The sequence below is a fragment of the Cryptomeria japonica genome, chromosome 9 (assembly GCF_030272615.1).
Source record: "Cryptomeria japonica chromosome 9, Sugi_1.0, whole genome shotgun sequence".
Taxonomy (NCBI): Eukaryota; Viridiplantae; Streptophyta; class Pinopsida; order Cupressales; family Cupressaceae; genus Cryptomeria; species Cryptomeria japonica.
Window position 1 is genome coordinate 310,964,535 of NC_081413.1, and position 72,089 is coordinate 311,036,623.

At 35.7% G+C, this 72,089-nt stretch overlaps 1 protein-coding gene across 1 annotated transcript; it reads left to right on the top strand.

Annotated features, from left to right (window-relative positions):
* The first annotated feature begins 38,718 nt into the window (after positions 1 to 38,718).
* LOC131079605 (serine/threonine-protein kinase SRK2A) lies at positions 38,719 to 41,614 on the top strand. Its single transcript, XM_058017606.2, has 9 exons — positions 38,719 to 39,302; positions 39,551 to 39,625; positions 39,725 to 39,826; positions 39,915 to 39,968; positions 40,057 to 40,149; positions 40,258 to 40,350; positions 40,770 to 40,874; positions 40,963 to 41,061; positions 41,142 to 41,614. Exons 1-9 carry the CDS (start codon positions 39,138 to 39,140, stop codon positions 41,451 to 41,453), a joined length of 1,098 nt encoding a protein of 365 aa, XP_057873589.1. The 5' UTR covers positions 38,719 to 39,137; the 3' UTR covers positions 41,454 to 41,614.
* The last annotated feature ends 30,475 nt before the right edge of the window (positions 41,615 to 72,089 follow it).

Here is a 72,089-nt window from a genome sequence, read left to right on the forward strand (position 1 = left end):
AGCATCATTATATTTGTCTTGTATACTCTTAAAAGAAGTTTTGACTTGGTTTCCCATTTGACATTCCTTACATACCGGATTATAGGGCTTCACAATCTTAGGTATATCTCTAACTGCCTTAGTAGAACTAGTCTTTACAATCAAAATTCACATGACACGACCTCTTATGCCATAGCTAACTCTTAACAATTTATGTAATCAAACATGTCTTCTCACCGGAGTTCAAATGAAAGATGTTACCTTTAGTCTGAGAACTGGTTGCAATCTCCAATCTAGATATGTTGATAATCTTGCATTTTCCATCCTTGAACTGTAACTGAAATCCCTTATCCACCAACTATCCTAAACTAAAAATATTATGCCTTAAACCTTCAACATAATAAACATTATCAGTATCATTCTTACCATCCAATGATATAGTTCCTCTTCCCTTGATCATGCATGTTTTTTCATCTCCAAATCTAACCAGACCACCATCAAATTCTTGCAAAGATAGAAACTTCCTTTTATCTATAGTCATATGATGTGAACATCCACTGTCTATCACCCATTCATCCTTGTCTTCAACTTTAGAAGCAAGGGTATTTTCTTCAAGTACTGGATCATCTTCCTTGATAGCCAAGAATACCCATTCCTTTCCATTGTCAGATCCACTAGTTGAATCTTGTGTCAGTTCATCATCAGAATCAATCACACCTTCCTCATCCGCATAGTAGCAAGATTTTTCTTTGTTCCTCTTGTACTTATGCTTGTTTTGATAATCATGGTTAGGCCTAAAATATCTTCTATCTCTTTCCTTAAATCTTGAATTCCTTTCAGGACATCTAGATGCAAAATGACCTATCTTATTACATGCGAAACATTTAAAAGATGATTTTCCTTCATACTTACTTCATGTCGGACCTTTAGGCACTCTTTTAGAAAATAGGGCTTCAAGTTGCTCAAAATCTTCATTTTTTTTCTTCATTTCCTCCAGTTCCTTAGCATATAAGGCTTTCCAATCACTCTTGCTGGTAGATGATGTTGATGCATGAAAAGAAGGTTCAGATTTTGCAACTCCGAAAGGACCAAATTCCTCAAGCTCAAAAGAATATAACTTCCCAACCAAGGTATCTCTATTAACAAAGGTGTTTTCCATTGTTCTCAACGCATTAATTGTAGTAGCCTAAATCTTATAAGCCAGTGGCAAAGCTCTCAATACTATAGAAATTATTTCATCTTTGCTTGGAGATCCACCACAACACTGAATTCCCGGGACAATTTCATTAACTCTCTCAATAAAACCAGTAATCCTTTCATCTTCTTCCATCTTCAGGTTCTCATATCTCACCTGATAACCATCAAGTTTAGCAATTTTAATAGTAGGGTCACCTTCATTCAGAATCTCCAATTTATCCAATATAGCCTTTGTAGTTGATTTATCAGTTAGTCCCATAACTTGTTGATCTAAAAGTGCACACAAAAGGGCTTCTCTAGCTCTACAATCATTTTCAATGTCCTTATCCAAGCCTACCAGAGGAGGATTTCCAAATGTCATATTATGAGTTATATATCCTTTCTCAATGATCTCCCAAATTTCCTTACCAAGACATCTCATATGAGTCTCCATCTGAATCTTCCATACTCTGTAATTTGTTCCATCAAGCCTAGGAATTTCTCTCCAAAAAACAATTGCAGATGAAATTGATGAACTTAAACTATTAGATGCCATAGGATCTTCCTCAAGTGGTTAAGCTTCTATAGAGAGGACCAGGCTCTGATACCAATTGTTAGATAACTTAGATAACCGGTGAACAACTAAGAAGGGGGGGTGAATCATTTGTTAACAAATTATATAACTTTAAGCATTAAAACATTAGAACCGGAATAGCAGATATAATAGTTAAGCACAAATATAAACCATAGAAAATTTACCAACCATCCACAAAAGATAACACCAAGATTTGTATGTGGGAAACTCAGTAAAGGGAAAAACCATAGTGGGAAGCCTACCCACAATCAAATAATACTTCTGCAATAAGTATGTGATTACAAAAAGAGGGACATGCACATGCAGGAAGGCCAATAGTCTAGACCACACTGCTCATCACAAAAGGAGCCTCACTGACTACAAAAAAATCTAGACTACATTCTAGAAAGAAGATTGAACTGCAAGAATAGCAACTCCTATGCCTAAATACAGTTTTGGTTAAGCTCAATACCAGAGGCCTTAAACCTCTTTCACCAACCCAATTCGATCACCTATGATCGACCAAAACCTATACATATGATTACAACCTTATTCGCACAAAGAAAATCCAATATCCCCAAACCCATGAAAATGCCCATGATCTACAAAGAGATCTTACATCGTATTTATACCAATCTGGGACCTAAACAATTAGGCCAGCCACCTATAAGATAATACAATAAATTCATAACATAAACCCACAATACAATGATCAACCAAGTCGGCCTAAGAGAGAAACAACATAATCCAATCAATAGATCCAATCGGAAATGCATCGGGATCATCTACCAACACATTACATAAACCGGTCCATAACCTAGTAGAATAAGATAGCATTAGGTTTGGACCCAAATCCAACACCACTACTCAATAGGAACATGAACAAGATAACCAATAGCATCCTGAAAGCCATATAGAAGTCATGCCAACACCACTTATCACGTGCATCAAAATATCTTCAACAAAGCTCTGCCAGTAAAACCCTTATCGGTGACCAAAAGGCTTACTAGAACAAATGATATCTCCTGAGTCATCAAATACCTAACCAACTGATCATGATAGACATCTGAATAGCATAAATGATAGATCCAAACCAATTCCACAAACCAAAGCATACTGGATAATTATCATAATCCAACTGCTATACCGAAACCTACCGAAAACCAGTAAACAACCAAAACAGCCAATGTTGCCATCAATGACAAAACATCAATGCAACACATAATCGATTCCTCCAATTTGCCAACAACTACTTCTAATGAATACAAAGATAAACTCAAAGTAGCTTCAGCAAGGCTTGATGAGATGCTCGAAAGTTGGAGACATGGAAAGGACATGCGAGGTCTAGGATTTGAGAAAGGTGAATCCTCCGGATCTGGACAAGGCAATGGAAAACCTGATCAGAAGAAGAGAAACAATCCTCCCGTAAGACAACCTAATGCTCATAAATTCAATGGTATTTTTTTTTCTTGCAATAAATTTGGTCATATGGCTAGTCAGTGCAGAAGTAGGATGAATAATAGAGTAAACAACATGAACAATGTTCCTACCTATACTGGTCAGTGTTTCATATGCAATAATTTTGGACAAAAGTCAAATGTGTGTAGAGCAATTGTGAATAACTTTCAAAACAAGAGATGCTATGCTTGTGGAATGTCAAATATTTGTAGAGAAGTAGTGAATAACTTTCAAAACAAGAGATTTTATGCTTGTGGAATGTTTGGACACAACTCTAATCAGTGTAGGACAAGACCAAATCAAATGAACTTTAGACCTATGTAGAATAATGTTGTTTGTCGAGCATGGAACAATACTGGTCACATTGCAAAGTATTGCAGAAGCAAGAACAGTGCTATGGTAGACAAGAACAAATCAGATGAGAGAGGAAGAGTGAAAGTAGAATAGATCAAGGAGAAGAATGAGAAGATGTGGGTGAGAAAGGATGAATCTAGAGTTGACAACGGGTCTGTACGCGAATCTGGTGCAGGATCTTCAACTGGTAACTAGGGCTTTATGCCTTAGGGGGAGATTTCATGCAGATTCTAAGAACCTCCTCTTTGATGGTCTTTAATCGATTATGGAAGCTTGCAGAAGGATTGAATCATATGTGTTGATGATATCTGAAATTTTCTAAAGGATCTTGTGCTCCGGTATGAAATTTCATGAAGATTGTGATAACCAGTTGTTGCATTTATTACAGTGAAAAATTAGGTTTTTGAAGGATAAAAGTGCATCTCAAGACTTCATTTTTCACAATGCAATCAAGAGAGTAAGAGAAGAGGAGAGAGAAAAGCAACTTGATGATCTCAACAACAATTTCAACAACTTCTAAGTGAATTTCAGTGCCTGGTTGTGAAGCAAGGTATTTATATGTTCAGATTTTTTATTTTTTTGCAAACACTAGGATTCAAAATGGCCTCAATTTCTGGTATTGCAACTCCTCTGGTGGTTGAAATTAAGGATAGGGCTCATCTAGTATTAAACAAACATCCATTTAAATCAGTAGAGGATGATCCAGAAGGTGCATTATCATTTGTGCCCTAAGGTGTGCTGCACAATGAAGATATCATGGCCTACATTCATTATGACCTTGAAGAGCTTGGGAGTTCAGACATGTTGGACCTATACAACAAGAATTTGGTCGACAGTTAGGGAAATCTCAAACCCGAATATAAGGTGCTACAAGATAAGGGTTTCTCATAGTTTGTGCATTTTTCATTGTTTGATGAGGTAGAATGGATCTACTACATCCTTAGTTGCATGCATGATGGGTTTATATGGCTTGATAGGCCTCACAAAATCACCAAGCATGAAATCCATGTTGTAACTGGTTTAGTTGAAACTGGTGATGTGCCCAGTTTAAGAAAAGTATCAAATGACACTATCATAGCTACCATTGGATCCAAATTTGACAACAGATCCATGACTGTGAATGACATTTTGGAGAATGATGTGAAGTTTTCTTCAATGGTAGTCGAATATAAGGTTTACTAGTCCAGCCAGTACAACTCTATCTCTAGTATTGGTATCTACTCCGCGTACCAAATGCTCAAGGAAGATAAGAGGTATGATCTGTGCACTACACTTCTGAATGAATTATTGAGCAATTTGAAGAAGATTAAGCAGGATAAAAAGCATAAATTTAAATATGGTACACACCTTATTTTTCTGGCACTATACTTCCTGAATGAGATACCTGATATCAACGGTAAGGTACAATGGGCCTATGATAGATCGGTGGCCACGTAGATCAAAGAAGGTCTATGGAAAGTTGGTGATGCAACCGTGAGGATATTTTCCCTCTAGGGATATTTTTAAACCTTCCAAGCCATAATGAAGAACATGGAGATGATTCCTAAGGAGGTAGTTGAGAAATATGAGCAAACCATTTGCTTCATGATCGATAAGGATCAGTGTTTGATGGAAGTAATGGAGACCCAAATATTCTGGATCATTCCCATGGGGTATGAATTTGACTCTGGTATACTTGAGGCATATGCACAATACCTTCTGAGTCAACTAGTGGGTCCCAAGGAAGGAAGATTTGGCACATTCAAGAAGGACCTTAGTTTACATATGCAGTTCATTGCTCCTACCCGAAAGAGAAAAGTCACTAAGATGGCAGAAGAAGTAGCTACTCAAATGGGTTTCATCAAGGAGGAGGTGAAGAAAGCAAGAGAAAAATATGCACAAAAGGAGGCCAAAAAGGAAACTAAGAATCCCAAGTTTGATCCAACTCCCTCTAAGGAGAAACCTAAGGAAACTAAGTTTTCTCCTTCTCTAGTGGCACAACCTGCAAAACCTAGCCCATCTGGAAAAGGTGTGTTGTAACAAAAAGAAAAACCCAAAAGAACCTATGTTGCAGTATCTTCGGTGGCCTCAGAAACTAAATCTGAGGAAGAGGCGAGAAGAGCTAAGAAAAAGGGAGATTTTGTTAGATTAGTTAGAAAGCCTCAATATGGTGGAGCACAACAAAGCAAAAAGACTAAGTCGGATCCTGCTCCTACTGGAAGATCCCAAAGAGGTAGATAGGTCAAGAGTTGACTCGATAAAGACCTTGAGTCAGGCAACATAGAAGGTAAGTACACAACCATTCCTCCACTATAATTAGATCAGTTGATAGATGAAATATTAGTGGATGGAAATTTGAAGAATCTTGAAGTAAATTTTGAGCATTTTGATGATGGTGACCAAAGGAAAGTTGAGGAAGAAATAGTATTATACTTACATAATTTTATTAAGACATTAATTGAATTAGAAAATCCCATTCCAAAGGACTTGTACAGTTTAATAAACGTTAGAATAATGAATGCAAGAAAAATTGACAGAGAAATGAAGGAGAGGGAGTTAGTAAATCTATGTACTTGTATTACTCATGACAAAGCAAAGAGACTAATTGAAGAGGCAAACAAAACAAAATTCAAAAGTAAGAACAAAATCAATAGATTAATGATTGGGAATGTAGAGGAGGTGAGGAAAGAGAAAGAGGAGATATGGAGAAAGATTATTCAAGTGACCCTCTGTACAAAGATGCATTTAGACCATCTCAGCCGAAAGATAATCAAGGTATCTCTGGAAGTCAGAAGGTTGAGACTCAGTTTGAATATCAACTGGAAGACCAAGGTAATACTACAATTGATGTTGAGATTGGTGACAATCCTTCGATGATAGATAGCTCTGCAGCCTTTGTGATTCAACAGACTGATATTGGGGAAAAGGGAGAGAAGAAGGATGTTGTTCCAGGAGAGGTTGAGGTCGCTAAGAGTGACAAAGGAAAAGGCATAGATGATCAGACAATTTCCACTCCTCAGGTTAAAGGGATCCTGCCTTATATTTCGATCAATCTTGATGGCTTAGTTGATCTTGGGAAGATGTCTCCTGCCGAGAAGCTTATACTTGTTGCTGCAATGCAAGCCCAAGCCAATCAAGATCTGGTGAAATCAGAGAATGAAGACAAAAAGATAATTTTGATTTCTATAGATGTTTTGCAGAAGGTGGCTTCTAATGTACAATTAGATTCAAATGACAGCTCCTCTGGTAAATTATTATAGTTGATTAATAGTATAAATACCAATTTTGATTCTTTGGAGAAGATAGCTACTCACAAGTTTTGGACGGGTTTAAGGAAGTTAGAAAAAAAGCATTCCTGAAAATGATTGAAGATGATAGGGTAACACTGAATAAGAGATTGCAAACTATTTTTGATACATTGTCAGAAGCTGATAAATTTTATAAATCTTGCCTCATTTTTCCTAAGTTCACTATTGATATTGATAAACAGATAGGTATCTACCAGGGCAAGCTTGCTAGTATTTCTCAATCATTTTAGCCCAATTTAACATTAACCAGAAGTATTGAAGGATAGATTATAGCCTTAAATGATCAAATCTCAAGCCTTCAAGCAGATAAGGACAAATTTTAGAGGAAAGTGGGTGAACTTTGAAACCTAATTGCCATCCGATTAGATACCATGATAAGTAATAAGGTGGATTGTATGAAGGAAATGGTCTGGCCTGTATCATCAGATTTGAGAGAATTAGAAATTCATGCTACTTTATTTGATAAATTTATCATGGTTTTGGATAACCTAAAGAGTGGGTGGGATACTCACCTGAGATTTCTGAAGACTATTTATGTTGTCCTCTTCAAGTATTTGTAAAATGTTTGTCATCTGTATATCAATTTTGGGCAACACCCCATCTTTGGCATTGTTGTCAAAGGGGGAGAGATAAGGTGAAAAATGTACAAACTAATTCTATATAGTGTGTACAGTTTGGCAATGTAGATTTTTGGATTTTTGATCTAATGGGGAGCCTTAGAATTATTTCATTCTTGATCCAGTGTAAAGGTTTCACAGGTTTCTACAGTTAGTCATTTTTCATAGGTGTTGCCATCAATGTTAAAGGGGGATATTGATGGCAATTGACACTCATCTGGTGACCTTTGATGCTTGATTTATAGTTTAGGGTTGTCATTGATGGTAACTCTTCTTGGAGATTCGATTTGGCGGTCATGATTCATCTTATCTAGAAGCTAGAGTTAACTGGTAGGTAGTTAATCGGTAAAATAGGGTATCTCGGTAATCTTTTGGTCCGGAATGATTTTCGATGATTGGAGTGTTTTTGGTAATTTTTTTGTGATCTCAATGAATGGGAATATCCTTAGGAAGTGTGTGATTATAATCTTTTGGTCTAGTGCTATATTTTGTTCGAGATTGAAGTCGACTTGGAGCTACACGTTACACTTCTTGAAGCCGACTTGAAGGAGATTGTTTTTGTGATAAGACCAGATATATAAGATCGAATTGACAATTGATTTTTGGTGTATTAGTGGTGTGGCGATCAGTTTTGGTGTGATTGAGCACAGTATCATGTGCGCATTTGATTCCTTGACAATCTAGTAGTTGACTAAGATAGTAACAGAGTATTTAGAAGAGCAAAGATAGTCATAGATTCAGTGCTTAACCAGAACTCATTCTTGCATAGTCAAATGCTACTTGAGAGTTAATTTCATTGTATTTTCACATTGTAATCAAATTGTAAGTTAGTGAAACTTCCCTGAAGGTTGTAGCCTTTCAGGAAACTATATTTGAGTAGTGAGCTCTAGGCAGTGAGCCTGAATGCAAGTGAATTCCCCATCTATGTAATATTTATGTACCTCTGGCCATAGTATATGAATATTGTGGTTTCCAGCCACACCATGGTTTTTCCCTTTTCGGGTTTCCATGTAAAAATTTTGGTGTTGTGGATCTGTAGTTTATTTACTGCATGTTTATGTTCTTTTCTATTATGCATTGCTAATCAGTGGATAATGAATAAGTTTGTGGATTTGATTTTTGGTAGATCATTGATTCACCCCCCCTCTCAATGATCTATGATTCTAACAATCGGCATTGGATCCTAGATCCTCTAAGGAAGCTTAACTACTTGAGGAAGATCTGGGAGATTGATTCTATGGATTCCGGTTTTCATAGACAACTCAATGTGGTACTTGAGGATCTTGATGCAGATAGAAATGAGATTTGTACCTTGAAGAAGAACCTGAATGTTACTAATGAATTCATTAGTGAGCTAAAGGATCAAGCAAGTATCTGTATAGAAAAGAGGAAATAATTAATGGATAAGTTGAAGGAGAATGAAGATCAGATCATGGAATACCAGGACAAAGCTGATGAGGTTGACAAGCTTGAGAGAGAGAATGTTGCTTTAAAGAATGAGATGCAATCCATTGTGATGAGACTGACTAAGGAAATTGAGGACTGAAAGAACAATGAAGAGAATCTGGCACAATCACTGAAGGAAAGAGTTGATGAATGCTTCGGTCTTACGTATGAGAAAGATTAGTTGAAGCTTGAGTTGACACAATCAAGGAATACTGGTCATGAACTTGAGAGACAGATTACTACCTTGAGGGATGAACTTTCTACTACGAATGAATACAAAGACAAATTCAAAGCTAGTTCAACAAGGCTTGATGAGATGTTGGAAATTCAAAGACATGGAAAGGGCATGTGAGGTCTAGGATTTGAGAAAGGTGAATCCTCTGAATTTGGACAACACAATGCAAAACCTGATCAGAAGAAGAGAAAGAATCCTCTAGCAAGACAACCTAATGCTCATAAATTCAATGGTAGATGTTTTAATTTCAATAAATTTGGTCATATGGCTAGTCAGTGTAGAAGTAGGATGAATAATAGAGTAAACAACATGAACAATGTTCCTACCTTTATCGGTCAGTGTTTCATATGCAATAATTTTGGACACAAGTCAAATGTTTGTAGAGAAGTAGTGAATAGCTTTCAAAACAAGAGATTCTATGCTTGTGGAATGTTTGGACACAACTTTAATTAGTGCAGGATAAGACCAAATCAGATGAACTTTAGACCTATGCAGAATAATGTTGTTTGTTGAGCATGCAACAAAATCGGTCACATTGCAAAGTACTATAGAAGCAAGAACAATGCACTGGTAGATAAGAACAAATTAGAAGAGAGAGGAAAAGTGAAATTAGAAGAGATCAAGGAGAAGCATGAGAAGATGTGGGTGAGAAAGGATGAATCTAGAGTTGACAGCAGGTCTGCACTCGAATTTGGTGCAGGATCTTCAACTGGTAACTAGGGCTTTATGCCTTAGGGGGATATTTTCATGCAGATTCTAAGAACCTCCTCTTCGGTGGTCTTTAATCAATTTTGGAAGCTTGCAGAAGGATTAAATCGTATGTGCTGATGATATCCAAAATTTTCTAAAGGATCTTGTGCTCTGGTATGAAATTTCATGAAGATCATGATAACCAGTTGCTACATTTATTACATTGAAAAATTAGGGTTTCGAAGGATAAAAGTGCATCTCAAAACTTCATTTGTCACAATTCGATCAAGCGAGTAAGAGAAGAGGAGAGAGAAAAGAAACTTGATGATCTCAACAACAATTTTAGCAACTTCTTAGTGAATTTTAGCACCCAGATGTGAAGTAAGGTATTTATCTGTTCATATTTTTAGTTTTTCACAAACCCTAGGATTCAAAATGTCCTTAGTTTCTAGTATTGTGACTCCTCTTGTGGTTGAAATTAAGGATAGGGATCATCCGGTCTTAAAGAAACATGCATTTAAATCAGTCAAGGATGATCAAGAAGGTGCATTCTCATCTATGCCCTAAGGCATGCTACACAATGAAGATATCAGGGCCTACATTCATTGTGACCTTGAAGAGCTTGGGAATGCAGACATGTTGGAACTATACAACAAGCATTTGGCCGATGGTTAGGAAAATCTCAAACTCGAATATAAGGTGTTGCAGGATAAGGGTTTCTCATAGTTCATGCATTTTCCATTGTTTGATGAGGCAGAATGGATCTACTACATCCTTTGTCACATGCATGATGAGTTTATATGGATTGATAGGCCTCACAAAATCACCAAGTATGCAATTTGTGTTGTAACTATTTAGTTGAAACCGGTGATGTGCCCAGTTTAAGAAAAGTATCAAATGGCACCGTCATAGCTACCACTAGATCCAAATTTGATAGCAGAGCCATGCCTGTGAATGACATTTTGGAGAATGATGTGAAGTTTTCTTCAATGGTAGTCAAATACAAGGTTTACCAATCCAACCGGTACAATTCTATCTCGGGTACTGCTATCTACTTTGTGTACCAAATGCTCAAGGAAGATAAGAGGTATGATCTCTACACTGCACTTCTGAATGAATTATTGAGCAATCTGAAGAAGATTAAGTAGGATAAAAAGTATACTTTTAAATATGGTACACTCCTTATTTGCCTAGCACTATACTTCTTGAATGAGATACTCAGTATCAACGGTAAGGTCCAATGGACCTATGATAAATCGGTGCCCACGCAGATCAAGAAAGGTCTATGGGAAGTTGGTGATGCAACCATGAGGATATTTTCCCTTTGGGGATATTTTAAAACCTTTCAAGTCATAATTAAGAATAGGGAGAGGATTCCTAAAGAGGTAGTTGAGAAATATGAGAAAACCATTTGCTTCATGGTCGATAAGGATCAGTGTCTGATGGAAGCAGTGGAGCCCCGGATAGCCTGAATCATGCCCATGGGGTATGAAGTTGAGTCTAGTACACTTGAGGCATATGCACATCACCTTCTTCATCAACCAGGGGATCCCAAGGAAAGGAGATTTGGCACATTCAAGGAGAAGAAACTTAGTTTACATATGTAGTTCAGTGCTCTTGCCCGAAAGAGAAAAGTCATAATGATGGCAGAAGAAGTAGCTGCTCAAATGGGTTTCACCAAGGAGGAGGTGAAGAAATCAAGAGAAAAATATGCACAAAAGGAGGCCAAAGGGGAAACCAAGAAAACCAAGGTTGATCTGGTTTCCTCCAAGGAAAAACCTACAGAAACTAAGTTTTCTCCTGCTCCGGTGGCACAACTTGCAAAACCTAGCCTATCCAGAAAAGGTGTACTGCAAAAGAAAAAAAAACCCAAAAGAACCTATGTTGCAGTATCTTTGATGGCCTCAGAAACTGAATCTGAGGAAGAGGCAGGAAGAGCTAAGAAAAAGGGAGAGTTTGTCACATTAGTGAGAAATCCTCAATCTGGTGGAGCACAACAAAGCAAAAAGACTAAGTCAGATTTTGCTCCTACTGGAAGATCCCAAAGATGTAGACAGGTCAAAAGTCAACTCAACAAAGACCTTGAGTCTAGCAACATACAACATAAGTACACAATCATTCCTCCACTATCAGCAGATCAGTTGATAGATGAAATATTAGTGGGTGGCAATTTGAAGAATCTTGAAGAAAATTTTGAGCATTTTGACGATGGTGACCAAAAGAAAGTTGAGGAAGCAGTAGTATTAAACATATAATTTTATTAAGACATTAATTAAATTAGAAAATTCCATTCCAAAGGACTTGTATAGTTTAATAGATGCTAGAAGAATGAATGCAAGCAAAATTGATAGAGAAATGAAGGAGAGAGAGAGCTAGTAAATGTATGTACATGTATTACTCATGATGAACCAAAGAGACTAATTGAAGAGGCAATCAAAAAGGAATTCGGAAGTAAGAACAAGATCCAAAGATTAATGATTGGGAATGTAGAGGAGGTGAGGAAAGAGATGGAGGAGATATGGAGAAATATTATTCAAAATGACCCTTTGTACAAATATGCATTTAGACCATCTCAGCTGAAAGATAAGCAAGGTGTCTCCGTAAATCAGAAGGTTGAGAATCAATTTCAAGATCAACTGGAAGACCAAGGTAATACCATAATTGATGTTGAGACTGGTGGAAATCCTCCAGTGATAGATAGCTCTACAACCCCTATGATTCAATAGACTGATATTGGGGACAAGGGAGAGAAGAAGGATGTTGTGCCAGGAGAGGCTGAGGTAGCTAAGGGTGACAAAGGCAAAGGCATAGCTGATCTAGAAATTGTCACTCCTTTGGTTACAGAGATCCCACCTCAAATTCTGATTAATCTTGATGGCTCGGTTGATCATGGGAAGATGTCTCCTACTAAGAAGCTTATATTTGTTGTTGCAGTGCAAGCCCAAGCCAGTCAAGATCTGGTGAAATCAGAGAATGAAAACAAAAAAATAATTTTGATGTCTATAGATGTTTTGTAGAAGGTGGCTTCCAATGTACAGTTAGATTCAAATAACAGCCCCTCTGGTAAATTATTATAGCTGATTAACAGCGTAAATACCAATTTTGATTCTTTGGAGAAGACAACTACTCAAAAAAATTTGGATAGGTTTAAGGAAGTTAGAAAACAAACATTCCTGAAAATGATTAAAGAAGATAGGGTAACACTGAATAAGAGATTACAGACTATTTCTGACATATTGTCAAAAGTCAGCAAATTGTATAAATCTTGCCTCATTTTTCCTAAGTTCACTATTGATATTGATAAACAGATAGGTGTCTGTCAGGGAAAGCTTGCTAGTATTTCTCAATATTTTGAACCTAATGTAAGATTAACCAGAAGTATTGAAGGACATATTATAGCCTTAAATAATCAGATCTCAAGCCTTCAAGTGGATAAGGAGAAAGTTTTGAGGAAAGTGGGTGAACTCCATAATTTGATTGCCATCCGGTTAGATACCATGGTAAGTAATAAGTTTGATTGTATGAAGGAAATGGCCTGATCTGTATCATCAGATTTGAGAGAATTAGAAATTCATGATACTATATTTAATGCATTTATCACAGTTTTGGATAACCTGAAGAGTGGGTGGGATACTCACCTGGGATTTTTGAAGACTATTTATGCTGACCTCTTCAAGTATTTGTAAAATCTTTTTCATATGTATATCAATTTTGGGCAGCACCCCATCTTTGACATTGTTGTCAAAGGGGGAGAGATAAGGTGAAAAAATTACAGACTAATTGTGTATAGAGTGTACAGTTCGCTGATGCAGATTTTTGGATTCCTGATCTAAGGGGGAGCCTTAGAATTATTTCATTCTTGATCTAGTGTACAGGTTTCTACAGTTAGTCATTTTTCATAGGTGTTGCCATCAATGCCAAAGGGGAAGATTGTTGGAAATTGACACTCATCCGGTGATCTTTGATGTTGTATTTATGGTTTAAGGTTGTCATTGATGGAAACTCTTCTTGGATATTTGATTCGGCGGTCGTGATTCATCTTATTCAGAAGCTAGAGTTAACTGGTAAAATAGGGTATCTCGGTAATGTTTTGATCTGGAATGATTTCCGATGATTGTAGTGTTTTTGGTGATTATTTTTGTGATCTCGATGAATGGGAAGATCCTTAGGAAGCATGTGATTATAATCTTTTGGTTTGGTGCTATGTTTTGTTTGAGATTGAAACTAACTTGGAGCTACGCATTACACTTCTTGAAGCCAACTTGAAGGAGATTGTTTTAGTGATAAGATAGGATATATAAGATCGAATTGGCGATTGATTTTTAATGTATTAGTGGTGTGGTGATAAGTTTTAGTGCAATTGAGTGCAGTTTCATGTGTGCATTTGATTCTTAGACAATCTGGTAGCTGACTAAGATAGTAACAGAGTATTTGGCAGAGCAATGACAGTCAGAGATTCAATGCTTACCTGAAACTCATTCTTGCATAGTCAGATGCTACTTGAGAGTTCATTTCATTGTATTTTTTCATTGTAATCAAATTATAAGTCAGTGAGACTTCCCTAAAGGTTGTAGCCTTTTGGGAAACAACATTTGAGTAATGAGATCTAGGCAATGAGCCTGAATGCAAGTGCATTCCCCATCTATGTAATATTTATGTACTCCTGGCCATAGTATATGAATATTGTGGGTTCTAGCCCCACTGTGGTTTTTCCCTTTTTGGGTTTCCACATAAAATTTTTGGTGTTGTGGATATGTGGTTTATTTACTACATGTTTATGTTATTTTATGTTATGCATTGCTCACTAGTGGATAAAGAATAAGTTTGTGGATTTGATTTTGGGTAGATCACTTACTCACCCCCCCTCTCAATGATCTTTGATTCTAACATATTTCTCATCCCTTCAATTGTGTCTTGTGTGACCAAATAGTTGAAAATGTTGATCATCTCCTCCTCAACTGTACCTTTGCTCAAGATTGTTGGAAATGGTTAGTGTGTAAACCGCATTGGGAGTCTCCATTTTAATAAGGGTTGAAAAAATTATTTGATTTGTGAACATAGTTATTTGGATATTCTTTCTTCTCAGGAATTTGGGAAGTTACCCTTTGTCTCATCATATGGAATATATGTTGGGAAAGAAATAGATGTATAGTTAGAAAGGAATCTATTAATCTCTAGGAGGTAATTTCCAAAATAGAGTCTAACATTTTAGAAGTGGTAAATGCTCATACAATGAAAACTAAGAGAGTAGATTCTCAGTTTACTTCTTGGGACAACAATATTCTAAAAGAGTGGAAATTGATAAAACTACCCTTAAAAGGTAGTCTTTTGCAAAACTCCCTCATGAAGGTGAACAGAAAGGAGATAAGATGGAGAGCTCCACAACCTCACTCTTGTAAGTTGAATTTTGATGGTGCTTCTAAGGGTAATCCATGTATCTCAAGTATTGGATGTGTCATTAGATATCATAGAGGCAACATCATTAAGGTAGGTAAAGCAAGAATTCAGGATGGTTCAAATAATATTGCAGAAGAGATGGCACTTCTTTTTGGAGTCAATTTCTTTGGAGGTAAAAATTCAAAATTTGGATATTGAAGGGGATTCTATTAGTGTTGTCTTTGAATTGAAAGGGTATCATTCACCAAGCTGGAGGATAAACTATATCATCCAAGGAGCCATCCTTATAATGCAAAAATTCTAAAATCTCAATCTTGCACTGTTATAGAGAGGCTAATAGAGTGGCTGGATTTTTAGAAAATCAAGGGTGTAGAATTCAAGAAGGTAATTTAACCCTCTCATCTGATGATGTGTTGAAAAATGATGAGTTGAAGAAACTAATTTAACGTTGTTGGCAAATGATTTTGTTTGAATTTTCATCTAATATGGCGCCTAGAAAAATCCTTTCCTAGTTTCAGTGGTTTCGCTTTTCATATCTCGGGCTCAAAATCAAGCATACCTATATCACTGATGGTTGTGGGAAATATTATTTTCTTCTAACATTTGTGGTATTTACAGGATGCTTCTCCCCATTTGTTAGTAGCAATTCAGTTATGGCTTTTAGCTTTGGTGGCTCTAAGTTTTGATTTAGTTTGAGGATTTTCTGCAGTTAATTATTTCCTTGATGGCTCCAATCTTTTTGCACAAGCCATACACACACTTCATGTCTTGAATTTATTTGATGTTTGTGTGTGAATAATCTAAATTATTTTCTGACCTCACTCAATACCTTTCATATCCAATCAAATTCATACGCATGTGCCTTATTAATTTTGAATTAGGAGCCTTTTAGTTCTTTGCATTCTTGTGTACACTCGTGCCTGGATAGATGGAATAAGGGTGGTTTTATCTTTGGAACAAGTTGCTCTGGTTGGATGCACCTTTGGCCTTCTTCATGTGCCTTTATTGACTGATATCTTACCTTGACAGATGTTGTTTCCGTGCAATGAGATTTTTCTTGATTTTTTTATGTACCAACCTGGGGCACTTGGTGTTTTATGGCCCTTACTAAGGAATGCATATAAAACTCGCATGAGAAAATATGGATATGAATTTATTACCATTTTTACATGTGTTATAGGCTTTTAAATTCAAGTAATGGATTGTTGGAAGTGAAGTCCAACGGACTCCTTCATCTTGCCGCCAAAACTCTTGGCTCTTCAACTTCTCCTTGCAAGCTCTTTAAGAGTTGATTGTATTTCATTTGTAGAGTGATTTTATGGAGCTGCTTGCAGCTGTGTATGTGTGTAAACCAGATTGGATATTAATCTATTGATTCCCTTGCTTCAAGTGTGGACGTAGGCAATTGCCAAACCACGATTGGCAAAAAAAAAAAATCTGTGTGTCTCATTTGTCTATGTTGTGTGTTTATATTTCTGTTTTATCTGTTGTTTAAATTCATTTCTTCATCCTAACAATTGGTATCAGAGCGAGGTTAGATCATTGTTAAGATTTTAGTGGTTGAAATTCCAGAATCATGGAAGAAGCAAAGATAGAGAAGTTCTCTGGTCAAAGCTTTGGGTTATGGAAGGTGTAGATGGAGTCTTTGTTGATAAAGCAAGACCTTTCACTCGCACTTGAAGGGAAAGCGAAGAAGCCAATTGCAATGGCTGATGAAGAATGGGAAAAAATAAACAAGAAGGTAAGAGCGACAATTTTTCTCTTGCTTTCCAACAATTATCTCTTCAATGTCACGGGTGATGCAACAACAAAAGATGTATGGGATAGACTCACAACCATGTACAAAATGACATCGACTGCAAATAAAGTGTTTATCATGAAGCGCTTGTACAAACTAAAAATGAAGGAAGGTTGTGCTATGGCAAACCACATCAATGAATTTAATACATTGATTAGTCAAGCAACTTCAGTGGGGATGACACAAGATGATGAGAGAAAGGTTATTCTCTTATTATGTTCTTTGCCAAGCAGCTGGGATGGCATTGTAATAGTAGTTATCACATCTATATCCACTAAAAATAAGTTGGTTTTTAATGATGTAGCAACTACTCTTCTCAATGAGGATTTGAGAAGAAAGAATGATGAACCTTCATCTGGTGAAGCCTTAATGGTGGTCAGCACTGAAAATACAGGTAGAAGTCATAATAGAGGCAAAAATAATTACCATAGACATTCAAAATCAGCAAAGAGATCGAAGTCTAGAAATAGAAATGGTGAATGTTGGTTTTGTGGCAAAGTTGGTCACGTGAAGAAGGATTGTAGAAACTTGAAAAGGGCACAAGAGAGGGTGTGGGACATCGAAGAAAATATAGTCTACAATAAAGATGATAGTGTTCTAATCCTTTCAACAACTAACACTACTTTGGATTCATGGGTGTTTGATTCTGGTCCCTCCCATCATGCTACCTCATGTCTTGAAGCATTCATTAACTACCATGAAGGTCATTTTGGAAATGTTTTCTTAGGAGATAACAAAGCTTGTGAGATTACAGGAAAAGGGGATGTATTGCTGCCATTAGAAGGTGGTAAAACATGGCTTCTAAAATATGTTCACCATGTCCCAAAATTGAAGCGGAATTTGATATCCGTTGGACAGCTCTTTGATCAAGGTCTTAATGTAAATTTTCTCCCAGATACATGGAAGGTAACTCATGGTACCATGTTGATTGTAAATGGTAATAAAGTGGGTAGTTTATACATATTTCAGACTCATGGTAAAGTGGGAGCTGCAATGGTGATTGAGGACAACAAAGCGGATCTTTGGCATCAAAGACTTGGGCATATTAGCAAGAAAGGACTCCATGTTATGTATACAAGAAATCAGCTACTGGGCCTCAAACTTGTTGACTTAGCCTTTTGTGAACATTGCCTTTATGGAAAACAAAAGAGTCTCAGTTTTTTGAAAGGTGGGCGTGACACAAAGACAACACTGCTAGAGCTTGTATACTCAGATGTTTTTGGGCCTACCGAGGTAACCTCTATTGGAGGAGCTAACTATTTTGTAACCTTTCCTGATGATTGTACAAGAAAAGTATGGATTCATATGATTTCTAGGAAATATGAAGTCTTTTTGAAATTTAAAATTTTCAAAGCTTTAGTTGAAAATCAGATTGGGCATAAGATTAAATGTTTACAAATCGATAATAGTGGAGAATTTTGTTCACATGAATTTGATGATTTTGTGCTGATAATGGGATTAGAAGAATCAAGGTTATTCCTTTCACTCCTCAAGAAAATGGTGCAGCCGAGAGGATGAATAGAACAATTCTTGAAAAGGCACGATGTATGTTGTCTAATGCAGGTTTAGGCAAGGAATTTTGGGCAGAAGCGTGTAACACGATAGTGTATTTAATGAACCAAAGTCCATCATCTAAACTGGATTTTGGTATTCTAGAAGAGGAATGGAAAGGGAAGAGGATTTCATACTCACATCTTTATGTGTTTGGATGTGAAGCCTTCTCGTATATACTCAAGGAGAAGCGAACCAAATTGGATCCAAAGTTGCTGAAATGTATTTTTGTGGGGTATGGCGAAGAGAAATTTGGTTTCAGATTGTGGGATCCAGTTTACAAAAAGATTGTTTGCAGTAGGGATGTAATTTTCCATGAACCCTCCTTCCTCATGCTACAAGATTCAAATAAATTGGAGAGATAATATGTCCCTATGTCTTTGTTTCAAAATTTGACTACCAACGCTCTGCCTCCGATCTCTCATTCAGTGGGAGCCCCTATGACATTTACCTCAGTTGAATACAATTCTCAGACTGAGAATGAAGAAGTGAGTGTTGACAATGGTTGCTCTCCATTTAATTCTAAAATTGGGGGTCTGTAGAATAGAACACATCTTCCACAAGCCAACACTCATGTTGAAGAAGATGTGGGACATTCATATGGTGAGTATTTTGGCTCACATTATTCCCAATTTGTTGGGCACCCCTCTCGGTGGTCTGCATCTCCACCGATTTCTGCATAACATGGCCCACCCTCCCCACCGCTCCTTCACCCAAATGCAGGGCATTCTCATTCAACCGGTGGGCTCACAAAGTAGCTAGTGTTGTAGTCTTCCCACGAGCTCTCTGCAAGCCCTCACTCCATAGGCCCTCCACCCCATGGGCTCTCCCTACATTCTGCCCCACGTTGACAAGCCTCCACGAGGCTTGTGCCACCACCGTATGGCTTCCCTGCCATTGGTGATATGGTAGTCCCCTCCTGTAGACCTCGCTCCCTGCTCATTCATCCAATGCAAGCAGAGAAAGACATCTCTACAAGCCCACTCTCCCATGACTTTCCTGAACCCAATGTGGACAAAAATCCACAGGCCGTTGATTGCCCTACAGACAGGGAAATTAATAGTGAAACTACCAGGCGAATTAACAATGGGCATGATATCTACTCACATAAATGGGGATCACATAAATTTAATGATTCTACTACTCAAACAAAGAATCAATTGAGGAAATCAACCACATAGAGGTGACCTCCTACAAAGTTCTCCAACTATGATTTATTGTTTTGTGAAGAAGCTGAACCTACTTTACTAATCTTTGATCAAACAGAGCCTGCAAATACAAAGAAGCTTGTAAAAATGCAGATTGTGATAACTATCACACTGCAATGTGCGAAGAAATGGATGCACTATTGCGAAATCAGACATGGGATTTGGTGCCACTTTCGCCTGACAGAAAGGCATTAAGAAATAAGTGGGTGTATAAACTAAAACATGAAGCCGGTGGTCGTAGAAGATTTCGAGCAAGACTAGTTGTAAAGGGATATGCTCAGTAGAAAGACCTTGATTTCAAAGAAATTTTCTACCTATAGTCAAAATGACTACCATCCGAGTAGTATTGGGCTTAGTTGCAGCCTGGGATCTTGAACTTGAACAGCTGGATGTGAAGACGACATTTCTCCATGGCGATCTTGATGAGGAACTATTTATGCATCAGCCGGAAGGGTTCATTAAAAGGGGCAAGAACACCTCTATTGCAGATTTAAATGTAGTTTGTTTGGGCTTAAGCAAGCCCCCCGGCAATGGTATCTTAAATTTGACAAATTCATGATTGATCACAAGTTTACTCGCAGCGAGTCTGATCCTTGTATCTACTTTAAAAAGCTTCCTAAATGGCAAATTTTTCATACTTCTCCTTTATGTGGATGATATGCTAGTGGCTGACACAAGCATGATGATTGTGAGTGAACTTAAAACTCACTTAGCAAAGGAATTTTCCATGAAATATTTAGGGGCAGAAAAGAAGATTCTAGGAATGACTATTTTTCAGGATAGGAAAAAGAGAGAACTCAAACTATCTCAGTGAGATTACATTAAAAAAGTATTGGACAGATTTGGTATGGCAGATTCTAAGTCTGTTTATGTACCCTTAGCCTCTCATTTTCAGTTGTCTTCTCAATTGTGTCCAAAAACACAAGAAGATAAGGAGTTTATGGACAAAATTCCATACAAATCTGCAGTTGGCAACCTTATGTATGCTATGGTGTCTACTCGTCCGGACATTGCTCATGTCGTGGGAGTGGTGAGAAGATTTATGGCTAATTCGGGAAAATCACATTGGGAGGCGTTCAAGTATATCTTGAGGTATCTCAAGGGTACTTCTGATTTTTGTTTATGGTTTGGAAAGAACAAGGCAGTTTTGCAAGGGTTTATTGATTCTGATTTTGTTGGATATTTAGACAAAAGAAAGTCTACTTCAGGTTATGCTTTCACATTTGTCAGGGCAACAATTAGTTGGGCTTCAAAATTGCAACATACAATTGCTCAATCGGTTGTGGAGGCTGAATACATAATAACTCTTTCTGAGGGAGCAAAAGAGATGGTATGGTTGCAACTCTTGTTTAGCGAGTTGGGTTTGAAGCAATCAGATTCTTCTTTATTTTGTGATAATAGAAGTGCCATATTTATGACTAAACATCAAACATCTCAGCCTCGGTCAAAACATGTTGATGTTCGTAGTCATTATGTTCGCCATATGGTCAAAGAAGGCAAGTTTCATGTAGATAAAATTCATACCGACATGAATCCGGCTGATGTGCTCACTAAAGTAGTTAAGTGGGAGAAGTTCGATTTCTGTCGAGCTTCTCTTGGCCTTTCCAATAACCAATCGCAGGACTGAGTGGGGGAATCTACTTGTTGTAGCAGTTCGTTGGCCTTCAATGGGAGATTGTTGGAAGTGAAGTCCAACGGAGTCTTCAACTTCTCCTTGCAAGCTCTTTAAGAGCTGATTGTATTTCATTTGTAGAGTGATTTTCTGGAGCTACTTGCAGCTGTGTATGTGTGTAAACCAGATTGGTTATTAATCTATTGATTACCCTGCTTCAAGTGTGGATGTAGGCAATTGCCGAACCATGATAAATCTGCGTGTCTTATTTATCTGTGTTGTGTTTAAATTTGTTTCTTCATCCTAACATGGATTACTTATTCCTCAAGTTTGGATTTGCGGGTGTTTAGTTGTCATGGTGTTTCTTCTATAATGTGTGGCCTCAAGGAAATGTTCATCAATTATCTCTACATGAGGTGTTTGTAATTCCTTGTGTTGATATTGAGTGGGCTCTGTAGTAGCTTCTGGGGAAACAATGACTATTGTTGAATCGTTTTACCCCTCCATCTATGGTTGTCTCCGGACTTGCAACAATGTTAATGGATTTGACATGGTCGCCATATTTTACTAAGTTTGTAATTGGTTCTTTTGTGCATTCATCCCTATATACTTGGGAGGAATTAAATTTCTAGTTTGCCAATTATAATATCTTCTCTAGGGATGTTTGGATTGGGGGTTTCTTGAACATAATGGAAATTCTTGAGATTCAGTCCTTAGGTTGCTTTTGATATGCTTCATTAATGGTGTCTTCTATGACTCCCCTGCACCCTTCTTCAATCGGTTGTAGCTATAAGCAATATAGGAGCTTCATACACATTTATAGATTGACCCACATGGGTACTCTTCTTCTTTCCCAAATCCTATTGATATAGCTTCTTCTCAAGAATCTGAAAATGGAGTCTGGCTCTTTTGGTCTATAGAATCATTTTTTTTTTGTCTAAGTTAAGCCATCAAAGTCGTGAAAGTGATCTTTATATGTTGGTGGCTTCAGTCATCAAGCATCATGATTGTGCTCCAGTTTTGGATAGCTTCTGGTTATGGCTTTGGCCTCCCCTCTGCCATCCTAAGGTTCAAATGCAATGTTTCTTCTACTATTTGTTGATGAGCCAGTCTTTTGACTTCTATTCTCAAGTGTAAATGGGTGAGCACAGGGTTTCATCATGCCTTGGTGAAGTATTACAAATATGTTGAGTCTAAGGTTTTGGGTGTAAGGCTAAGTTTTGATCATCTTTTGTGGTCCTATGGAATTCCAACTGGGAATTCATTTTGGGTTGTGTATTGGAAATGGCTATCTCCTTCAATAGGGGCTTATTTCTATTGTAATCTCTTTTTTCTCTATTATATAATATATATTGTGGGCACTGGCCCTTTGTCTTTAAAAAAAATAAATTATTATAACTTTTCCTCATCTTAGTAGAAGCATGAAAGAAATTAGTGTTTTTATCCCCTTCTTTGAGCCATAATTCTTTAAAATTTTGATTCCAATAAATTTCCTCTCAAGCATGAATTTCATGAAGTTAATGTAGGAGTTGTTTTAAAGAGCTTTGGTTCATACACTCTTCTATAACCTTATTGTTTGGAGCCTGTAATTCTAAATGTCAATAGAAGCTTATCTACCAATACATTTTAAAACAATGTCTTATTAGACTCCCAAATCTTGATTTTTATAAGTTTTAGTTTGTTACATAGTTGATACATCTAAGATTATTTAACAAAAGGAACACTATTCCACCAATAGTATACAAGACCTAAAACTGATGTATATCTAAACCAAATTAAGTCAAATTTGAACAAGAATTTTTAAACATACCAATAAGAAATATACCATTTTAAAGTCATATCTCAAATTTGAATGAGATTTTTTTGAGATATTTATCTTAAAAAATCATGCAATCTAGATAGTGGTATGAACTTGAATCAATAACTATACTACTAGTATATCCAACACCCTTTTTCAACCAAGAAGCTAAAATAAGAAATCCATCAAGTCTCTCAACTATATATAAGAGATGTTTGATCTTTAATTTGACCTAGTGAACATACCAATAAGAAATGTATCAAGTCTTTCTAACTAATAAAATTAATTCATTTTTAAAGGATCCATCGTCTTCGTTAAGAACTCCTAAAGCCCCTTGTTTGAATAGGGCTAGATGAAGCATGAATATTGAAGATCAAAAATTGTAAATCAAAAATTGGACTAGAGCATCTGCCTAACACCCAATTATTTACTTCTATAATAATCTCATATCTAACCAATGTTAAGGACCAAAGAATTGAAATAAATGACTCGTCATTTTGTTATATGGGACAAAACAATATTGGCAAGTGCTCTAGTATTCAAATAAAAAAAATTCATTCTACCCATTTTATTTTGTTCCCCACAGTAATATGCATTTTCCTTTACATAAATCTAAATGGTGCTTAATTAAGCATATCCTATTATGCCATTTAAGTTACCAAAATTCCAAGAAATAATCTTAATTCAACCAAAGGAGAATTTTCATCTAATCTAATAAAAGATCAAAGATTCTTATCTAGTCTCGACTACAAGGTAGCAACTGCCTCTTCTTAGGTTTTTTATTTATTTTTTTGTTTGTTCTTTTTTCCTTTTTTTCTTCCATTGAGGCAGAAAATAAATTTCATTTTTTTTAATAGATTTAGATTGAGAGATAGATAATGCTCCCTTCAAATTCATCTCTAGATAATGTGACATCACTTCCTCAAATATTTCTTCAATAATTTCATTTCCCAACTTTTAAAGGAAGTCATTTTCCAAATTATATAATTCCTTTGGTTCAAGAACCTTTTAATTATAAAATATTTTAGGGCAAACTTAATTTGTTCATTATTGGGTGATAGATCATTATTAGTTCTCCCATTTCCATTAACAATTATGTTTTCATCATTTTTTGTTTCAACATTTTCAAGAGGATTTGACTTCTTATTTCCCTCTCTTACTTATTTAATACTCTCTTATTTTGATTTTTTTTTAAATAGCGGGTGTCTTTATATTTATTTTTTATTCTTTACATAAATTGTGTTGTTATCATTCTTATCAATAACATGTTCATTATTAGTTCCAAACTCTATTGTATGATTTCGTTGCCTCTAATTTGAGATCTATGCATGTTATTAAATTGGTGGATCCAAAGATCATTGTTGCCTTTGAATACTTTTCTCACCTTCTCCCAATATTGGGCAATCAAAATTTATTGTTTGAGTTCTTATTTATATATCCAATTAACAGATGCAAAATGGGCCTATTTTTTCACGTAAACTTCTTGATTCCATACACCTTTTGAGATTAAGTTAACTGTTTGTAGAACAAGCTTAGAAAAATCTAGAAGAAATACCCAATCCTTCTCTTTGTAACTCTTTATTAATCTCTAGTAAACTTACCAAGGTATTACGAATTTTTTTTAGAATCTTTTAATTTCAACATTCTTTCTTTAGGGAGATTAATTAATCTAATTAATGCACGAGCAAGATTGATTTATCTATTTAGGGATCAAAATTAGGTTTCCAAAGAAAAATATATAAATTATTTCTATACAAGAACCAAGTTCCATAATATTTTAAAATTTTATCCTTATATGTTTCATTGCTAAAAGTTACAATGAACATCCCTTTGCTAAGAAGGTTATTTCTACTACTAAAAACCATTTTTGTTGGATCCAATTAATTACAACAAGTCATGGTGGTTAGATATTCCTAAATTTTATAATTAGTGAACTACTTTTTATTTCTCTTTTCCTATTCATTATGGAAAAATTCAACAGACCAACATCAAGGTTTGGAACATTATTTTTTCTCTTCTCTTGATTGTTAGGGTTTGTTCCTTCTTGATTTTTATTTTTCCATAACTCTAGATCCAACACCCCTACTTGATCTCTTTTTTGGGAAAGATTTTGACCAATGTTTACTTTAAACCTCCCATTAATTGGATTTTTCTTAATATTATTTCACTTCTAATCTCTTCCACTAGGGTTTATTAATTTTTTGTATCTTATTTTTCCAAAAAATAGATCCATCATTTCTCTTAAATATAAGGAAAGTTTGTTTAAACATTTTTGAAACCTCTCATTTTAAAGATTTTATTTATTTATAAATTCGATTCCTTTATTTCTAACAAGAAATTTATTGTTTATTTATATTGATTCACATTTAGTAAAACTTAAATATTTTTTCTTCCAAACCATTTAATTTCTAGTCATGAGGAGTCACTAATGATTCACCTTGTTTTCTCACTAATTTCTTTCCTAACTCTGTTTTGGCCATTTGTATGTATTCAATAACACTTGATTTGATCCCTTGTGATTCTTCCTTCTTTATTTATTATTAAATCCTCCAAATGAATCATAGAATCCATGTATTTCATTATCCTCTTGATTTATCTTAGAATGACTTTTCAATCTTCACTCTTCTTATTTTTCATTCTTCACTAGATCTATCAAATAATGTCTTTCCAACCTTCAATCCTCTTATTTTTCCTTGTCTACCATATTTACCCAAGACTACACATCCGTCATTTTCTCCATCACTTGAAATTTATTTTGAATCTATGTTTTAAATCAATACTAGATGCTTTAAAAAATATAATTACCCACACTTGAAAATTTAAGGGATGAAATAGAAGTTCATTCAACACAAAAATATTCTCTCTTTTATAATCGAAATATAGTTATGCTCATCAAAGTTTAATTGAATGTTTCAAATACAATGCATCTATTATTCTTAACAAAAATATATGACTATAATCTAAACTTTGCACCTAGTAAGAGCCTATGATTTTTTGTCTCAATCCTTGTACTTACCAAGTTATATGATTTTTCTTGTCCTTACTTGACCATCAATAATTAAATGAATTAATGGGGATTATCATTGACTATGGTGTTAGCATGGGCAACAATAGGAATCTAGGGACGAATCTTCTCTTGAAAGGTGAGGAAAATCACCCTAAGGCTATGGAAGGATATGTCTTAGCCATGCAAGCAAAATCAGTGGGTATAAATGTGGATGTGTTCAAAGTGGCTACTAGTATGTTGGCACTTCAAGCTGGAAACTATTAGATGCTAGGACAGTCCCAAAGACACTGAGAGGGGGGGTGAATCAGTGTCTAACCAGTAAATGAAAGATTTAAACTTGTTTGCAACTTTACAACCCAAATTAATATACCGGTAAACAAATAATAATGCAGTAAAGAGAGACAAAAGTATAACCATCAATACACAACATAACACAGTTATTTTTGGCGAGGAAACCCGGTAGGGGAAAAACCTCGATGGGATTTGTGACCCACAAATTTTACTCACTGGCCAATATGAATAAATATTACTTTCTGCACATGCAGGAAGGCCAACTGCCTAGAGCTCACTGCTCAATACAAAATAGGAGTCACACTGACTACAAAATTGGATGATTAAATTCAATGACAATGTACTGCTCAAAATAGCATCTGCAATGCTGGATTCAGTACCGGTTTAAGCTCTATCTGATACCTCTGCCATAAACCTTGATTCGATCTGCTCTGCCCTTATTCGCTCATATGATAATTACATCAAAATGCATATACAATTCATTCACTATCATAACCTATCACATCTCATATATCGCTTCCTTACATTACCCAATTACATTTTAAAATGAGCTACAAGATCTCATACATATATGAGTCTTTACAATACATTATGTCGACTATACAAGTATAATTATAATACAAAACAATATTATTTCAAGTCGGCTTATTATTCATCTTGGATATTATTACACTTACTTAAGTTTACTTAGGAAATGCATTTCATAGTAGTTTGGGTATGAGACACTTGGGTGTTTGTGCCACATTGGGATATTGTGTGTACGAGAAATTCCGCCTTTTATGGTGTTGATCTTGTTGTTACACTCCACATTCAGTGGGTGATCCACCTCATGTGGACTATTATATTATTTCTCCTACCTGCCCACACCTATTTCCTACCTACCTTTGTTTCTTATTGAGCCACATGTCATGTTTGTGTGCTCACATATCCCTAGCCTTCTCTATATAAGCAAGCTCATCTACATTGTATGTAATTTGGATATTATTGATCATTTTCTATTGATGAGAATACAATTTATTCTTGTCCTATATTTTGTCTCTATTGTACTTTTCATTGAGCTCTTGATCTTGGCAAAATCTCACAATTATAATACAAAACAATATTATTTCAAGTCGGCTTAGAGTGTCGGTATAATCTATTGTCGGTGTAGAATGGATGTCGGTGTGAATAAACTTGTTGTAACTGTCGGTGCCAGTAGATGATGTTTGTTGCTGGTGTGACCTGTGAACCATGTTACCAGTTGGTTGCCATCAATGACAACATCAACTATTCTCATCTGAGTGTATAGTTCCAACAATCTCCCCATTTGGCATTGATGGCAACACTCATGAGAAAAATTAAAAAACTGATATCCAAAAATGAAGTCCAAAAACTGAGTGTGCTCCCCCTGAGAAAATGATCTCCTTCTATACATTTTTCTCACACACTACTCCCCCTTTGACATCAATGACAAAGGATGTCAAAAGAATCAAAGAATTTTAAAATTTATCTAGAAACCTGTAACTGGTTATGTACAATCTGGAAAATGTCTGCCAAAACCAAGTTAAGACCTTGCAAAAACTTAGTACTGTCAGAAATTATAGTCCCTGTCTACTGGATCATATCGGTGAGATAATGCATTTGTTTCTCCGGTGATCTTTCTCCTTGAATAGATGCTTTAGACAACTCATTCTGGTGTGTTAATAAGTTGTCCAATCTAGGACCAAGCTTGTTCTTCAACTCCTGGGTTTTCATTCTTAGCCTTGCTTTCTCCCTTTCTGATTTCTATATCTTCTCTTCATAGATTGCCATTTCCTGATCCAAAACTGAAGTTCGTTCTAAAGAACCAATCATATTATCAGCTATATCATCAATTTCCTTTTGTGTTTTCCTTATTTCCTCATCAATATCCTTGGTTAAATGGTGAGGCTTACATGCTTCCCTGTACAACTCTTTGTATTCCAAAATGGTGGAATTTAGTATCGGTAACAAAGAATCAATTTGATCTGTACAGTCTTTAATTGTCCTATCAAAGAATTCATCTTTCTCGTTATTCACTCTTTCCTTAATGGTCTCATTTATTTTATCCACAGTTTGAATGTTAGAAGCAATGGATTTGGACAATGTGTCCAATTTACCTATAGATCCATCAATATGATCAACTTTACATGTTGGTGCAATCATTTGCAAAATTGGTAAAGTATCATCAATGGCCTTAAATGCTAAGGCATTGCATTCTGTAATCCTCTTTATTGAATCTAAAAGTACATCTGTAACATTCGTTGGTCTATAATCCATAGTAGAGGTGCTAGGTGGAGTGCTTGGTTTTGCAATTGGTTTCTTTTCTTCTCTGGATGTCTGCACAATTATCTTAACCACTTATGCTTCCTTGCTTCCATCCTTAACCTCTTCTTTATCCACTTTTCCTTCCTTCTTATCCTCATTCTTATTTTCATTTCCTGTTGGTTCAGATACATTCTGTTCTTGTTCCTTTCCTACTTCAGCCAGTATCTCAGTATTCTGCTGAGAGTCAACAATGTTGACCGGTGACTCAGAGATCTCAACATTTGTAGCTTCAGTTTTCTTTACCTCTATAGTTTCCTTATCCTAAGTGTCAACATTCATTGTGAATAGAATGTCTGACTCGGGATCAACATTATCTTCTTTTACTTCCTCTGACTTCTTTTCTTCAGGCTCATTTTGCATTTCTGTCGGTGCCTCTGATACTACTAATGGGGTGTCCTATGCTAGTGGCGGTAAGTTGTCCTTAACTGTAATATCCAGTATATTGCCAATCTTACCCTTACCCTTATCTGTCTTTTGATACACTTTAGTGAATGATTTATCAACCTTTTGTCTGTCTTTCTCTTCTTTCTTCTCTCTCTCAATAAAAAATATATCCCATTTATCCGCTGTTTCATCTGCAATCTCTTTAACTCTGTCAGCCATAAGACTAACTTGCTGGTGACCACTCACAAAAGCAGTTCTATTAGATTCAGATATAAGGTCATCAATTTCTTGCTTGGAATTAACAAGATGCACAGCTAATAGAGCTTCTACCTTCAATTTATTATCAAGTTCCATAACAGACATTCTCTTTGCTTCTAATCTTAAGTACAAATCATTTGGTAGAACTTCAATAAGAACCTTCTTATATATGTCTAGATACAAAATAATGCTTTCCTATATAGTATCATTATCTGAATCTTTAAAAAAATGATAAAATTTATTTACATTGCTAAGGTTACCATCTTGATTAATTTCATTGACTAACTCTTCTGGTGAAAGAGTATCTAGCTCCTTTGGTTTGGATTTCTTCTTTGGAGTAACTTTCTTCTTAGGACCATTGGGCTCTCTTACAACTTGTTGCTTCTTTTTGAGTGTCCTTGATTTCTTAGGAGATGGAGCAGGTACCGGTGAGGGTTTTCTTTTATTTCTTTCCACTCTTTTGAATTCAGCTACCCTATCATTGTCAGAATCAGATGAGGTAGCCACAAGAGAGATATGTGCTACCGGTTGTTGTTTTGTTCTTCTTTCTTGTTCAACAACACCTTTCATTGCATCTAGTTTCAACAAGCCTTTCTTAACAATTTCAACAAAGGTCAAAGCATCTTTCATTACCTTGTCTCTTATCTTCTTCTTCTTCTTAACTTCAACACCTTTCAACACCTTTCTCAATTGTTTCAACATTGCCAAATATCTCCCCTGTTGGTTCCGGTGGAGCATCTAGGAGTATTTTAGCATATGAATCCAAGATGTGTGAATCTACCTCATAGCCCATCTCTATTGTCCAGACAGTTCTAGGTCTAACTGCCTCCACCCATACTTCATCTCTTTTGATAACAAAGCATATTTGTTTATCATACTTATCAACAATGGTTTGAGGAATCCTTTCCTTTTGTCTCATTTTTGCTTGAAAATTCTTGAAATACTCTTTTTCCAATTTATCACTATCAGGTCCCATTCCAGTAATTGCCTCCTTTATCTATTTTCCAACAGAAATATTATAGGCAAAATCCTTATGTCCAATACCGGGAATCTCCTTTGAGAAGTAAAGCATTAAACACACAATCAGAGTTCCAAATTTAAAGGTTCCCTTCTTATCTCCTTTTATTTTATCCAAATTCTCTAGCAATTCATCTTTAACCATTCACAGATGTCAATTTTAGCATTATTCAAGATCATCTCATGAGCACTATGAATGCATAAACTAGATACAGAATTTAGTCTGTTAGTATGAGCAACTTTATAACCAATGACCATACATGCAAATTTAACATTGTTATCTTTTATATCATTGAACCTAAGTGATCTGTTGTCAAATGTAGCTTTGGTTAAGCTCATAACCTCTTTGTTTGGAATTTTCTTTTTCTTATCAGGCCTAGTGCCAATGGAGGGTAAACTAGTAATAGCTTTTATAGCTTCCTTAGTGATCTTAAATACTAAGTTTAACCACATAAATTCACCATGAACCCTGCTAAGAACATAGCGGATGGTTTCATCTGAGAATTTTGGCATATGGAGGATGTCAATGAATCCTAAATCCTCATTAACCTTGTGTTCTGGTTTAACTACCCCATGTTTGTTAGTGATAACATTTATGAACATATTCTTCAAATCTTCAGACCCTAAACTTTCAATGTTACAATATATGTATGCCCTAGAGTCTTCAGCAAACGCAACTCCCTTCAGGATTATAGAAAATGCACCAATGGAGTCATCCAGTTTTGCTATCTTAGGAATTATTTTGAAAATGGGTCTAGGTCGTTTTATGTTCTCCACAATGGTAGGGTTTGCAACGAATTCAGGAACAGAGGATGAAGAAGCCATTGTGTAAGATAAATACCTTTTAGCTGAGAAATCCTTGAATGCTCTTAAAAACCTTTGTCGCTTTGCCTTTGGGATGCCTTTTCTCAATTTCGCTCTCTTCGAATTCTTGAATGCTTGGTGCGATGAAATGAGAAGTTACAATGCCTTTATAACCAAAAATTTAACTTACATCTGCAATAAATGCTTTGTCGGTGAAGTGAAAACTCCACATATCTGTCGGTAAAGAAGAATTATAACTTCTTACCACCAACCGAGGGTAAATGTATGAATTTCAATTAGTTTCCTTACCCCTAAGGATTGTTCCTTAGTTAGATGAAGAATCTCCAGTCGGTGCAGGATTGCCCTGTTCTGTCGGTGCAGAGACAAATTCATCATTTCTCTAATCTCTCTTCCTGATCCATTGTTTAGTGAATTCTTGCTTGATTTCATTTACCTTTTCTTTGCCTTTGTCGTTAGATCCTTTATTGTTTGCCGGTATAGTCTTACTTCTACAAATTTTTGCAATATGCCCAATCTTGTTACATGCATAACAAGTTACATTATTTCTTTGAATAACTTTTCCATAACCTTGACCGATTTGAGTTCTGCATTGATTAGATAAATGTCCAAATCTACCACAAACATAGCATTTTACATTCATTCTACAATTATCTGAGTTATGACCATTTTTATTGCATTTGGAACATTGACCGGTGGATGAGTTTGTATTCTGATTATTCCTAAATCTGCACTGATTTTCTCTATGACCAAATTTGTTGCAATTAAAACATTTTCCATTGAATTTGTAAGCATTAGGTTGCCTTACCGGTTTGTTGTGATCATGATTGTTTGTAGTCCCAGAACTTTCTCCATGTTCAAATCCAAGTCCAATTGTTTCTCCATCAGGTTTCTAACTTTTTAGCATATCATCAAGCTTGTTTGAACTATTCTTGAATTTGTCTTTGTATTCATTTGCAATGACCAACTCACTTTCCAAAGTGCTAACTTGTCTCATAAGTTCCTCTTTGTCATGTTGCATGTGAATCAAATTTGTTTTAAGCATATCATTTTCATAACTAAGCCTTAGAGATTCATCTGATCTTTCATTAAGTCTTCTAGCCAAATCTTCTTCATTCCTCTTTCTATCTTCAATATCCTTGCATAGTCTCATGGTTAAATCTTGCATCTCATTCTTCATGTTACTGTTCTCTTGTCTTAGTTTCTCTGCAATATCTCTGAGAGTTTCCTTTTCTTCATCATCTTGATTTTGCAATTGCACATGTAATTCTTTTCTCTTATTCTTTACTATAACCAGGTTATCTTGAAGTGCTTTGATAAATTCCCGAGCAGTTCTGAGTTCATCTTCTAGTTTGATATTCTTCAATTTTTTTGCATCAAAATCTTCAAGAGCTCCTTCCAACTGTTGTCTCAAACTTTCCATCGGTACCGGTTTCAGAATCTTCCTCAAGCTGTTAGGCTTTTGCAAATAGAGGACTAAGCTATGATACCAATTGTTATATGCTAGGACAGTCCCAAAGACACTAAGGGGGGGGGTGGGGGGGGGGGGGTGAATCAGTGTCTAATCGGTAAATGAAAGATTTAAACTTGTTTGCAACTTTACAACCCAAATTAATATACCGGTAAACAAATAATAATGCAGTAAAGAGAAACAAAAGTATAACCATCAATACACACCATAACATAGATATTTTTGGCGAGGAAACCCGGTAGGGGAAAAACCTCGGTGGGATTTGTGACCCACAATATTTACTCACTGGCCAATATGAATAAATATTACTTGTACAATAGGGGCATGCACATGTAGGAAGGCCAACTGCCTAGAGCTCACTGCTCAATACAAAATAGAAGTCACACTGACTACAAAATTGGATGATTAAATCCAATGACAATGTACTACTCAAAATAGCATCTACAATGCTGGATTCAGTACCGGTTTAAGCTCTATCTAATACCTCTACCATAAACCTTGATTCGCTCTGATCTGCTCTTATTCAATCATATGATAATTACATCAAAATGCATATACAGTTCATTCGCTATCATAACCTATCACATCTCATATATCACTTCCTTACATTACCTAATTACATTTCAAAATGACCTACAATATCTCATACATATATGAGTCTTTACAATACATCATGTCGGCTATACAAGTATAATTACAACACAAAACAATATTATTTCAAGTTGGCTTAGAGTGTCGGTATAATCTATTGTTGGTGTAGACTGGATGTCGGTGTGAATAAACTTGTTGTAACTATCGGTGCCGGTAGATGATGCATGTTGTCGGTGTGACCTGTAAACCATGTTACCAGTTGGTTTCCATCAATGACAACATCAACTATTCTCATTTGAGTGTATAATGCCAACATAAACTATGTCATTATTCTTTATGATCTTCTCAATAGTTGTGACAATTTTTTTTGGTCTTTTTAATTTAAATCTGCATAAACAACTTAGTAACAAAAAATCTATTCTAATAGTTTATTCTATCCATGAATACCAAATAAATTGCAAAAGACATGAGTTTTCAAAAGACAAAGAACATAATTTGAAATTCAAACTACTAGACAATGTTGATTATTTGATATCCAACACGTGAAAATTAGACCAAATCAAAGGAAATCACATTAACATAAATTAGATTAACACAATTCATGTAAACATGATGCAATCATCAAAGGAATTAATTTAAACAATGATTTTCAAAATCCATCTACCTATACGACCATACCCATGCGCACAAGCAAGACGTGATCCTTAATAAGCTCTTTAAAATTCAATCTAGCCAAGTTATCCTTTGCAATTGAATCACCAAAAGATCAACAATACCATTTAACAAAGTTGTTTGGACAATTAACATAGGTTTGAAACTTTGAAATCTAAACTTTATTAATTCAAACTTCACAAGTTTGGTAGAAATTTTCACACCAAAAATACATAAATATTTCACTATATTATCTACATTAATAATCCTACCCTTTCTACAATCAAATGAAGGGTTTATATAGATTTTATAACACCCCATTTACAAACCCAAAGCTAGGGTTTTTGGGAAAAATTTTGGGTCAAAATTTATTGAAATTTCTAAATAAACAACTTAAAACTGCTCTAAAACTAAAGCTAGCACTTCCTAAAACTTGTGCAAAAGGTAGGTGACTGATTTGGGTGGCCAAAATTGTAGGAAAAGAGCCCCTCTTGTGTTGTTTTGACTCCCAATTTATTGATGTTCCATTTTTTATGGGTTTCTTTTACAAGCGTGGGTAGAATCTTCCCCTTTCTTTACTGCATTGAACTGAGAGTTGTTGGCATTGATCAGGATGTGAGAACTTTGACAAAAAACATCCCTTCATGATGCTCATTTGACCCATGTGGCACCTACAATTAACTGGAATTCATAGACAAAACATTATCTTCTTTCTTAGATGGTTGTCTTTTGATTTGTTGTGCTTGTTTCATTCAAAATTTTAAGTATATTTCCTCATAGATGAGCTATAACTTCTGGAAATTGTTAATTGAAGACATTAACCAAGCCATGCAACTCCTCCACATCTGGCATCTTAGTACATTTCAGTTTTATAACCAGATCATTGACAAAAAAAATTCAGCTTCTTTCTCTTATCTTCAAATTGATAAAGTTCAACTTGCATTAACTAAATGTGTTGTTTCATATTAGATCATCTACTCAATGATCTGAGCAGTGTAGTTTGTATGCATCTTGTATTTGAATTATCATACTATGTATTGATCGATATTGATTTGAAGCTTATCATTTAGTAATGTATAAGGCAATCCCTTAATAAATTCCTCTACTCAGAATAACAATGTATTAGTGACAGTTATTACCCTTTCCTTAGCTTTCTTGTATTCTTTATCACCATGTTAATTGTCCTGATCTATTCGAGGACTTTTCCTTATCCATAGCCTCATCTATGACACCTTTTTCAATCAACAAGTTATCATTAGTGTTCTCGACAATGCAGAGAATGTAAAGGTAGTTATCCCACATAAGGATGAAATATTCAATGCTTATACCTTCTTTCCATTCTCCTGACAACATCCCATGAAGAAATTTAAGCTCATTTTGAAGAGCATTGAACAAAGTCAAAACTTGTTGGATCACCTCTTCACCTAATTTTTCAATTTCTTGGCTCCATCTAAGTGTCGCAGGAATGAAAGAATCCCTACTTGAAGTTGTGATTCCATGTGACAAAAGGGCTTGCAAGCTTGTTGAGGGAGCACCTGAATCAATTGGACCCAAGAGTTGACTAATGTATTTCTTCAATTCAAGGTTCTATGCCTTGAGCTCTTCTTTAGCTTCATCTTCATATGCTTCTTCTATATTTTATTATGATCTTATTTTATCGGATGATTACCATATTAATCTTATAATTTTGAGATTTTGATACACCCTTATATTTGATTTTTGTTACATTAACTTTATTATGTTTTCCATCCATATATGCTTATGATTCCATGCCTTATGATACTTAAATGCTACCTTAATTCTTTGATACTTATATATACCATTCTATTATAGTAGGGGTTTTATACCCCCCAATAATGCACTAATTTTTTACATATTACATTTAGGGCTATTATTTTAAATTTAGAGCACCTCCTTTCCTCTTTTCTTTATTATGTTATCAATTCCTTATCTTGAGATATCTATTATTTTGGAAGGTATTATGCCTTTCCCCATATTACCTTGTTCTTACTTGCCATGATTATGTTTCTAGAGATACCTTTACCATGTTGGAGACATCATGTCTATCCCTATCTTGTTATGTGTACTTGCATGCATTACCATGGTCTGAGACTTATGTTGGAGAATATTCCTTCTTGATACCACTTATATTGCACCTCGAGGGTCATTTTCATCTCAAACTTTTTCCATATTGGGGGAAACATTATACCTTGATAAATATGATAGTCCATGTAATTTCATGCCTATCTACTATACATCATATTTTTGTATTGCATGATCTATCCATGGAACTTATTACTTTATATTATTTATATGCTCAAATGCTTATATTACGTTCATATTTCATGTATTTTCCCCTTATCCTCCACTTTCCTTGTATTCAATGGATGAAACTCATTGAAAGGGTAATATCCTATTACTAACACTCATTTGTTAAGCTTAAAAAAACCCATTGGTAACAATGCAAATACTCATCATTGTGTCTATACAAATCATTATCACAACATGACAAATTCTAATATGCCATGCCACTTTTCATATAAATATAATTTTTTAACCCTCACTTCATTTTTTCTAGATAGCCAAACAATTTTGTGAATTGTGTATAATCCACTTGTGAGATAAATGCTAATTATTGCATACTTTTATTTGTTTTGTAGGTTCTTATGGAGTGCACATGTTGAGGATGAATAATATGATGACATATAGTGGGGTCCATTGATTTACATGGACCTTGGTATCCTTTTTATGACTCCATAATATATTTTTGTGAGTGCTCATTTACTATGACATGTGTTCATTTAGGATTCACATGCACCTCAAATTGGGACTAAAATTTAATTGTTAAATTTTCACAACCATGCTAGTTCCCATTTAATTTTGAACCCATTTTGAAAGAATATCTTTGATACGCTTACATTTTTACATGTGGCACACTTTTGTGCTAAATTTATTTTTCTTTCTTGATACTTTGTCATCCTTAGTTACTCTTCCTTACACACATTCCCATATATACCCATCCTAATCCATTTTCTATCCTCATTTATGCTACATCCTCACCATTTAATGACCCAAATTTCCATGAATTTTTATTAATCCTCAAATACCATATACCATTTCTATGACGCTTATGATTGATCTTGCATAGTGCAAATTTTACCCAAAAAATTTTAAATGACCAACTCTTTCCTTTTTCTAATATTTGTTGGGAGTTGATTTCGTACACATTTGTGTGAAAATATGTTATTTCCTTATATTTAAATACATTCATTTGAGAATAATTTCTTACATAATCATCATTTAAAATCCTGGCATTCTAAGGAGCATTCATTATAGGAGAAATTTAACTAGAGCACTAAAAGAATTAAGAACTAGAATACATTAGAATCAACATCTAGATCACTTGCATATGCTTCAATATTATTTTCTAATTATTTCATGACCATAAATATATTCTTTCAAATGGAATAACCTATGAGAACTCGATTCTAGTGATTTGACAATCTCTTTGAGATATTTTTAAATACAACCAAAGCTTAACAAATAGTGAGGAGTAGAGAATCTATCAAGATAAATAAAGAGTAGAAACTTGTAAATTTTACTAAATCAAATCTCTAGGCATTATATTATATCCACATAATGCAAAATTGATTAAGGGTCATGGTCTTAACTTATAGCTAGTTATCATTTTGCATAAAATAAAAAAAGTAACACATAAAGTTAGGATGCCAATTTTTATGTACCGTATCAATGTTAGGAAAGGGTGTTGTACACATTGCACAAGAATGAATTATTTTAATTATGTAAAATAAATATTGACCCCATATTTATTAAATATTATTAATGTTTGTTACTTGTGTTGGGCATGGTAGTTAATAATGTGGTTTTCAATGGCTAAGAAATATAGTGGAAGGTAATAACTTTATAAGCCATATTTATAATCAACATTGAGCCCAAATGTGTGATATATTTTGATATTTTATCTTTCATTAATGATTTAGATTTTAACTTTTAGTCTTTATTTCAACAATGTGCTCATTATCTTGGAAATGAAATGTACTCAAAAACTTCTAGAGGTTTATCCACATCTCTTGAGGTTGATCTTGAGATTCTCAAAAGTACCCTAATATGTAGAATCAATCTTATAAAATGTGGGATCATTCTAGCTAAATGAACACTTCTACAATATGTGTCATCTTGATCATTGGTGTCTAAAAATGTACAAACATTAAAGATATTTTAAATAACTTAAAGAAGCTATTAGATTGCTAAGGTCAAGTTCCCTTCAAGGACAACTTTATGAACTTAGATGAGACAACACTCTCAAAATGTAAGTGTCCTCGATGGGACATCTGTTTGATTTAGTGCCCTAGATTGATAGGAATGGATTTAGTCAATCATTACTCCTACAGTCCTACTACATATTTCCCAAGAGTCGTCCTACTTCCCTTGAAAGATTACAAGGGATGATGGAAAGTAGCAGCAAATGAAGCTCCTTCTTCTCATGATCTGCTTTTGTAGATTAGAAAGGAAAGTGAAAGGACGGCGCAAGGAGGGAAGAAGAGAGTGGCATTTGTCACCTCTTCCTTTCTTTCTTGTCTCACCTCTCCCGTGATGGGGGTCGTGGATGGTTAAAAAGCATCTCATGTGACTCTCATCATTTGGTATCACCATATGCTTTGCCCACATACGTCCAAGACAACAACATCATCATTCACTGCAATGCGGTTGGATAGCAGATGGAAACGATCCGTTTCACTGTGGGAAGTAAAGACTTGATCTTTTTCTTTGGGAAAGGGAACGAATAGCATAAATGTAGTTACAAGGGGCGAAGGGGTTTCATCCTTGTCACTCCATCTGTCTGCGGTTAGTTACAATCTTTAGTCCCCAAAATGGCACGTGGATACCCCCTTACCATCTCTCCCGGGAGGGGACACGCCCTCCTGCCACAAACCCAATACAAAGAGAGGGCCAGGGGGTAGTTTGATAAGAGGGGTGAGCACTGAGCAGAAAGCACCATGAGTGGAGAAAGCACGAGAGGCTGAGAGGGAGGGATTCACTTTCACTCCTCTGCATAGTGTTTTGCTCCAACTACTTAGGACTGGACTGGACTGGACTGACCTGACCGGACTGAGAAGAAATGGAAAGAGGGGCATCATCCATGGATTTGCCCATTATGCATGACAATGATAGGTATGAACTTGTCAAGGACATTGGGTCTGGCAACTTTGGTGTGGCCAGGCTCATGCAAGACAAGCACACCAAACAACTTGTTGCTGTCAAGTATATTGAGAGGGGTGACAAGGTCAATTTCCCTACCTCAGACAAACCCAGTCTCTCTTTTCATTCATTCTTCTTTCAAACTGATGGCTTGGTTCTCAGTGTCCAGTCTCTCTTTCATTGAATCTTCTTTCAAACTGATGGGTCTCCCTCCAGTCTCTCTTTCATTGAATCTTCGTTCAAACTGATGGGTCTCCCTCCAGTCTCTCTTTCATTGAATTCTTTCAAACTGATGGGTTGTTTCTTTCTGTCTGTCTGTCTTTCTTTGTTTAGATTGATGAGAATGTGCAGAGGGAGATCATCAATCACCGTTCTCTCAGGCATCCAAACATTGTTCGCTTTAAAGAGGTACGTACTTCCCTACCTACCAAAGAGACATGGATGGTTCAAGGCCAACTTTTGAATCACATATTGTTTGTTCAAATTTAACTGGGGGCAAATGCGCAGGTAATTTTGACACCAACCCATCTGGCAATAGTGATGGAATATGCAGCAGGGGGAGAGCTCTTTGAACGCATTTGTAACGCTGGCCGCTTTAGTGAAGATGAGGTTGTAATTCAGTGCTCTCATAACACATTCTGTATTATGTTTGGTGGGAAACGCATGTATTCAACTGCTTCATCTGTGTACATTGTAGGCCCGTTTCTTCTTTCAACAACTTATTTCAGGGGTTAGCTACTGTCATTCTATGGTAAGTTTCCAGCAGGTGATGTTTTGTGTTTTGATGTTTCATTTTAGTTTTCGGGGGAAATGTTTGATTCATTTAAGGAGATTGACAGCAAATCTGTCACCGAGATTTGAAACTGGAAAACACCCTGCTGGATGGGAGTCCGGCTCCTCGTCTCAAAATCTGTGACTTCGGTTACTCAAAGGTGCTTTCTTTTCTGTGTTTCTCTTATTCCCTTTTTCACTTACAGCTCTTCAACTTCTTCTCGCCTTTTTAATCGACTGGTTTCGTAACAGGGTATTTGTTTTTGCAGTCTTCTTTGCTTCATTCTCAGCCTAAATCCACTGTGGGAACGCCTGCCTACATAGCCCCGGAGGTTTTATCAAAGAAAGAATACGATGGCAAGGCAAGATGCTTTGAATAATCAAAACTATTTGAGCTTGATGAGGCAGTGAAAAAGATTACTAATTGTTTTAGTCTGGAGTTTCTGAATTTGATCATAGTATTTTTCATCAACATTTAGATCATATTTTTCTAAAAGATCAAATATTAGAAAGATGTTGATGGATTAAAAAGTATGATCAGAGATATTAATGAAAAATTCGACGATAGATGATTTATAAACTATTATCCAAAATATTGATGAAAATTTTGAAGTATGATCAATATTGATGAAAACATACTTACAGTAAAATTCGAAAACTTGAAATTATCAAATTTTATCCGAAATATGGTTGAAAAAATACTTGCACAGTCGAATCGGAAAATTTTGAAACTAATTTTATGTCTCTGATTAGTAATTGTAATTTTTGTTGGTTATTTTAGGTTGCAGATGTGTGGTCATGTGGCGTAACACTGTATGTCATGTTAGTGGGAGCCTATCCGTTCGAGGATCCAGATGATCCAAGAAATTTCAGAAAGACAATTGGGGTAAGTTTTGCTAAACCCTAATTTTACTCTGCTATCTCCTGGGATGGGACAAATTATGGTTTCTGATTCATATTTCTATCAATTGCAGCGCATATTGAATGTGCAATACACGATTCCAGATTATGTTCATATCACTGCAGAATGCCGTCACCTTCTATCAAGAATTTTTGTCGCAGATCCTGCCAAGGTCAGGTTTTCAAAGAATTGATTTAAATTTTTTTCTCTTCATCCTCACTCCCGTCTAACACCTTTTACAATGGAAAACAGAGAATCACAATTCCAGAGATCCGAAATCACGAGTGGTTTCTGAAGAACTTACCCGCAGATTTGGTAGATGCAGCAGACACTAGTAAGAGCAGTAATGGGGATGATGAGGGAGGGGAGGAAGGGGATGAAGGATCTCCTCAAACTCAGAACATCGATGAGATAATGAGGATCATAGCAGAGGCCAGAATTCCTGCACCGGGATTAGGGCTGAGGCAATACTTTGGAGATAGCCTTGACCTAGATGATATGGATTTCGAAAATGATGCCGACCTCGATGTTGATAGTAGTGGAGAGTTCGTCTGTGCAATCTAAAGCTTTCTTTCCTTACCACGTGGCCTCAATTGGGGGTTTCTGTTATGCTTCTTTCTGCATTATCTTGTTTCAGGCTTCTGTGATCAAAATCATGGCTAACCTAAATCTGTGCACTGTACACTCTTATGACGCAATAAAGAAAAGTGCTGCTTTTTCTGTAAGGTGAACAACTGTCAATCTATTTGCCTCATCTTCGTCATCTTTTCCATTGTATGCTCTTAATTCTTTCAGCCCTTTCCCATGGAAGATAATAATTCGCTGCTAAATAACTGTAAATATTCTCTGGACAGTATTGGTGAGCATTTTAAGACATAAGTACAAAGAATTCTATTTGGCAGAGATTCTAAATAATCTATTCCCGGCAAATTCTGATTCTGAAAGAATTCTAGCTGATTTTGGTTTATTTAATCTTGAATAGAGAAAAGCCATTATGTCATTCAAGGGCAGGTGTCACTGTGTGGATATGCATGCTGCTTCTCCTCATCAGAGTTTTCTAGGGTTTTGAGTTTCTTATAAGACTCCACAGTTTTTAAAAGATTTTGCAGCATGTGCACCAACTGTATTATTATTATTTAGCTCTTTGCTTTCCAAGAAGATAAAACTGACGTTTAAGGGACCCACAATTCAGCTCTTCTTTCTTTCAACTGCTGTCACCAAATAATTCGCACCTACATAAATAAACTAATTAAACTAATTGAACAACAATAATCAATAATTAACTTAGAGTCAACACGTCTGGGTCTACTTGTGAAGTTAAAAGGTTTTGGTTGAGTTTTATCAATTATCTAAACGTTTTGATATCATTAGAGATGAGTTAAGATCATGTATCGATTTTGGTAGAACGGTTTTTGTCTTTTTGTGAAGTTAAAAGGTTTTGGCTGAGTTTTACCATCTAAATGTTTTGATATCATTAGAGATGAGTTAAGATCATGTATCGATTTTGGTAGAACGGTTTTTGTCTTTTTGTGAAGTTAAAAGGTTTTGGTTGAGTTTTACCAACTATCTAAATGTTTTGAAGTTAAAAGGTTTTGGTTGAGTTTTACCAACTATCTAAATGTTTTGATATCATTAGAGACGAGTTAGGATAATGTCCCAATTTTGGTAGAACAGTTTGTCTTTGTCCCAATTGTGTTGATATCATTAGAGATGAGTTAGGATAATGTCCCAATTTTGGTAGAATGGTTTTGGTCTCTTTATGAAGTTAAAAGGTTTTGGTTGAGTTTTACCAACTATCTAAACGTTTTGGTATCATTAGAAATGAGTTAGGATCATACTCCAATTTTGATATCATCAAAGATTATATCAAGTAGCTAAATGATTATAAGAATTTGACATAAAACCTTCAAAGAGAAAAACAAAAAGTCTAGAGAATGAATGCACCTTCACATATTTGTAAAGGAAAGGTTAATTTTTTCTTAATTTAGGTAAATCAAATGAAGTGTGTTCAATTCAGTTCAAATGTATTTTAGATTAGACAAATTATTGATGATTTGTGTATTTAAATTTATGTTAATCAATATAGATTTTGTATTTAATTGTTGTTGTTCTAACATATGTATTTGAGTTCAATAATATTATTATTTAATGAATTAGTTTTTTTTTGTATTAGATATCATATAGTCATTACCAGCAATTTAGGTAGTTTATGGGGAGTTTATTTAAGAGCAGTCTCCAGCCAAAGAAAGTTCAGGTGAAGAAAAAAGGTATCTGCCTCGGTGAGAGACACATATATGCATTTGGCTTTAAGGGAGGGGAGAGGTGTGCCATCAACCCATCAGAGTGCAGAATTGGGGGAGTGGGGGAGAGGAGGGTGAGGTGGGGGGAAAGTAGAGGCTAAGGCCAATTTAAGGATGTTATAGGTTATGCTTTGGGACATCGGGATAGAGAAGGTAAGTTTCAGGTCCTCCCATGTTCTCAATTGGCCAAACTCCAGAATCTGGTCAAAATATTTGATTCTCATATTGTGCCATTTTAGTGCAGAGCAGCCTTGAAGAGCTGTTAATGGTTTCCCATTATGAAATAGATTCCACCATATAGATCTGTCACTGGCAATCCGTCCCTATCTATTTCCATTTACATTGTAGTGTACCAAGTGTTTCACCTGCTCCCAAGCTTTCCATAGGGATTTAAAGACCCCAGACCCAGCTGGGGCAACCTCTATCTGTCCAAGAAGAAGGTCAATCATGGGGAGATCCTTCCATTTCTTGGCTTTCTTAGGAATTGAGGATGAGGCCCATCCCTCCATAGAGTTTATGCATAGTGCACCACTCCTATTTCACTGCATGTTGCTTCCTGGTACCTTTTCCATCAGACCAAAGGAATTCCCTTATCTGTTTTTGGATATGATTAAATTGATAGTTTTTGAAGAGCCAAGCAGAGGAGAAGTAGATGTTATATGATGCCAAGATCTTTTGACAGGCTTGAAATCTTCCAGCCAGAGACAGATAGTTCCTGTTCCATTTAGAGAGCTTCTTCTCTATTTTATTTCTTACCCATTCCCACATTTCTTTTAAATTTGGAAGGACAGAGAAGGGGATGCCTAGATATTTTACAATATGAGTAGGGCCTAGCCAGTTGAGAGAAAATTTTGAGAGCCAGTTCGGGGGGCTGTCATCCCAGCCAAGTAGGTTGGATTTGTGCATAGCTATCTTACTTCCAGAGGCTAGGCAAAATATATCTATATTTTTCAGCAGAGTAGCAAGGTTCTCTTCATCAAGTTTAATTAAAATTGCCGTATCATCAGCAAATTGGACATTACAGATTTCCTTTTTATTAGGTAAGGATATGCCCCTGATAGGAGGAGTGACAGAGGAGTCTTTGAGTAGGTAGAATATTGCACCAACAGCTAGAACAAATAGGGTCGAGGCTAAGGGGCATCCTTGCTTGATAGATCTGGTTAGTGCAAATTTGGGGGATCTTATCCCATTCACTTCAATGGAGGCATTGGCATCACATAATAGTGTTTTGACCAATTTACAGAACCCAGGGGGGAAACCTAGTGACTGGAGCATCTGAATGATATATTCCCATTCTATTCTGTCATAAGCTTTCTCGAAGTCTATGAGTAACATAGCTCCATTCTGCCCTGATTTTTTTGCCCAATGGAGAAATTCCAACATGTGATTAAGTTCTCTAGTATATACCGTCCTTTGACAAACCCTGTTTGTGTAGTACTGATAATCTTAGGTAAGATTTTTTCCAATCTGCTTGTTGTCAATTTCGCTAAGATCTTATATGACACATTTAACAGTGTAATGGGTCTCCAGTTTTTAACTAGGGTTCTATCACCCTCTTTAGGAATGAACTTGATAAGGCCTTGGTTTATGTTTTCACCTAGGGACCCAATGTGAATAGCCTTAGAGTATAGAGCGTGAAGATCATCCACAATCCATTCAATATTTTCTTTGTAGAATTCTACTGGGAATCTATCAGGGCCAGGGGATTCGTCATTATTCAGGGCCACTATAGCTTCTTTGATTTCTTCTTTAGAAATAGTTCTTTCAAGCATCCTACTATCTTCCTTATCAAGGAGTTTGGGGACCAAAGACATGACTAATTTTCTTGCATTATCCTACTCCTTCCTAACTGGTTCTGTAGAGAACAATTGCTTGTAGAACTGAGCAAAGCACTCTAGAATCTCATTTGGCTCAGAGAGGTTCTTATTCTCTTCCCATATGGTGTTTATTTTCTCTCTTACTTGTTTCATTTTGAGCATTTGGAAGAAAAACTTAGATCCTTGATCCCCAGTATCTAACCAGTTTAGCTTAGCCCTTGTTCTCCATCCTTTGATTTTCTGGTTTCGCAGCCTTCTAAGGTCATTTTTGGCCTTGATTAGTTGACTAGTGAGTGTTACATTTTCTGGATCCTCTTGAAGTTTAGATTCTGCCATTTGTAAGGCACTGTGCAATTGCATCTCAGATGCTCTGGCATCTTTAGCTTTCTTTTTACCCACCACCTGACAAAGTGAGGTCCAGGTTGTAATATTTTGATTCCATCTATCAATGTTTGTCAACTGGTTGTTTCCATATTTATTATACATTCTGACCAGACATAGTGCACATTTTAGATCACCATCCTTTAGCAGGCTAGTGTTCATTCTAAAATTCAAGCTAGGGCTTGGTAGGGCCATTTTACTATTAATTACCTTTAGCCCAATCATAATGGGGTGATGATCAGATAATGTATATGGTATGCCAACATACTGAACACCCTCCTTATTTTTAATAATTTCAAAAAAATCCTTGTTGAAGTAAAATCTATCTAGTCTACAATAGACCCTCTTATTGTACTGTTGGTGGTTACACTAGGTGTACCATATTGAATTGTGTTCTCCTTTTTTTCTTGCTATTGGGTCAGTCAATCTCATTTTGTTAACCATCCTTTCCCAATGAATTCTCTCCGCACCTTTCCATTCCACCTTTTTCCCTCCTTGTTTATCTTGTGCATTGATTACCATGTTAAAGTCCCCTCCCAAGAGCCAAGGGATGTCTTCTAATTTTGCAATCCATTCCCACATCTCCCCCCTTTCTCAGTAATCATTAGATGCATAGATTGAGCAGAGACCAAATGTAGTACTTTCATTCTGTATGATAACCCATACTACTCTATCACAAGGGGATTGTCCCCATTTGACAACTTTATTCATCCATTTAGGATTTAACAATATTGCAGCTCCACCCTTTCCCTTAGGGTGATTGGTGAAGAAGGGGGTGGCCTCCCTCTAGATGGATTTTAGCCCAATTTCTAGAGAAAAACCCACTGATTTTAGTTCTTGGAGCATAAGGCAATCAATTTCCTTGTGCATATTTAGAAATCTTTTGACCACATATTTCCTATCAGGGGCCTCTAACCCCCTGATGTTCCATGAGATGGTTTTCATCATTAGGAGGTTGCTTCAGGATTGTCCCCTAGGGATTTAAACCCTTCAAAACATTTGGGCCATTCCTTAGGTTTATAAAGATGGTTGGCATCAAAGGCCACAGTTGATAGTGGTCTACCTCTCTTCTTCTTGAGTTCAGAGAGCTGTTCAGGTCCCAATAACTCTTTCCTAGCTGTATTGTCTTTATTTACCTTAGGAGATCTTTTCCTCCTTTTTTTTTGTTTTATTACCAGCTAGATCTTCTCCCCCATCATTAGCTCCAACCTCAAAGGTTCTAGGATCAAGGGAAAATGAAGTCTCCCTCTCATTATTGCTAGTCACAATTTCATCAGACTGCAACCCAAGTTCAGTACCATGCTCTTTCTCTAGGGGTTGGTCAGAAGGAGAAGTGGTAGGCCCCACCTCCCCATCAATGTTATCAGAGGTCCTTTCAGGATGAATGTTGGGGTGTGGTTTTGTATCCCCTCCATCCTTAGTCTCCAATGGAGTATTTTCAATTTGAGGGATGCTCATATCCCCGGAGGGGTCATTTTTACTATCTTTAGGTCCATGAGGGGAGTGACTAACCACCTCGGTAGCACTGGTGGTAACATGAGTACCACCATCTTCCCCTCCAATCAACTCTTGGAGGAAGGGTATGGTACATGATTCAATCTCCTTTTTTTGGTTAATTAGTGTTATTTCAAGCTGTTTTCTATGTTCTGCAGCCATTTTCAACTTTTCGAAGACAATTTGCTAAGTATTTTGCTTCCTGGGTCCACCCGTATTAGTGGATTTTTTATTAGCATCTGGTTCCAATGATTTAGGTTCACTGGTAGCCAAATTAGCTTCTTTTAATGCCAACTGGTACTTGAGTAAAGATTCGGCAATTGAGGGAGGAGTACTGGAAGGGCAAGGGTGGGGTTGTGGTTGAGAAATTGGGGGATTAGGTTCAAATGAGGGTATTGATTCAACAACCCTAGGTTGGGAGGATGGGTCGAGAGGTGGGGAAGCAGAGGGAGTAGGATCATTTTTTTTAGATTCTTCAGAATTCGGGTGAAGGTGTTTTCTAACAGAGGTCTTCTTGAAGGAGGTACCATTTTTCTTCACCATCAGTGGGAAATTTTTAAGGTAGTGACCACTTCTTCTACATCTATGGCATGCATTAATCCCTCCTAAATATTCTAGGGGACATGAGAATAGCTGGTTTTCAATACAAATATCAATTCCAGAGGGAAAAGTTACTCCAGGGTTGAAAGCTATAAGAATCCTCGCATCCATATGGGGTAGTAAAGTAGCTGAGGAGTCAATTTTAATAACTTTTCCAAGTGGTTCTATGATTTTAGAAATACATTTCCATAAAAATGGAGGGACATTTTTTAATAACTACCCATTTAGGGTTGGAGAGTGCCATTATTTCCTCATTACATGCAAGAGGGGTCCAAGGAACAACCCTAAAACAGGCGTTACCTATACTCCAAAATTGTTTCTCGACAACCTTCCTCTGCATTTCTTTATCATTAAAAAAAATAAGAAATAGCCCTTTTCGCAACATTCTACAGAACGAAAACTAAATTCCAAATTTAATACACCAAGTATCTTGAAACCATTTATTAAGATATTGTCTAGATGGTATTTTATCTACATCAAGGGCTGCTAAAAAAATCGTAGAATCCCTAAGCCTAGCAATCTCTTTAGAAATGCATTTAGTCATAGAGGAATTAGGTTTAATGATGACTCTTGGGGCCGAGGCAACCTCACCTTCTTCACGATTTTGGGTTGCTACTACATCTTGGGCCGCCTCTAGTTCGAACCTCGCCTCGTCTAGAAAGGTCATGCGGAGCCCTTGAATGACCTGACTAAATGTTTTTTTGCCATTGTTGGAGGCCTTGTGGGTATTAGTCCCAACGCCATCGGGTTCCTTCTCCATTAATGGAGTGACGAGCAAAGTAAATGCGGGGGCCTCCCACTAGGTCTAGGAGCCCTCGGGCAGAGAGCCGACCTGCCGCCAAGGACCGTTCGTGTGATTCCTTGGTTGCAAAGCTCCGCCTCTATTGAGTTTACAACATGAACCTTTAATGAATTAGTTCATAAATTTAAATGTGCATTTCAATGTGAGATGATTGTTAGAGATTCATTTTGTTCATTATTTGATTGTTAGAGATTGGCATGGGATGATTGTTAGAGTTAGAGTTATTTTATTTCTAGTTCAAGAGGTTAGACATTTGGTTCATATAATTTTTTTTTGTCAATTGTGTTTAAATTGCATATAATCTTTCTTAATTCTATGTTTATTCTATATCTATTATTTATTTTTATAATTAATCTACATTAATAATGTTATCATAACATTAAATTTAGCTTTATATTCATGAAATATAGTGGTTGTTGGGGGTTGATTACTTAATTCATATTAGTTATATCACTTACTTTAATGACATATATAATTATTGGAGATTGACAATTAATAATCTAGTATTTGATTTAATTTATTAAAATATTTTACTTTAATTAAAGATTTATAATCATCCAAATAATATCATATTAGATGTATGAATTTACAAGAACATTGAGACTTGAATTTGTGTTTATGAAAGAAGAGAGCTTGAAAATAAGTTTTTGGATGTGGAGTTTCTTCCAATTAAGTTTTTCCTTTACTATGTGTATATTTGAAAATCTAAACATGATAATTTTTTTATATCTTGTAATACATTGGTTGATCCTTAATGAAAGATGGAGCACTCACAATGAAATTTTGGATCATCATGTTTGCAACCTTAATTCATTTGGTAGGACAAGAAAGAATTATGTCAAAAGATAAAAGAAATTGGTAAAATTTCAAAAACAAAATAAGGTGTGAATGGAAAATGAGCAATAAGAGACATGAAGAAAATAATAATAAAAAAAAAAAAGGGCCACTAGAGATATATAAAATTGCTTCTCACACCCTTTCTCATATCTTGCATCCTAATTCTTAAAATACATTTACCTCCCTCTTTCTACTATTATTTCTTCTATCTTTATCCTCTATTACAATATCCATTCCTACATCTTCCCTTTCTTCTTTCTTCCGCTCCCAACTTAATTCCTCATCTTTAATATTTTTCAACTTTACCTATTTCTACATTTGGCCAGCAATACCATATGGTTTTTAGCCTCCTATATTCCTTTTAACAAGAAATGACTTCATGAACACTTTTCCTACCTCTACCACAACTATTATGATTCATTCTTCTATCACCTACCTCTTGTCCACTCACCATATCTATCAACCTCCTCCTCCCTTTTGTACTCTTATGCCACCAACTTACCCTATGCCATCTCCTCATATTTTGAATCTTTTCCCTTTTTCTCTACTAAATGAAATCCTTATTATTCATTTCCTCTACCACCTTATCCTTATTCTTATTGGCCAACATCCAAACCCATCATTCCTTATGTGTTATATCACCTCCAATAAGTACAACAAGAGTTAGATATTTTACTTATATGATAATGTGAAGTAATAATGAACCGCTACCATAACCCCTTATTATTTGAGATTATAACTCAACCCTTCCTATCAAACTTCAAATCACATCATCTTCCTCCCAATGATGGGATACCCATGCTCACATTCTACTTATTTTGTCTTGATTATGCCTACAATGATCAATTTCTATGTGTTAGTTTCCCTAGATTAGTCAAGGTACATGCCCTTGAGTGGTTTTATTCCTTGAATGCCTTTCCATGTAGTTTTGACATGATCATCAATGGATTTATTATTCACTTCAAAAATAAAATAACCCTTGAAGTTAATTGTATTGAAATCATCCACTATAAGTAGGGACAAAAAGAAAAAGTGATGGATTGTTTCCTTCACTTTCAGGCCATCCTAGCCAGAATGCATATCATTAAGATCCAATGTATATCAAATTCATGGATAACCTTATCCCTTCCATCTTAGACAAAATCATATTTCAAAATTATTATTTTGTAGGCCTTTGTACAACCCTTTTAGATTAGAAAGCCAAAATAGGTAAAGTTAAAAAGCCTCTTCCTCAAGATCATCTCTCTTGCCCGAAATACACCAAACCTTACAAAAATAAGCCACAAATACCCCAAGAATAATGATTTAATTTACATCATTATTCAAACTAATCCATCTTCCCATGCACCTATACCTCCTCCCCCCATCAAGGCATTCTAACAATTTACATTTTATCACAACCTTTTCAACAATTCACCCAACTTGCCAACTTGTAACAACTATTTGTCTGTTCTATGATGTTATGATTTATCTTTCTAATGGTTTGCTTCATGTCGACTTGTCTTCTTTTTAATGTCTTTACCTTTTCCCTTTTTTAATTGTTTTCCTATTTATATATTTTCTCTTTCATTTTTCATTCTTCTCTATGTTTTTTCACCTACATACACTTTTCCAAATTTAACTTAGGAATGAGGAAATGTACTAGGGCCTTCTCACCCCTTTTCATGTTGACACAAATTTGTCTCTTTTGTTATATGTTATCATTTTATGTCTTTTTATGTTTGTGTTTCCTATGTTGACAAAGAATGATGATCCCATGTTTTTTTATGTTACATATATAATATTAGGATTAATTTTATCTCTATAGGCTCGTGTTATGTTTCCTTCATTTTCGTAAACATGGTAGCTTGCAATTTTTTGGTTTAAATTGTGTGAGCATTTGTTTCTATCAAGATTTTGGATCATAGTACATGATCCATGATTCTCTTCTCTTGATTTTTGTCCTAATGATGGATCATGTAGTGTGATTCAAAATGTCAATGGAAAAAAAATTCTCACATTGTTTAATGCACCTTAAAGAGTAAAAGAAACTTGTCACCACCTATCTTTTCCTACATATATCCATTTGATCATATAGAACTTTTGACACATATCCCTATAAATTTTTCTATGTTGTCATGTCTCTTTCTATGATATGTTCTTTTTCCTAGTCACTATAGTCTTGAAAATTCAATCCCTCCATTTTCTACAAATCTCTTTTTCCTAGTCACTAATGTCTCTTTCTATGATATGTTCTTTTTGTTGCTAGAAGATAGTGGATCTCTTGGCAACCTCTTTTGTATCTTTCCTTGAATCAGTGTGCCTCAGTTGAACACGTCCATGTATCTTTCCATAAGGTAGTGCACCTTAGTCTTCCAAGTCCATCATATGCATGTTACTCCTTGGCAGTAAGCCTAAAACTTTGTAATCAATTATATTTATATTTTGAGTATGGCTCTCACTGTAGTTTTTTAGTGATTAGGTTTTCCACATAAATATGTTGTTCATGTGTTGATGGTTTATGCTTTTAATGTTGTTAATTTTTTTTTAATATATGTTAGATCAGATTTCAAGTGTTTAGGACTAATTCACCTCTTCCCCTCTCAGTCCTGTCATGGGTTTAACAATTGGTATTAGAGATGAGTTCCTCTTGAAGAGCTTAACTGCTTGAGGTAGACCTAGAATGGTGAAAGAACTTAATTTCAAAGAACCAAGGTTCAATGGTACCATTTTTTTTGATGGAATCTTATTTGGAAACTTTGCCATAAGTTATCTAGGAAATTGTTCAATCTAGTTATACACCTCCATTGAATGATCCTTAGACTCCAGATGAATGCAAGAATCATGAAAATCAATCAAAGGCTAGAACTATAATTATTAGTTACTTGAGTGATGAAGTATTTGGTAAGGTTAGCGAGCTCAAAGTAGTTAAAGAAATTTGGAACAAATTAAGTCAATCATATCAAGGAGATCCAAAGACAAAGCAAGGTTGATGTATCTGAAACGAAAATATGAGTGTCTAAGGAATCCTGATGATGAAGGTGTTGAGAACTACATACACAGGGTGAATGAAATTGTGAATGTCAAAAGTGTTGGTGGAAAGATAAAAGAAGGTGATGTTGTGAGAAAGATTTTTCGACCCTGATTAAACCCTACAAGCCAAAGAAGTGTGTTATTGAAGAATGTCATGATTTGGATAAGTATACAGTTGATAAACTCCTTGGGTAATTATCTGCCTATGAAGTATCAGAGATGGAAGATATCAAAAGACAAAGAAAATAAGCTAGATTCAATGTTTCAAAGATAGCTGAAGATGAACTAGAAGGAAGTGAAAATATGGATGAGATCAAGACAAACTTCATTAAAATATTGAAGAGAAGAGCCAAAAAATATAAAGGTAAGCTACCTCTAAAATATTTTAATTGCAATAGAATTGGTCATTATGCTTCTAAATGTATGTATAAGGAAGATTATAAGAGATATAATGATGATAAGAAGAAAAGTAGACTCAAAATATTTGATACAAGTAAAAGGACAAATTATAGAGAGAAAGGGAAAAGGAGCCTATGTTCTATGGAGACACATTCATCTGAGGATGAATATGGTGATGACTCGAATGAAGAATCTATGTTTCTAGCTATAGAAGAAAAGAGTAAGAAAATGTCTGGAAGACTGGAAAGAGTGAAGAATAGCAAAAATTTAGTAAGAGAAAATACCACATTGCATGCTAAAGTGGAACCAAAAGCTTGGATTATTGACTCTAGATGCTCGAATTATATGATCAACGATAAGGAGAAGTTCATTAATCTTGAAAATTATGATGAAGGATCAATAAAATTTGTTGGAGAGAAAGTTGCACCTATTTGTGGGATAGGAAGCATCACAATCAATGATAAGCATAAAATTGATGATGTTTATTATGTTGAATGTCTGAGACATAACTTGTTAAGTGTTAATAAAATTTGCAATAAAGGCTATGAAGTTTTATTTAGTTAGTCTAGATGTGTAATTATAAAAAGAAAATCAGGAAGATTAGTAGGAGAAGGTGTTAGAACAAATGGAAATGTTTGTTATATAAAAGACAATATTGGAAGAAGATGTTTGCTAGAATAGAGTAGTGAATGTTGGTTATGAGACAAAAGAATGAGACATGTCAATTTTGATAACATGGTGAAGAAAAGTACTATTAAAGATGTGAGAGATTTACCAAAAATTATCAAACCTACTGATGTGTGTAGGGAATGTTAAATAGGAAAACAAATGAAGAGGAGATTCAAGAACAAAGAATATTCTACTTCTAAACCTTTGAAGCTAATTCACACATATCTTTGCACACCTAAAAGGATAAAATGACTCAACAAAGAAAGGTACTCTATGTTTCTTATTGATGATTACTCTAGAATGGCATGTTGACCAAAACATCAATGATATAATGCAACAGATCTGAAACTCAAATACCATTTAACCAAAACATTAAACCACTTCATTAATATTAGTAATAGCTATTTTAGATTATTTCCAGTCATCTAAACATATCTAAGTGGATTTACCAATCATTCATATCAACCATACCAAAACACATCTACAAAATCATTCACCACTTGACACAATGATTTTTCACGTGGAAACCCAAATGGCAAAAACCATGGTGGGGATGAATACCCACAAGTATTTTGAACTCTTCTAAAGTTCACCCTGTTAGGAGCCAAGACTTGTTAGAAGCTTATACAATAAAGTCCTATTAATAACAGATCCGGTCAAGGACCACCCGGTTAAGGGATTGACTACAATACCCTGTTAAAGGTAATACCCTATTAGAGGTAACCTCGGTGGAGGATTTCAAATCCAAGATAATGGATCACCTTGTTAGAGGATTTCAACAAGAAGCATGTTAAAGCTTACCCAGTTAAGGGATTTAACTGTTGTAATGGTTAGAGAATAACATGTTCTTTGCTGATCAGGAAATAACACTTCCTTGCTTAATCAGATCCTATTCTACTCCTATCTGCCTTCACAACATTCTGCACACACCTTTTGGTTTGGCAACAATCACACTTAACCAAATTTGCCAACACAACATTGAAACAAATCATCGACCTTATAGGAAAATACAATAGGTCAGTAACACAACACAAAACCTCCAAATCTCATAGATATTACAAACATATCGGTTCAATCATAACTGTTGGATTACATAGCAACCAGCTACACATTGTTCTAGACAACATCAACCACTCCTGGATCACCACACATTGGATCATGTAGCTCATCACACGTTTTTCACTTCATGCTATGCATTTGATCATTCCCAAGATAAACAATTATCTTCACGCGCCAAATCCACTTCAAAACTCATCATGTGAAACATGCTTACGTGACATCTTCATCTCCGATCACCATTTGGTCATAGATCATCACAACTAATTCTCCAAGCTCCATCGGTTAGGGTTCTTCTTATCAACTGGTTAGGGTTACCGGTTGATCTCTACTTCAATAATAATACTGGTTGCCTTCACTACTTTACTACCGGTTTCTTTACTGCATCATTACCAGTTGCAATACATCTACATTACTAGTTACTATTGACATTAATAACAACACTATACTTCATCAATGCAATCTTCATGCAATGCCAACAAGTTGCGTTGGATTATGCCTAGTATGTTCAATTTTATGTGTATCTGATTGGATTATTCTATTTGGATCATATCTTTTTGGTTTGAATATGCATTGGAGGTTAAGTTACAATATTTCTATAGGTCTCACCATGGTGTGTGGAGATCCACATTAATTAATTTGCATTGCAAGATGTCTTTTGGTCGACTAAGTGTTAAGCCTTATTGTTTATCTACACATTTTGTTTAGTGGTGACTTTGGAGGATATGTTAGTGTATGCGGTTTGTTGGATTTGACTTGGAAGGAAGTATTGTGATGTTTTTGGGTCCTCTTTTTCTCTTGGAGTGGACCGCTTTGAGTAATTTTGGTCTGGGTTTCTTATTTTGTGTAATGATGTTTAAATTAAGTTTTTGGTTGATCCTCAATCTGGTTTTTGATGACCTATCTTATATTTAAGGAGTGTGGATGTATGAGTTGAGTGTGTGTTTGATGGGATAGAGAATGAATTGATGAGAAACAAATGTGAATGATATGCAAGCAAATTTCAGATCGTGTATGTGTGAAATTCAATTTGTGAAGAGATTTGAAGATGATGCATTCAGTGAGATGATCTATTGAGACAACGGTGATTATAAGAGATGTTTTCCACAATGTTGGCCACTTGGCACAAAGGTTTGAGGATAATTTCATGATCAAGAGATTCTTCTCATATTAGTTATGTTATTCTTTCCATTGCTAGAAGACAATGGATCTCTTAGAAGCCTCTTTTATATCTTGCCATGAAGCATTGTGCCTCCATTGAGAAAGTCATTGTATCTTGCCCTAAGTTAGTGTGTCTTAGTATTGCATGTCCATCAAATTAATTTTTCTCCTTCATAGTAATCCTAAAAATTTATAATCAAATATATTTATATTATGAGTATGACTCTCACTGTGGTTTTTCCTTGATTGGGTTTTTCACATAAATCTGGCGTTCTTATGTTGGTAGTTAATGTTTTTAGTGTTGTTTTTAAATATTGTTTAATATCTATTAGATTAGATTTCAAGTGTTTTAGAATGATTCACCCCCCTCTCATTCCCATCATGGGTTTAACAAAAAAAAATTAACAAATCCTTTCTGCCCATTCGACTAAATAAATCCCTCTCTTTTCGTCATTCTCACAAATTTTTAGCAACTCTTGCACACTTCTTACTCCATTCTCTCTCTTTCTCTCTCACGGAAAAGCTCTACTGAAATACTCTCATCTCTCAAGCACTCATAGCAATCAATACTCCTCTCATCTACAAAAATGTCATGTTTATTGTCTCAAGAGAGGATCCATAGGTTGTTGGTAATTCTCTCTTGCTTATTGTCAATGCAATATTTCTTATGTCTTTTATTTATCGTGATAGGGGTTCTGCTCCACAAGCACAATTTGTTTATATCACATTTTATTTACTTTTATGTCTATTATTTGGATTGTCTATATTTGATCTTGTCTAGCTATTCATGGAGGTTGAAAGAATAAACAAGGGTTTAGCAAAGGAAAACCCCTATATATCCCCCAACATTTTTCTTGTCTCCTTGTCTCTAGATGTGAAGGCTTGATGAACTAGATTATTTTGTCTAGGAAGTTATTGGTTGTTTTGATCTACACAATATTGTAGGCATATATGTATCCATGTGACGTGCTAGTATTTGTGGAAAACAACTAATATGTTTGGTGATGAAGTCTCTAACCTTTGTACTTTCCATTTCTATAGTTTAAACATTTATATATTTCTATATATCTGGGTAATTAAGAAATTTAAGTTTATCTCCTCTTTTAAACTTAGCATAAATTTAATATGATTATATAAATACTCCTTATCATTTTTTAATTATTTAGATGATTCATTTGAGGTAACTGAGGGCTATTTTATCCTTGGGAATAGCAAATACCCTCCTTTACATTTTGGTGAACCTAACATGAACATATAATTTTTTTTATTCATAAGCTTAATGTTTTTAATAATGTATTTTTACAGAATGATTTTGACATGTTATAGGATGTCCTAGATGGTTTCCTAGATGTCTATCATTCTAGTCAAAAAATTGTTACAAAAAATCCGTAAGAATGTTCTTCTTTGTGCAAAGTCTATTAATGCAATTGTAGTCTCTATTGCCCCTTGTAGTCCTAAGAGATCAGTCATTTATGTCATTGCAGATAGTCCTCATCCAAAGAAAGTAATCTATATTTGTGGTATTCCTTTCAAAGATCACTCAAAAGATCTTTTCTCAAAGTATAACAATCTACTTGGTTCCTTCATATAGAATACTTATAATACTCAAAGGAATTGGAAAAATGTTGATCAACCAACTTATTTACTATGTTCTCATCCTGACTTGCCTTGAACACCTAAACCCGTTTCCAAGCACCAAGTGAATAGGATATTATCAAGCAACTTTTTGTTACTCCTACTAAGATCTCATGTTGGGATTTGCTTCAAACTACCCCAGTTTATCAAGGTATGCTTCAAAAAACATTGCAAAAGATTCTTTAACCTTCCTTTTCTAGACCAACAAATGTGAATGCATTGATAGAACATATTCATGTAGATACATCGAATATTACATTCTATCCACAAGAACATTTGTCTACAAAAGTATAAAACTAGGCGGATCCTTTGATGATAATAGTTGGTATGAATAATATTGGCATTAGACATACTCTCATTGATACTAGTTTGACACTTAATGTTTTTAATCTCGATCTATTGCCTAAAATAAAGGTTGATCTAACTTCTCTTACAACCTCCTCTTTGTTCATTTGAGAGTTCGACAATGCTAGTCAACAAGCCTTAGGCACTATAATTTTGTAATTAAGGTTGGGACCCATTATCGTGCCCACCTTGGTGTGTGCCATGTCAAGGCCTCTACCATTTAATATTATGTTGGAAATGTAAGTTCTGATACTAAATGTAAAGTACAAATGCCAATAGCTAACAAGATGAGAGGGGGGCAGGGTGAATCATACAAACTTAATCTTCCATAAAATCAACAGATTCAACCTCGATAACTTATACTTCAGCAATGTAACCAAAAACTATTAAACATGCTAACTCATAAACACATAATCATCATAACACATATAACACCAGATTTAACGTGGAAACCCAAATAGGGAAAAACCACTATGGGATTTCGGACCCATTAAGAAATATACTCTTCTAGAGTATGCTCGGTTAAAAGCAAATCTTGTTAAAGATTACAAACACATTGCTAGATGTGACTCGGTTAAGGGATTTCCCTTAGATCTGTTAGGATCTTCACTTTGTTAGAAGTGACCTTGTCAAAGGATTTCAAACACTCATTTAGAATGTCATCTTGCTAGAGGGTTTACAAATAAGACTGTTTTGATTAAGTAAAAGCAGGTATTTGAAAGGTACCCGAACCTTGAACAAGCCAGGAGAGAGAACTGCTAAAAAAAAGTGCCTGGTCACTTCAAAAAAACAAAATGAACCCACCAAAAGGGATCAACTAAACACAACATTACATAATAAAGTATCTTGGTATAGACAACAAAAGGAAAGCATAAAGACAACAAAGAGACCTAAACAGGGACAACAACAAAAACTAAATACTATTCATAATTTCCTCAGCGTGAACAACCATTTGTTTCATGCTGTTCGCTGAGGTCTTCAGATCCTCTGGCTCACGAACTTCGATGTTGCCTTTTTTCTTTGTGTTCACTCTGGTCCTCCTTTCATGCCCTTTCTTGTTCAATTGCTCTTTATCACCATCCTTTTCTGCATCATTCTCGAACCTGTTAATAAGGATGTTCATGTTATCCACTGAGGATTTGAGGATTTGGAAATTTTGGTTGGCTATCTTCTTTACATTGAGCTCCAGCTTGTCAATTCTGGTGCTGAAATCTTTCATTTTGTTTTCCATTTCCTTAGGATCTCCCATCTGGTTGACCTTTTTCTCCGTTGCCATAATTTTTCCAACCATACATTTAATAGCTTGTGCATTATGCAGAACGGCTACCAGTTCTTTAACATGTTCCGCCAAGGGCTTGTCACCAACTATAATTCTTGCAATGGCTTGTGTATCGGTTTTCAAACTTTTAATATCCTTCACCATAGTAGCAATGGTCTCACAGAAGGCCTTAACAGTGTCTTTGTCACCATTGTCACTTATATCCCCTTTTTCCTCCTTATGCAGATTCGTGGTATTCACGGTCTCCAAATTATCCATCACCGGGCTACCCACCCCTTCTTTATCCTGACTATCAACCACCTTGTTTTCTTCAACCTCCTCTTCCGATTCAATCTGAACATGATTGAAGTCGGAATTGTTCCCCTTTTTAATGTTCTTTTTCTAAGCCTTCTTTCTAGTGGTTTTCCCTTTCCTTTTTTTAGCAGATTTTTCCTCAAGGGATTCAGTTGCAGAGTCCGACGTATCAGAGTCCACAATAATCCTCCTTTTCTTGGCCCTAATTCTCCCTTTCTTGCTAGTTTCCTCTGACTCTCCCTCAGTTTCTGAGTCAAAATTAAAACCACTATCCTTACTTTCTGTAGTTTCGTCTCTAGCATTTTTGCCTTTGATAGGCTTTTCAATGCACTTCCCCTTTAGCATTTTATAAACTAGGACCATAAGCCCCTGGTGAAGGGCATGATCACCTTTAGGATCCCTCTAGATTTCCTTTATGGTGTGATCCATAGAACAGGCTAGGTAATAAGGAAGGCTAACCCTTTCTCCATGATGAAAATGATTAAGAAGAACGAAATGATGCCCGTAGGCCTTGGTAAACCTACCATCTAAGGTAATGTATTCAATAGAAGCAAAAAGAACAAACCTCCAAGGCCTGCAAATTCTCTTTGGGGAGTGGTAGGAATTGTCAATTTTGATCATCTTTCTCCTCTCTCCATCCGTAATTGGAAACTTGTCTGCAGCTTTGTCAAATATTCCTCTGTCCCTGTAAAATTTCATACCCTCAGTAGACATCCCTATGGCCTTGACAATAACCTCTTCGTCGACATTCATCATCTGTGAGCCAATCAGAATTTTTCCATTTTTCCAGTTCTTGATGAAGTAAGAAGTAATTGTGGGGTCTTTCCCACTTAGTCGTTCCATGAAAACATTCATTCCTCCCTGCTGGAGGATATCCCAGACTTCATCATTCTTTCTCCAGTCCGAGCAGGAAGCAGGTTCAAATCTCTTCTTGTTACCTCCCATTTTTCCAGCTCCTTCCTTGCAGTTCCTTCTCTCGATTTGATCACTTCCCCTCTGGTTTCTGTGGTTATTCTTTGAGAGTGCTTAGAATCCGTGCCAATTAATTATGATAAGACACCTATTTAAAATTTCATTATCTTCAAACGAGCCCTGCATTGAAAAGGCGGAAAGGTCATTAGAAATAATGATTAAAAGTATCATGTTGCCTTGTGTAGCTTCGGTCTTGATTGAGCAAGGCTTTCATTTCGCTTGCAATCTCCGTTTCACCATAATTAGTAATAATGTCTCCTGATTGGCAAGCTAGGTTGGCAGCCCAGTTAGCACAAGAGTTGGCCTCCCTGTAAACATGTGTAAAAACACACATGTCAAACTCTTCGCTAATTTTCCTAGTAGCTTTAATAACATTACTAATAGACCAAGATGGCGGGAATTTCATATTTAAACAGTTGATAATGTTTAAGGAGTCTCCTTCACACCAAACTTTAGTGCATTTGGCTTCCTTTGCAAGGATCATCCCATGATAGGCTGCCATGGCTTCGGCTGCATGATTGGTTTGATTTGCTATGGGTATACATTTAATGATTTTACATATTCCCCATTCATCCCTTAGGACCACTCCACATCTAGCAACCCCCGGGTTACCCTTAGAGGCCCCGTCAAAATTGATTTTCATCCATCCTTCGGGCGGGTTGATCCATCTCACTCCTTCTCTAGGGTTGCTCTGAACACTCTCTTGAGCCTTTAGTCTCCACTTTTTATAGATACATTGATCCTCCTTAGTGTGAGGATTATCCAAACCACCTATGATATTCAGATTTTCCCTTATGCTTCTTCTAATTTTTTCAAACACAATTTTGGCCTTAGTGGTCTTTTCCCTGAAAGTCCTATCATTTCTCTCTTTCCAAAGACCCCAGCACATGTGGGGTAAAGCAATTTTCCATAATAAGGTTGTAGTTTTGTTTTTTGAAGGATGATGCCAAGACTTGAAAATTTCCTGAATCGAATTAGGGAAGATCCAACTAATGTTGAATTGATCCAGACAGCTTCCTCAAACATCAATAGAGAAGGGAGAGTGGAAGAGCATATGATTTATTGTCTCCTCATTCTGCTTGCAGAGAATACAAAAACTAGGCATGCTGATACCTCTTTTTCTAATATTCTCAGTAGTGAGAATTTTGTCTTGAAGGGCTATCTAAAAGAAAATATTGATTTTGGGTATGAGGCCTTTCACCCAGGCTTTGGCCCAGCAAGGACTTTCCATGGTCTTGAACTGTTGATGATATAGATAAGTCACTGAAAAAGTACCACTAGCTGTGAGTTTCCAAATTATTTGGTCTTCTTCTTCAATCCTCACCATAGAGTTCATAACTTTGTTCAAACTACCTAAAGACTGATCCACTTGAGATAAGTCTTTCCATTGTCCATCTTTCCAGTAATCCTCAACCTTGGTTCCAAATCTTTCCCTGCATTGGTTCTGATATTTGTTCCACTTAGGGTTTCCATTCATAGGGGAATCTAGAAGCCAAGGGTCCTCCCAAAACTAAATAAGATTCCCTTTCCCCAACTTCCACTTTGTACCTTTGATAATTAAGTCTCTAGTCCTAGAGACATTTTTCCAAATATTGGAACCAATAGGGATGGTCTCCGCTTTGAGGAAACTTTGAAGATTCAGGCATTGGCTTTTGTATTTGTTGTCCCATATTTTTTTCCACTCTCCTTGATTTCTATATCCTCTCCAAATCTGCTTGGCCATGAGGTGATCATTTATGTCTCTTATTCTTCTAAGGCCAAGACCACCTTTATTCTTAGGCTTACAAACCTTCTCCCATGCAATTAAGTTCATTCTCTTCTTCTCTTCCACCCCTGTCCATAAGAAGGATCTCTAAATATTTTCAATGGCCTCAGCATACTTAGATGGAATCCTGAACAGACTAATGGCATAGAGGGGGATACTTTGAAGGGTGGATTTAAGCAGTTGGACCTTACTTGCTTGACTAAGGAGAGCTCCCTTCCATCCAGACATCTTTTTGTGGAATTTATCCACCAAGGCTCCCCAAAAGGTGTCCGAAGGATCAAGGCCTAATGGGAGCCCCAAGTAAAAAGCAGGCAAACTACCAATTTGGCCTCCCAGAATGTTACTAATTTTAATCTTCCTTCTCTCCGGGGTATTGATAAAATAAACAAAGCTTTACGACCAATTAATTAGCTGACCAGTGGCCTCTCCATAGTTGTCCAAAGCCTTTTTTAGTCTTCTAGAGTCCTTAACAGTGGCTTTTCCCATTATTATAGAGTCATCAACAAACTGCTGATGAGAGCATATTTGATCTGCCGAGGAGGGATTCAAATCGCAAAACTCCCTTTTCTCAACTAGCTTACCAATACATCTCCCCAAGCATTCTGCCATGATGATGAAGATCATTGGAGATAGAGGATTTCCCTGCATGAGACCTCTTGAGGCTTTAAAGAAAGGAGAGAGGGAGCCATTCATTAAAACAAAGAAAGATACCGAAGAGACAAGTTGTCTGATAAGGCTAACACTTCTAGGACTAAAGCCAAAAGCAGAGAGAACATCCACCATAAAATCCTAGTCCACTCTATCGTAGGCTTTAGAGAGATCCAGTTTCAAAAGAAAACCTTCTTTTTTAGAGAATGCTAGTGAGTGGATATTTTCATGAACAGAGATGATAGAATCCAAAATTTGTCTTCCTAGGACAAAACCACTTTGCTGAGGCGAAATGATGGAGGGCAACAACTTCAAAATTCTAGAGGTTAGGACCTTAGAGATAATCTTATAGAGAGAGTTGCATAAACTTATAGGTCTGAAAAGATCCATAGAGTCTGCCCCCATCTTTTTGGGAATGAGAGCAATAAAAGTACCATTAACTTCCTTTAATAGTTTCCTAGCACCAAAAAACTCTTTCACAGCTCTAGTGACGTCTTCTCCTATTATATGTCAGTACATTTGGAAGAAAAACATGGGAAAGCCATCTGGACCTGGGGCTTTGTTGCCTTCAAAGGATTTGACAGCTATCAAAATTTCTTCATGAGAAGGGATAGCCGACAAGTGATCATTCTGTTCCTCCCCAAATATGGTAGGTATGCTGTCCAAGAGTTCCCTTTGTGCCTGTATTTCCAAATTCTGGTCCTTAGCAAGTAAGTTTGAGAAAAAATCCATAGCAGCCTTGCTCATAGAATCATCATCAACAACACATCTAAAATATAGATTTTTAGTCACTTACACAATAACAGTAATAAAAATATATCTGCAACTTCACATCTAAAATGCTAAAGCAGATTCTTGTTTGCTCAAAACAATCTAGTCATAGGACTTATCTTGTCCCTCGACTGGGCTCTCTACTCTGTTATTCAAACAGGTCTTCAAGCTTCTGTGCTCAGTAATCACTATGCAGCATCCCTGTGCTTACACTTGCCCGCATACATTGTTTATCAACAATTCCTTATTTATAAACAATTGCTAACTTCTTAATCTCCTTGATCACATTTCCCATGATCAATCATAGCCATCAAATCTTCAAACTTGACCAGGTTCAATGTATCCTTTCGATCTGAAAATGTTTTACCTTGCCTAGGGACTTGCATTCCTTTCTTGGAACTTGCACAAGGTTATTGCGGTTCAATCTGTGTTGTAGATCTTCCTGTCGATTTTCCTTTGCCATAGATCCTTAACAAACTTCATGCACGCCATACCAATCATTTATACATCTCCAGCTAATCATTGTCCTTCATTAAATAATGCTTTTATCCATCCAATGCAATCTGTCATAACTTGGTTGCAACTCAGTAAATACTAAACTTTACTTGGTAGACATTCCACCTTCATTAACCGATATCGATAACCTTAGGGTTTACCGACTAGGTTCCTTAGGATTTACCGACTAGGTTCTTTGCTCGGTTGCATAGTATAGTATTAACCTTACAATCAACAACATTTGTAAGATATCAAAACAATCTAAACATCATGATCTCATCATTGTCTAACTCAGTAATAGTTGCCCATTGAATATCTTATTCCTCCTCTTATTCATCACATTCTTTCTGTGTCTTTTACCGACATCTTAATTCTCTTCAAATCAATCTTCTCAAGATATGGCAACATCATACTGAATTAGAAAATCAATTTCTTGACATCAATGACAAAATAATGTTATAAAGATAGTTATCATCCTTCTTCAGTTATATCAATAATCTTCAACAACCTTCTCAATATCCTCAATGAATATCAACAATATTCCTTTCTACTGAAATGCCAACAATCTCCCCCTTTGGCATTGATGGCAAAACCAACAATTAAATGGTAATACCAACAAGATATTCAAATTGATTCGGATTCAGATTGCTGTTAGACTTCTCCTGTTATCCTTGAGCTATTAAAATCTTCTGAAGTCTTCTCCCTTTTGTATTCTTCTCCCCCTGTCATTAGTCTTTTGTTATCTTCTTCATTTAGGATTTTACCATTTAGTCTTCTCCCCCTTTGACAACAATGCCAAAAAGTAAAAGAACTTAATCATGATTTCTTCCTCTGTGAAGTGATTTGCCTTGCTGTGTATCATCTCAGTCTCGGTTAGAGCAACTTGTCTCTATTCACTATTTCCTGCACACCATTAGAAAACCTTCTAAAGTGCGTAAAGCAGCATCAATCCAAACATAATATTCTGTAGATTCATTGAATTGATGCTTTCACTGAACTCTGTCAGTGAGTAGAAGATAGGGGTAGGACCCCTAACTTGCTTCTGAGATACTCAAAAGTGTCCCTTGGCAATGGCTTTGTGAAGATGTCTGCTAATTGCTCCTTTGAACTGATATATTCCAGCACAACTTTCTTCTCTTTAACTTCTTCTATGAGATAATGATACTTTATAGATATATGCTTTGTCTTAGAGTGCATTACTGGATTCTTTGAAATGTGAATGGAACTAGTATTATCACAGAATATAGTTACTGGCTCGGTAACTTTCTCATTTATACCTTCCAATAGTTGTTTGATCCAAGCTATATTTGTACAATTCAATGTTGCAGCAACATATTCAGCTTCTGCTGTTGACTATGAAATACATCCTTGTTTCTTGCTAAGCCAACTCACTAGTCTTTCTCCTAAAAAGAAAGCTCCACCACTTGTGCTTTTCCAGTCATCAATGTTGCCTACCCAATCAGCATCAGTATAAACTTTTAAATCAAAATCATTTCTCTTTTCATATACTAAGCCATAATCTTCAGTGCCTCTCAGGTATCTAAAAATTCTCTTGATTGCTGTCATATGGGTTTCCTTGGGGTCTGCAGAAAATCTTGCAACAATACCTACTGCATGTGCTATATCCGGTCTACTATGCACAACATATTGCAATTTCCCAATCATAAATCGGTAAAGTGTCTCATCAACAGATGCAGATTCATCATTCTTTGATAGTTTACAGTTAGTAGTCATAGGAGTACTTACTAGTTTAGAATCCTCCATTCCAAATTTCTTCAAGATTTCCTTTATGTACTTGGATTGAGTAATGAAAATCTCATCTTTCATTTGTAGTATTTGTAAACCTATAAAATATTTTATTTCACTAATTAGTGACATCTCAAATTCTTTGCACATTTCATTTCCAAAGTTCTTGCATAAGGAGTCATTACCACAAAAAATAATATCATCAACAAATATGGCTGAGATCAGTATTCCATTGTTCTCATCATTCTTCATGTACATGTTGCTATTTTCACTTCTCCTTATAAAACCAATCTTAATTAAATAAGAGTGCAGTCTCTCATACCATGCTCTAGGTGCTTGTTTAAGACCATATAAAGCTTTGTTTAGTTTACATACCCGATCTTTACTCTTGTCTTCAACAAATCCTTCAGGTTGTTCTATATAAACTTCTTCTTCTAGTATACCATTCAAAAATGCAGATTTAACATCCATTTGATATACCTTGAAATTTTTAAAAGCAGCATATGCCAACAATGTTCTTACTCCCTCAAGTCTAGCCACAGGTGCAAAGGTCGCACCATAATCTATTCCTTCTTCTTGAGCATAACCTTTGCAAACTAGTCTTGCTTTGTTTCGAATGACTTCACCTTTTTCATTTAGCTTGTTTCTGAAAATCCACTTTGTACTGATTACATTTTTGTCCTTCGGTCTTGGGATCAGTGTCCATGTGTCATTCTTCTTGATTTGATCAATCTCTTCTATCATAGCATTTACCCAATCTTCACTGTTAAATGCCTCTTTTACTATTCTTGGTTCAAATTCAGCTATCAGACATGTGTTCTATCTCAGTTTGTTCCTTGTCATCACTGGATCATCCTTATCTCCTATAATCTGACTTGATGCATGATGTATTTTGACATATTTGGCTAATATAGGCTCGGTAAGCTCTGTATGATCTTCTTCATCACTCGGTAACTAGACATTCTCTTCAATTTCTTTGGCAGCTTTCTCGGCAGGACTTCTCGGTTGAACATAAACAAATTCTTCATAATCTTCTAGTTCTTTGGAATTTCCTTCATCATTTCTTTCTGCAAATTCATCAATCTTCACATTTGCACTTTCCACTATTTTGTTAGATGATTTGATTAGACATTTAAATGCTTTACTTCTAGAACAATAACCAAGAAATGTTCGTTCTTCACTTTTCTGATCAAACTTTCCATTTCTGTCATCTTTGTGAACATAGCATCTACTTCCAAAGATTTTAAAATAACTTACATTAGGTTTCTTGTCATACCAGATCTCATATGGTGTCTTCATAGTTCCTTTCTTCAGTTGAACTCAGTTTAGGGTGTAAACTGCAGTGCTGATTGCTTCTCTCCAAAATGTTTGAGGTACCTTCTTTTCTATCATCAAGGTTCTGGCAAAATCCACAATTGATCTATTTCTTCTCTCGGCTATCCCATTTTGCTGAGGTGTTCTCGGTGCAGATACTTGCCTTTTTATGCCATGATCATTACAGAATAAGTTAAATTCATCAGAAGTGAACTCTCCTCCTCTATCAGATCTAAGACATTTCAGTTGTCTTCCTGTTTCATTTTCAACTCTTGCCTTGTACCATTTAAACATTTGAAAAGCTTCTAATTTTTCTTTTAAAAACATAACTGACATCATCCTTGAGTAATCATCCACAAATAATATGAAATATCTATCACCATAATAACTTTGAACTTTCATGGGACCACAAAGATTAGTGTGTACTAGATCTAAAATTCCTTTAGAAGTGTAGGACTTACTTATAAAGCTTGATGTTGTCATCTTACCCATCTGGCATCCTCGACACATAGCATTCTCAGGTTTTTCCAGACTCGGTAGACCTCTTACTCGGTGCTTCTTACTTATTTTGATCAGATTATCAAAATTTACATGACAAAATCTTTTATGCCATAACTAGGTATCATCTATCTTTTCATAAAGACACTTGTTCCAAGTTGAGTCAAGATGAAATGTATTGCCTTTTGTTTGTGTCTCGGTAGCAGCTAACTTTCCATGCTTGTCATGAACTTTGACAATTTCTTTCTGAAATTCTATTCAGTATCCTGTATTGTTTAGCTATGCTACACTCAACAAATTGTATTTCAAACCTTCAACCTAGTATACATCATCACATTTAGCATTGTCAAGAAGTGTTATAGATCCTTTACCTTTCACCGGACATGGTGCATCATTACCAAATCTTACATAGCCTCCATCATAGTCTTCTAATTTAACAAACTTGTGTTTATCACCTGTCATATGATGTGAGCATCCACTGTCTATGATCCAAGAATCATTATTATTTATGTGAGATATTAGGGATTTTTCTTCATATCTTTCTTCATCAGATCCATCTTTAATAGCCACATAAACAACTTCATCTGTATCAGTTTCATCAAATTATCATTGTTGGATTCCTCATCAGCTACTAGACATGTCTTTCTGTCTCTCCTTCTGAAGTCTCGGTGTCTTCTGTATTGGTTGTCTTTCTGCCTATTATCTCAGTATTCTCTCTTTTCATTAGATTCCTTGTCAGGACAGTTAGAAGCCATATGTCCTATTTTATCACAATTGAAACATTTTAAAGGTAGCTTCCCTTTATAGTTACCTTTTCCTCTCAGTAACCTTCTGGCTAATAATGCTTCAAACTCTTCTTGCTTCTTGATTTCCTCATATAGTTTGTGCACTACTTCCATGTTCTTACAAAATATTTCACTTGCTCCACTGTGATTCCCTTCAGAGTACTTACTCATTCTTTCATTGTAATCATTAGTTTCACCAATATGAAAAGAACTAAATGCAAATTCTACTTTATTTACTGAAGACCCACTATTATCAAAATTACTTAACTCAAATGCATGTAGCTTACCAATAGTAGCATCCAAAGAAACTGGCATGTTAGTTATAGACCTCAATTCATTGATTGTAGAGACTCGAATAGCATAAGCAGGTAGAAGGGTTCTCAACAACTTACTTGTTACATCCTTTTCTTCAATAGTTCCTCCCGCTCCTTTAATTTGATTGACAATCTCCTTTAACCTTGTACTGTATTGGGTTATGTTCTCACCTTCATTCATTCTCATGGATTCAAGTTGTCCTCTTAGACTATCTAGTTTTTCTCTTTGAACATGTTCATCACCGCCATATACAGATATGAGCTTAGTCCACATTGCTTTTGCATCATTACAACCTTCTAGGTCATTAAACTCTGAGTCGGTCAATGCTGATGTTATTTCAATCATAGCTTGAATGTGTTCTTCCTTTGCCTTTATCTCTTCCAAGGTCATTGGGTTGGTGCTTGGTGGTATGTAATCATTCTCTAAATAATATGTTGCATATTCTCCAATTCCTGATAAATGCAGCTTCATCCTTTTCTGCCATGTGGAGAAACTTGACTTGTTCAGCTTTGGTGCATCCCTTTTATACATCTTCGGATCTTTGCCTCAAGTACCTTTAAACTTTTCTTCCAGAGTCCAAAACTCTGATACCAATTGTAAGTTCTGATACTAAATGTAAAGTATAGATGCCAATAGCTAACAAGATAAGAGGGGGGGGGGGGGTGAATCATACAAACTTAATCTTCCATAAAATCAACAGATTCAACCTTGGTAACTTATACTTCAGCAATGTAACCAAAAACTATTAAAGATGCTAACTCATAAACACATAATCATCATAACACATATAACACCAGATTTAACGTGGAAACCCAAATAGGGAAAAACTACTGTGGGATTTTGGACCCACTAAGAAATATACTCTTCTAGAGTATGCTCGGTTAAAAGCAAATCCTGTTAAAGATTACAAACACATTGCTAGATGTGACCCGGTTAAGGGATTTCCCTCAGATCTATTAGGATCTTCACTTTGTTAGAAGTGAACTTGTCAAAGGATTTCAAACACTCATTTAGAATGTCACCTTGCTAGAGGGTTTACAAATAAGACTGTTAAGTCCACTCGGTTAAGAGATTTTCAGTCACTTACACAATAACAGTAATAAAAATATATCTGCAACTTCACATCTAAAATGCTAAAGCAGATTCTTATTTGCTCAAATTAATCTAGTCATAGGACTTATCTTGTCCCTCTACTGGGCTCTCTACTCTATTATTCAAACAGTTCTTCAAGCTTCTGTGGTCGGTAATCACTATGTAGCATCCATGTGCTTACACTTGCCCACATACATTGTTTATCAACAATTCCTTATTTATAAACAATTGCTAACTGCTTAATCTCCTTGATCACATTTCCCATGATCAATCATAGCCATCAGATCTTCAAAATTGACTAGGTTCAATGTATCCTTTCGATCTAAAAATGTTTTACCTCGCCTAGGGACTTGCATTCCTTTCTTGGAACTTGCACAAGGTTATTGCGGTTCAATCTACGCTGTAGATCTTCCTGCTGATTTTCCTTTGCCATATATCCTTAACAAACTTCATGCATGACGTACCAATCATTTATACATCTCCAGCTAATCATTGTCCTTCATTAAATAATGATTTTATCCATCCAATACGATTTGTCATAACTCGGTTGCAACTCGGTAAATACTAAACTTTACTCAGTAGACATTCCACCTTCATTAACCGATATCGATAACCTTAGGGTTTACCGACTATGTTCTTTGCTCAGTTGCATAGTATAGTATTAACCTTATAGTCAACAACATTTGTAGGATATCAAAACAATCTAAACATCATGATCTCATCATTGTCTAACTTGGTAATAGTTTCCCATTGAATATCTTATTCCTCCTCTTATTCATCACATTCTTTCTATGTCTTTTACCAACATCTTAAGTCTCTTCAAATCAATCTTCTCAAGATATGACAACATCATACTGAATCAGAAAATCAATTTCTTGACATCAATGACAAAATAATGTTATAAAGATAGTTATCATCCTTCTTTAGTTATATCAACAATCTTCAACAACCTTCTCAATATCCTCAATGAATATCAGCAATCTTCCTTTCTACTGAAATGCCAACAGGAAAGACCATGGATTCACACTTTAGGAGTGATCACATCTACTCTACATCATTCTATAAAGTTTGTTGCTAACAATGAGGTAGTCACAATCAAGGTTGACCCTAATCTTATACATCTATGTCAAATGGCAAGAGTTGAACAAACATCAGTTACCCCTACCTTTAATAATTTTATTTTATCGTTGTCTTCTTATGCATATACATCTACTCTGGTTGTATCTGTTGGAGAAGATGTCCCTACAGATATATCCCCTAAAATTTAGGATCCTCCTAAAGTAAAAAAACCTATACCTACTTCTTCTTCTTAACAAAATGCATATTTGGACAATGATTGGGGGTACTTTGGTTCATTGAGTCTATTATCAAAAAACACAAATTCAATCCAATCCACCTAAACATTCCAAAGATATCATTTACATCTACGGTAAAGGATTTTATTCTTTCGTAAGAAAAAATGAAAAATATAATATTAACTACACCCTTAATAGTATTCTTCCTTCTATTAAGGAGCTGTAATTATATTTTGATCTAGGACTATTATTTCAAAAATAGGATACGGAGGTAACTTTTGTGGGCATGTTGAACAAGGTATTAAATTTCTATTAGAACTTGATCCACATGGTTATAAGATAGGACTTGGATATTAAACCACAAATTCTAAAGCAAGACCACGATTGAATTTCCATATGTTGTACTGTGAATCTCGTTCAATTAAACTTGTCCATATTGAATATATTTAAAATAAGGTGGAGTCTAATGAATTTCATCTAGATGTATTCTCTTCAAGGAAGCTCTTCAAGAATTCTTATGAGTCTAATTTGATCTATCTTCTTATCATCATAAATGTCAATCCTATATTGCCTGAATATATAGGTGTACTTTAGAGAAATCATTATGAATTTCAATGAGAAATATTCCTTATCTAATGATTGTGATAGTTTATCTATGTCTGATATGGAAAATTATAGTACTCTTTGTTGGAAACTTGAGTTGTTGAGTAGTATTGTCATTGATGCCAACCTACCTGATGTTGTCATTAATGTCACTATGTGTTGTAGATGGTCTAGAAGTGAGTGTTTTGAGGTTGTTATGTGGTCTAATAATGACATTGAGGTATTTTTAGAAGGTTAGTGTAGTGGAAGTTTCAATATGCGGGAAATAATATTTACATTCAGAAAATAGTATTTAATGTCTTAGTGGAAGAATGCCTGGCATTCCTCTGATTTGAGAAGATTATGGATTTCAGTTCTGGATAAATGTTTATGATCTACGTATGTTGCACTACAAGCTTTTCAGGTCCTCTATTGGTCAGATGGTTCTATTAGTTGTTGTTTTTTATAGTGAGATGTTGTCAAAACGGGTCTAGAGAATTCCTGGCGACTCTCTAACATGTGGATTCAACTGTTGCAACTTGAAGGAGATGTTTGTTTGGTTTGTGCAGTGTTCTAGCTTAGTATTTTAGGGTTATTTTGATTAACAAGTGAAGATATGTTATTCTATGTTCAGTGTTGTCAGCTAGTTTGGTTTTTGACTGATTAAGGTAGTGTATCTTATTTGGATTATAATATTTTGGTTTGGATATACATTTGAGGTAAAGTTTGGATGTTTATACGTCTCACTATGGCATGTGTATATCTGCATTGTTCATTTTTCTTAGGAGATTATTCTTGGGTCAATTGATTAACGTGTTTCCTTTTTGTTCGACACGTTACA

Excerpts from the sequence above, each read along its gene's own strand:
- LOC131079605 (XM_058017606.2), top strand. The coding sequence starts at position 39,138 with ATGGAAAGAGGGGCATCATCCATGGATTTGCCCATTATGCATGACAAT. Across the intron at positions 39,303-39,550 it reads ATATTGAGAGGGGTGACAAG|ATTGATGAGAATGTGCAGAG; the intron begins GTCAATTTCCCT and ends TTCTTTGTTTAG. Across the intron at positions 40,875-40,962 it reads ATTTCAGAAAGACAATTGGG|CGCATATTGAATGTGCAATA; the intron begins GTAAGTTTTGCT and ends TATCAATTGCAG.